This window comes from Lissotriton helveticus, chromosome 4_1 (assembly GCF_964261635.1).
Source record: "Lissotriton helveticus chromosome 4_1, aLisHel1.1, whole genome shotgun sequence".
NCBI lineage: Eukaryota > Metazoa > Chordata > Amphibia > Caudata > Salamandridae > Lissotriton > Lissotriton helveticus.
Genome location: NC_136063.1, coordinates 596511780 through 596583868, shown reverse-complemented (window position 1 = coordinate 596583868; position 72089 = coordinate 596511780).

The window sequence follows — 72089 nt, the reverse complement described above, 5'->3', positions numbered from 1 at the left end:
CAGATAAGGAAGGAAGCAGGTGCCAGCCAGACTGGAACTTTCAAAATTACTGACACATTAATGACCCACAAATTAATTGATGGCAGTTGAAGAAGGGCAGGTGTGCTTGCTTTTTTCAACCACCATAATCTACAGTGATAAATAAACCTAATGGGTGGCAGTGAGGATGTACCAGAGGGTGGCATGGGTGTCCCAGAGGGTGGCAGTGGTGAAACAGAGGGTGCTGTGAACCTGTGATGATAAACCAGACGTAGAAACAACATAGTCGCGGCCGTTGCGAGCCGAAAAGTAAGTTCGCAATTGCGAACTTGTCCCAAAATCGGCGCGAAACGCGCGCCAACACAAAAAACGGGAAAATCCGCAAATCCGCTAGAGTTCGCGTATCTTCGCGGATTGCGAATCCGTAAATCCGCAATTTCGCGTACGCGAGATCCGCTAGATCCGCCCATGCTTAGTAGAGAGTAAGGGCTTAAAGGAATCTCCCCATTGCCATCACTTGTTGCCTTTGGGAAAGAAAAGAATGTAAGAGAGCAAGCGTCAGGCCCCCTATCCCTAGACTTCATATATGTTCAACCAGCTATGCAGGTTGACAAAATCGAAGGTCATTGAGCGGCCTAATAGGACAAGGGAAGCATCCTACTCCTGTCCAAAGTTGCTCTAAATTCCTCTGTTGCCACAACCGGTGAGGATTGAGTACTATGAGTTTGCCTAAATCCAAACTGGGTGTCATCAAGAAGATGGTTGTTATCAATGAAGGATGATAACTGCTCGTTCATCACTTTGTCCACTACCTTAGGCTGAGTAGGAACGCCTAGAGATAGGTAGATAACTGTACATGTCCAACATATTAAGATTGGCTTTTTATTTTTTAAAGTGGAAGGCCTGAGTCTGATTTCCAGTGGAAGTAAAAGACCTCAGTTTAGAACATTACTTCAAAGATATCCATCAAGTGACGAGCCACTCGCTCAGTTGCCATGTTCACTATTTTTGGTGGGCACAGATCCTGAGGGGAGCCGGACTTGATTTTCAGGATAAGCTTTCAAAGTTGTTCCACTGTAGTGGCCTCAAAGATCTTGAATCCTATGCTCTCTAAGCCTGGATTTGGAGGCAGTGTTATCAGATGAATGATCATGTCACTGGCGCTGAACTTGCTGAAGATAGTTGACCCCTTCTCTTGAAAAAAAGTGACTAAAGAGTCACAGAACTTCTGGCTGTTAACTGCGGTGTTACTTGTTGTGGGTACTGTTAATTTTTTTTTACAGTTAGAAAGAGGATTTTATTAGAGTTACTAGCTATTTTAATTTTCTCTGAGCAATAAAGGGACTTGGCAGCTACAACAAGTTTTTTGTGTTTAACTAGACTTAGTTTGTATAGAAAGAGGATTTTATTAGAGTTACTAGCTATTTTAATTTTCTCTGAGCAATAAAGGGACTTGGCAGCTACAACAAGTTTTTTTGTGTTTAACTAGACTTAGTTTGTATCTTGCTTTCTCTAATGGGTCATAATTTTCGGGTGATTTGTATTCTTGCCTGTTATATTCTTGTGTAGATGCTCTAAGAGGCTCATCGTACCATGGTTGAGATGTCTTTTATTATTTTTAGACCTTTGCTTGACTGGAACAATTATATCCAAAGTAAAGTGAATCCAGTTGATAGAGTTCTCCACCATCTGTTCTACACTATCTGTTACTCTAGGAAGTGAGGACATGAGTAGTGAATTATATTTCATGGGTTGAATTTCATGCCAGGCTCTATTTAGAGAATTTTGATTTACAAGTGCCCAGAATGATTTGTCCTGGACTGTATCTGCCAGTTCACTGCATGATGTTCCCTCCAAATCGGAGGAAAAGATGTCAAATATAGCGATAGTTGGAAAATATACTGTCAAGCATATGTCCAGCACAGTGGTGGAACCACTGGTTCTTAAAGATAGCCCAAAACAGGTCAAGGTATCTTGAGGGCATATTATCAACATCATGTTCTGGTGTGAACATAGGCTTCTATGGGAATTCTCAAGGGAATATTATCAAGCCCATTATCGCCCGCTTTTCCTGCCGCTAAAGCGGCGATAATTTTAATGCGTTTCTTGATAATATGCCCCTATGATCCTTACTGAGTCAGAGTCTAATTTGTTTTCCAAATGGAAATTAAAATCTCACAATACTGGGAAGTTAGAATTTAGAAGAAGGGAAGATCAGGGGAGGAGGAGCAGAAATAGCCCCATTCACAGGAAGAGAAGTGCTAAGACAAGGATATCTCAACCCTTGAGCATTGACAGCGGTCACAGAATTGACACAAGACCTTTGTGAAAGGCAAATATTGCATGGGTACATTTATACTCACTTAGTGATGTCTTGAACAAGTTGTTAATTTACTAGATATATCATCAAATTGTACAATAGAACTCTTAGGAGTGAGTGAATGGTCTTTCACAGTGCTACTGTCAAAGATTGTCCCTTCTTCTTGGTAGGAACTGCCTACTTATCTTGTTGGATTACTTTTGGGCACATATGCTGGACCTGTATAAAAGCTCATAGTCCCCCCTTTTTGGTTACGCTGTAAAAGATTGTCATGTTAGAGAAGGAAGACATGCATAGCATTCACCCTCAGACAGTGGCAGAGGTGAGTTGGAAAAATGATATACTTGAGACACCCATGAAGAAGACATTGTACTGTATGGCAGCATTTATATAGTGCTTCATACACTGGTTGAGTCAATAAAATTAGGTTTGGTAACACTTCTTTCATAATGTAGATGGTTGGAAGCGTGTGGGTTGTAATTTGTCCTATGTGGAGGTAATAGGTAATGTGTATGAGGTTAAAACCAGTGCCTCGAACATGACATTGCAGACTGACAGCTGTGTCTAAGCATTGTATTCTGTAGAGCAGAGAGAATTTACTATCAGGTGTGTATGTGGTCTCCCCCAATAATCTTCTGTCTGCATCCCATATTTATGTTGATTGAAAGAGCCTAGAGATGCTCTCTGGAATTCCAGACATTTTTCAATTCTTCTTATTGTTTTGGGAATTGAGGTCCAGTGCTTACACATTGGAGAAGAGAAGGAAGTTCCGCAAGTCTGCAATTCTATGAAGGGAGTTGATCAAATGAGGTGCCTATCTAGAACACTGAGGTCTTGCATGATGAGATGTGTGAAAATGAATCTGAAGGAACATAGGTCCAAAAACCATGGATGTGCAAAACACATTACTTTGAAGGTAATACTTCTAGTACCTGCTAGCCAGTGTAAGGATTATAGGAGTGAGAAAATGTGAGTCCCAATGGGAAGAGTAAAATAGGAATAGAGCTGATCAGAGGCATAGACTCTTGGCGTAAAGGGCTGAATGGCAATTGTTCTTTTTCAGCAAACCTGGAACAATCAACTTCATTAGGAAATGTGATTTACATGTGAAATAAGGGAGAGCTTGGTGTCCATAACTAGCCTTAGCCTCACTTCGGTTGATTGGCTCTCGTGGTAGGCCTACTTGTTGTGGCCTATTGCTGAAGGATAATGTTAGAGCCATTTTGCTGCATTTGATTATTTTGGCTTTTTAAGTGTTTAGCTAGAATTGGTTCAATAGAATTGAGTGTTTGAACACAGTATATATATATATAAAAATACTCTTGTATGGGGGTTTGACCCCCCAAATGCCCCGGCACCACCACCTCCCCGGGGCACTAATATTCTAATTTGGGGGTCCGTTATGGACCCCCGAAACCTGGGCACACCACCCCCTGGGACTGTGTATTGGTTGTGCAACCCCCCTCATGGAGCCAGTGATGTCCCTGGGGACCACCACCCGTCAGGGCCAGCTCCTGCAGTGTCCCGGGGTGCCCACCCCCGGGACACTGCTGTTTGCAATGACAAACGCAGCTCCCTGGTGCATACTGGAGGTACCGGGTGGGCTAGTTGGGACCCTCAGGATTGAAGAGGAATTATTTCCCCAACTTAAAACGCACCACAGGGTGTGTTTGCACACATGTCACCTCAGGCCCTTCCCTTCCTTCACCACTGTGCTAATGTGCCCCCTGGTGAGTTGTAAGTTGGGGAATTAATTCCACTTGAATACTGAGGGTCCCTGGGGGCCAACTAGCCCACCAGGTACCTCCAGTATGCGCCAGGGAGCTGCGTTGCAGAGAGGTGTTCAGAGGCCATGTCCCTTTTTACACCTCTCTGCAACACAGCTCTGTGGCGCTTACTGGACATACCTGGTGGGCTAGTTGGACCCAAGGGACCCTCAGGTTTCAAGGGGACTTTATCCCCTAACTTAAAACGACCACAGGGCGTGTTTGCACACATGTCACTTCAGGCCCCCCCCCTTCCCGAGTGTGCAAAAGAGCCCTGTGGCACGTTTTAAGAGGTAGTTTTAATCCCCCTGCCCTAAAATGTACGATGGGTCTTACAGAGGAGGTCATGCTAATCACAGGGGTACCCCAACGCATAGTGTTCCCTAGTGTATGTAGGTGTTTTCACTGTATTCTAAGTGTCTTTTAGCATAGCACTGGCTCTAGGCCTGGTTAGTCAGATTCAGTTACCACCAGTACCCGTCTGAAATAGATGTGGGCACAGGAGGACTTTCTGCTCCTCTGTTGGGTCTTTCTGCACATCTCTTCTTCTTCCTGCACTTTTCTTCGTCTTTGTGGACTTCCGATGCTTCTTTCTGCAATTCTTATTTTTTCTTTCTGTGCGTTGTTTCTTCTTTCATCACATGTCCTACCTCTGTATGCATAGTTAGGAACTAGCATCTAAAAAACCTTTGAAATTCACTGAAAAACCCATAGGTTTCAGGCACGTTATAGTTTGAAATTAGCATTTAAAAAACCTTAGAAATTCACTGAAAAAACCATAGGTTTTAGGCACATTATAGTTAGAAATTAGCATTTAAGAAACCTAGCATTTCAAAAACCTTTGAAATTCCCCCGTTATAGTTAGTTCAGCTAACTATAACTTGCGCGCCCGCAATGCACTGCTGATGACGTCACACATTTCATCACTCATGATATGGTCAGTGACATCACTCATGACATCACTGATGACATCTCAAATTACATCACTGATTACATCACTGATGACATCATCCTTGTGATAGAGTGGCAGGCCTCCTGTCACCCTAACCTTTGATACACACACTCAAAAATACAAACTAACATTTTCAAAACAATGGACATACCAATACCAGTTACAACACATCTATTCAGTAATTCCAAGATTTACACACACGTGTTCAATAGTGAACAATATGAAAGATTATATGCTAATCCAACATCAGGTATGAAAATTGAACTGGATAAAAAATTGCAGAGATGGTTAAGCATGAATTTAATTGATACGGAGGAGTACAAATACTTAACAACACAATTTCCAATAACTGCGACCATGTATTGTTTGCCAAAGATTCAATAAAATCCTAACAACCCTCCGGGACTTCCCATCATTTCTGCAAAGGGATCACTATTTGAAACAGTGGCCAACTATTGAGATCATTTTCTAATGCCCTTTGCTTTAAACTTGAGTTCTTACATCAGAGATACTAGTGACCTATTGGGACATCTGAATGGAACACCGTGGCAGGAATCATGTAGAATAATCATCATGTACGTGACTCTATACAAATATTGAACACGAGATTGGCATCACTGCGTGTGAGTACTTTCTGAAGGACAGAAACATCCATTATGCACAACATAATGTGAAGTTGCTTGAAATAATCCAGTTGTGTCTGACTGAGAACGTGTTCCTCTTTCGTGAAGAAATCTCTAGGCAGGTAAAAGGCACGGCAATGGGCTCTTCCTTTAGTCCAATCTATGCCTGTTTAACAATGGGCTGGTGGGAGCAAAAATGGGCCTGGAGATTGGATAATGATCGATTTGTCAACAAAAGAATATTGTGGCTCTGATTCATTAATGATCTGATGATCATCTGGGCTGGATCCAATGAGGACTTCATTGAATATTTTAACATATTAAACTCCACACCAGCTAATTTCAAATGTACTTATGACGTCAGCCAAACTAGGGTAACGTTCCTAGACACAGAAATTTACATCCGGGAAAACCAAATACATACCACCTTACACAGAAAGGAAGCAGCAACAAATGTGACACTGCATGCGGAGAGCTTTCACCAGCAATCGTTAATCCAAAATATTCTGTATGGAGAATTTCTTCGCATACGAAGTATATGCTTGGAAAAATCAGAATGGGAAAAACACAGCAATTGTATGGCACAAAGATTCAGATGAAGGGGATACCCCCAAACCTAATCTCTAGAGGTTGGAGCAATAGTGATCAAAAAGAAAGGAATGAACTCCTAAAAATAAAAACAATAACACAGAAGGAAGAATCAGAAACCATCTGATTCATTACAACATACTCAAAAGAGTCGAAAACAATAAAAGAAATATTAAAGAAAAATTGGAAGATTCTCCAACTAGACCCCACTGTTGCTAAAATCATGGGAAAACATTCCAACATAACCTTCAGAAGATCAAACAATAAAAAGGATCTGTTGATTCATAGCTATTTTCTAAAGAAGAAGAATAAACCGATGCAATGGGTGAAACAAGAGAGTTTGTGAAATGCCAGCATTGCAAGGTATGCCAGATTGCTAAAAATGTTCAAGAAGTTTAACTAGCAAATGGTAGAATTTGGAAAATTGAACAACTGGTCACTTGTAAGAGCCAGTACATGATATATGTGATCAAGTGGCCGTGCCTGTTGAAATATGTCGGCAGAACAATCTGTGAATTAAAAAAATCTGGAACATGTTAGGGCTTCAATAAATAAAGACCGGGCGAATGCAGTAGCAAAACATATGGAAATCCACCAAGAAGGTGACTGAAAAAAATTGAAATTCTTTGCCTTAGAAACTGTGAATCGGCTAGAGAGAGGCAGGGATCGCGAAAGGCGACTTTGGCAGAAATTATCCAGATACATACTGGACTTCAGGTCCTTTACCCTACATGGATTGAACCATAGTGTAGAACTGTATGTTCACTTATGAGAAGACCTTAATTCGGGACTGCTCTGTTTCTCATAAATATTTGTAAATATTTTAACAGAAATTAATAACATGGTGCTGGCAGACAGGGAGAACCTGTAGTCCAACTTGATGAAACGTAGATTGTTGTGGTAGATCGACCCCATTCTATAGTCTCCGAGAAAGGCAGAAACAGATTTATTCACATGTTTCCTAGCTTTTTCAATCTGTGGACAATAATGGTTGGACCACTTCCATTTCTGCCTTTGGCATATATTAGAATATACAAAGGCAGTTTTGGGGAACAGTGTCATCAATTGTTGAAAGGTATCCTTCATAAGCATTTCCAGACCTACCTCTGTCAAAGTGCCTAGGTCATTGCCACCACAGTGTACAATTATGAGGTCAGGGTGTTGGAGATGTAAGAAGGATTTCACCAATGGCATCAATTGATGCCACTTTAATCCTCCCTGTTCAATCCATTTAATGTCTACATTTGTTAAACGTAGATCTTTGTGAATTATTTTCTGTTGTGCGTACCTGTGGCTCCAGAAAATAGAGCTGTGTCCCACAATCCACACCGTAAACATCTTGAAGACAGATCTGGATGCACTCTGAAGGTCTCTGTAAATGAAATGGCAGTTAGAAAAGTAAGATTTTTATAAATAGGTGGACAACGTGCAGTTTTGAAAAAAGAAATGAAATGATTGGTTGTTCGACAACATTCTACACTAAGCTAGGATGCATGTTTCCATTTTTAAAAGCCTGATTTTTATTGGTTAAGAAAAACTGATAGGAAAGAATGTTACATAAGATACGCTGGTATATTCTCAAGTCAAGCACACTTGTTGTTTTAATTTGCAACAATGTATGAAGGACTTTTTACCTGTGTGCTGAGTTAGATGTTCTCTGAAGTGTTTCTATGGTAACTGGCAGATTGTGGAATAGGGGAAGGGTTGAAAGCTGTGTCAGTTGGAAAGGGTGCAAAAGTTCTAGCAATATAAAAGTGTGTTTCGTTTTGATTTAATGTGGGAATAAATGTTTTTTTTTTATTTATTTGTATATGTGTGTAGATTGAGTGTGTAGATTGACAGGAAAAGTTTGCTATTTGCTATAGGACTACCTGTCCCCCTAGGACTGCTTAGGGGGGTTTACCATGATCCCTAAGGTCAAAATCTTTGATGGCCTTTGTTGAGCCTTTGATGGCCCTGGGGACCACCACCTCCAAGGGCCGGCTCCTGTAGTGTTACGGGGTGCCTATCCCTGAGACACTGCTGTTTGCTATGGTAGGGCGAGAGTTCTGTTTCAAGTAGGAAAGCAGATATTATTCGTCTACGAGAGCAGCATGTAAGCTCGTCTCTCTGACAACAAGCAATGCTGGCTCCCGAAGGACGCAGGGAGCCGGCTGGGACCGTGGGGGTTTTGGGGCTCTCCCCACAATGCTGAACGTTGTATTGGAGCACCGAGGGATGGGGTCCCCGGGGATTGAAAAAAATTAGTGATAGATGCTACTTTTTTTTTACGATATATTTAGTGTACGTGTACTGTGCGAATTCTGAAAGTCGTTTCACATAAGCGTACGTAAGCAAGAAAAAATCAATAAAAAATATATATTTTACAGATATCTATCAAGTTTATGTGTTTATATGTTGGTTGCTTGTAATGAGACCTTTTCTCTTTATTGGTACTTATAAGTAAGTGCTTATGCATAGTCTAAAATTGTTGAGGAGAAGTTTTATACAGTGCTGAATTTTTCACCTCTGTTGACAGTTGACTTTTGCATAATCTGTTGGGGGTAGGGTGGAAAGTTAAGTCAGTTGGAAAGGTTTAAAATGTTAAAGCAATAGAAATGTGTGTTTCGTTTTGAATGTTGAATATATGTATGTATGTGTAAAATGAGAGGGAAAATGTTCCATTTCGTGGTTTTGCTGCAAACACTGAACTAGAGAGATTCTGTATCAGAATATCTACTGTGTGAGTGGCATTCTTCTTAATCTACGAATTAATTTTGAAAGGTGAGTTGATAAATTGTATGGGAATGTATGTGGTGCATCTTTGTACATTAAGGAATTATGGGGCATATTATCAAAGCAGGAGATAAAATTATCGCCGCTTCATCGGCAGAAAACTGCCGATAAAGCGGCGATAATGGGCTTGATAATATGCTCTATAGAATTCCAATCGAAGCCCATGTTAGATGTGAAGGACATCTAACATGGGCTTCAATTGGAATTCTATAGAGCATATTATCAAGCTCATTATTGCCGCTTTATCGGCAGTTTTTTGCCGATAAAGCGGCGATAATTTTATCGTCTGTCTTGAGAATATGCCCCTATATTTATCCCTTGTTAAACGTTTTATAGTAGTAAATGTGTTTTGCTATAATGCATGCTGTTATGTTTTTTTATTTAATATCACATTGTGCGTCTGTGTACATTAAGGAATTATGAGCCATATTATCAAGAAAGGGCGATACATTATCGCCACTTTTATCGGCAGGAAACTGCCGCTAAAGCGGCGATAATAGGTTTGATGATATGCCCTTGTGAAATCCCATAAAAGCCCAGGTTATGGTGTTAACCTGGGCTTCTACGGGAATTCACAAGGCCATATTATCAAGCCCATTATCGCCGCTTTCGCTGCAGTTTCCTGCCGATAAAAGCGGCGATAATGTGTCGCCCTTTCTTCATAATATGGCCCTATATTTGTCCCTTTTTCCATAATTTCAAGCCTTTCTTTTTATACTTCCCTCTCTCTCCTCTTACTCCTTTCTCTCTCTCTGCACTACTGTGTTTTTCTTATATTGTCCTCTGTGGTCATATTGCCATTATTTGTCTTTATATTTTTCTGTTTCTTCTCTTATTCCTTCTGTCTCCTCATTTTCTTCCTTCTCTCTTCATATTTAATTTTTTTCTTGATACTCCCGGTTCTGTCCTCTTTCTTGTTTCTCTCCCTCTGTATATAGTCTGGGTCGATTTACAAGCCTCTTGTACGTCTTTGTTGTCTTATTGTTTTAGGGGCATATTATCAAGGACCGGTGTTAAAATTATCGTCGTTTTATCGGCAGGAAACTGCCGATAAAACGGCGATAATGGGCGTGATAATACGCTCTTGTTAATTCCCATAGAAGCCCATGTTCTGATGTTAACATGGGCTTCGTTGTGGATGACAGCTGAATCATTGTTTTTAAGCTTGGTCATGAGTTGGAAATATTCCTTGCTGTTTCCTTGAGATTTTGGGCCAGATGTAGGTAATTTGTATTTTCCGATTCTTAAATACCGACTCATACCGAATCGGTATTTCAGAATCGGAAAAGGGTATGTAGCTAAAAAATCAGTAACATTTTCCGAATCGGAATGACTCGGTATCAGAGTTCGGTATTTTCTGATTCGATAATTTCCGAATCGGTAACTTCAGAATCGGTAAAACCCATTCATTCCTATGGGCCTCCTGGCCCATAGGAATGAATGGGTGTTATCGATTCGGAATTTACCGATTCAGAAATTACCGAATCGGAAAATACCGATTCGGTAAATACGGAATCGGCAGTTTGAAAATTGACATGTGAGCCTTCCAACCAATCAGGGACACCCTACACACCCCACAACCAAGGCCCAGAGAATCCAACCAATCAGAATGAAGCACCCCTCCCCAGTAGCTGGGAGTGGCCACACCCATGCAGGTGCACAGCAACTGAACAAACAATTGAGCTGAGGTGAGAGGAGCTGAGCATCCAGAGCCAAGCAGTGCAACAGAATGGAGTCTCAGGAAGGGCAAAAGGATGGTGGGGAGCGCAAAAGAAAGATAAAGTTCAGCCCAGCAGAACTGCAGGTGGCTGTAGAAGAAATTGTAAATCACTACAATAAATATTTGGAAGACAGTCTCTGCATGTTGCAGAGTCTGTGAAGAGTAACATATGGCTTGGCATACAGGGCAAAGTCAATGCCATTGGTGTGACGCACCGGGAGATCGAGGACATCAAAAAGCAATGGTATGACCTGCGCATCATAACCAAAAAGAAGATTGCTGCACAAAAAAGGATGCTGGTGTGACAGGAGGTGGCAGGAGCAAAGCACAAAAACTGTCTGAGATGGAGGAGCTTGTTGAAACAACCCTGGAGCCAGAATGCATCCATGGTATTGGAAAACTGGACAGTACAGCAAGAGCATCAAAGAAACAAGGTAAGATGCATGTACCCTAATCCACAACCATTACCCTGAACCCGTACCCCACTGTGTAGAATCATCACACTGCAGAACAGCTCATACTTGGGGCCAGCAATGCATCATGGTAGACGTAGTCATGAGTACATACATGCAATGCATACACCACAAGACTCAGCAAGGCATGCCACACACATCTCTAAACACACAATGTACACTGGGCAAAGGTGTGTAAACTATTTATTTAGGAACTACACACAGGTTGAATTGAATTGAATTGAAGCAGCACTTGTATAGCGCTAACTACCCGGAGGCCTCGTAGCGCTTATGACAGAAACTTAATTAGCAAGGGCTCAGGGCAGGTCAACAGAATGTAGCATACAAGTGTGTTTTTAGAGTTTTCCTAAAAGAGAGATGGTTTAAAGTTTCCCGCAAAGGCAGAGGAAGAGTGTTCCAGAGTTTTGCCGCAGTGTGTGAGAAGGAGCGGCCACCCCATCGAGCCTTCTTGACTCTGATGGGAGTAGCCAGCTGGGAGGAGCTGGAACGAAGAGGACGAGATGGAGCATAGGGAGTGACCAGGGACTGAAGAATTGCAGGGCCAGTGCGATGGAAGGCCTTGTGTAAAATACACATGGCCTTAAATTGTATTCTTCCAGCTATAGGAAGCCAGTGAAGTTCCCTCAAAGCATTCCTCGCTGACTGCCATCGGGGAAGGTTGTAGAGTAGACGGGCTGCACTGTTTTGGGTGACTTGGAGCCTCTGGATGGTATAGGCAGGAGCTCCCATATAGAGGACATTCCCGTAGTCCAGGCGAGATAGTATAAGGGCCTGGACCAGGATCCTCCTTGCCTGAAATGGGAGCAGAGGGAGCACCCTCCGTAGCATCCTCATCAACCCAAAACAGGTAGCCGCAGTCTTCGTAGCTTGTGCCGAAAAGTTCAGGTCGGTATCAAGCCAAATCCCCAGGCTTTTTATTTGAGGTTTGGGCGTAGGGGGTGGGCCTAGACATGGAGGCCAGGAGGATGCAAAGCCCGAGAGGGAGGGATTGCCCAACAGAATGACGTCTGTCTTCTCCCCGTTGAGTTTTAAACATGAGGATTGCATCCATCTGGAGACCGCCTCCAGACAGGAGCCTAAGGTGCTAGACGATCCCTCCTGGTGGTCTAAGGAGACCACCAGTTGGGTGTCGTCTGCGTAGGTGACAATACGCACACCAAAGGGATGGACTATCCTGTCTAGGGGCTCCATGTAGACATTAAACAGAGTGGGGCTCAGGGAGGAGCCCTGAGGAACCCCACATCTGAGAGGGTGTTTAGGGGATGTCACCTCGCCCTCGAAGACCTGAAAGAAGCGGTCAGCCAGGAAGGATGTCAGCCATTCTAGGGCTGCGCCCGACACACCCATGTCCGCCAGGCGTTGTAAGAGCGTGACATGGTTAACTGTGTCGAACGCAGCGCTTAGATCTAATAAAATAATGGCGACCTTTCCACCCTGGTCCAACACAGTTCTAGCTTCCTCCGTTACCGCTAGGAGAGCGGTTTCAGTTCCATGTCGAGGGCGAAACCCTGTTTGGGAGGCACGCAGGAGGCCATTTGATTCCAAATGGCTCATCAGGATGTTGTTTACGTGCCTCTCCAATAGTTTACTCAGCCAAGGGAGCAAAGAGATAGGGCGATAGTTCGCCAGGTTGTCCTGGTCCAGGTTGGGCTTCTTCAACAGAGCCCTCACCATTGCGCACTTCCATGACGGGGGTACGGATTTTGTGGTGATGGAGGTGTTGAGGACGTCCAGTATGACCGGGCGAACTATGTCCACTACCTTAAGAAGGGTCTGGGGGGATGCTGAGTCACTAGGTGAGCCAGAGGTGATTTGAGGGATAAGTCTGTCCAGAGTAGGCATATCTAAGAGAGGAATGGTATTTAGCTGGCAAGGAGTAACAGTGGACAGGAAAGGAGGGGAAGAGGGGTCCGGGGTGCTGTCAGCTTCTCCAAAAGAACAGTATATAGTCTGAATCTTTTGGGAGAAAAAGTTCGCCAAGTTGTTGCAGCGATCCTGGGCACCCTCCACGGAGGGGCATTCCGTTGGGGGAGAGATAAGGGTTTTAACGATTTTAAAAATTTCCCTTGGGGCATTAGCGGCGGCCTCAATTTTGCTGCCGTAATAGGAGGCTTGTGCTGTTTTTTGCTCCTGTTTATAGAGCCTAATAGCCGCTCTATAACTAGCCTTCCTGTCTTGGGAGTAATCTTGTCTCCAGGCTCTTTCATATTTACGACAGAGTAGTTTCCTAGATTTGAGGTTAGGAGTGAACCAAGGAGCAGGTCTAAGTCTTTTTGTGGCATTGGTAGCTCGCACAGGGAGGACCATGTCCAGAGTGGAGGAGATCCAGCTATCAAAATTATTGGCTGCAATATTAGCGTTCGGTGCTTTCCTCGGGGGGTCTCTGGCCAGGGCCGTTTCCCATTCAGGGAGGGGGAGTGAGGACCACTTCCTACCTCGCTGTTTAGCAAGATGACAAGTGGGGATGGGAGAATATGTATGCCAGATAAAAGGAACCAGAAAGTGGTCGGTCCATGGTAACGGAATCGGAGTTAGCACTGTAAGATCTTCGCTGTTGCTATAAATGTGATCCAGGAGATGGCCTCTATTGTGGGTTATATGAAATCCTTTTTGATGAAGATCCAGTGCTGAAAGGTTAGAACGGAGCATATTGGCTGCTGCATTGTGAGGGTCATCAAGATGCAGATTAAGGTCCCCCAGTAAAGTGAAGTTGGGTGAGGACAACACAATGCTAGCAGCAAGATCCGTTATTTGAGCAATGGAGTTTTTTAAAGCACCAGGAGGGCGATAGGCTAATATTCCTGAAAAAGTGGTAGTAGGGGAGAATTCTAACGAAAAATGAACACTTTCGCAGGTAGGTGAGGTGGTAGGGGTAATACGGCATTTATAATTGTCTCGATAGACAATAGCCAGTCCCCCACCCCTCCCGGTCTGACGATCTAGCCTCTTGAGTGTAAAGCCCTGGGGAATGGCCCACCCAATCGCTGGATCGTTGTCTAAGTGAAGCCATGTTTCCGTTAGGAAAAGTGCGTGGGGGTTGAGCTCTTCAATCATTGTATGTAATTCCGTGTGGTGTTTACATACGGACCTGCAATTTAGGAGATACAATCTCCATTCCAGGGCTGGGGAAGGATGTGAAATACCTGTATTTGGAATAGAGGGATTCCAGTTACAGTTCCTACAAAGGTAATTGATATCGGACGGGTGAAACAGATGGGCACAATGAGAGCGTAAGGGAGGGCGTAGGGCGAGCAATGAGGAAACATCATAAGTGAGTGTGGGTAGAGCCATAGCAGACCAATCTACCTACCGGTCCGCCGGAGCGTCTGGACGCGGACTGGCGCAGACTGGCTTCTCTCTGGCGCCTCTCCGGCGCGTCTACGGCGCTACCGCTGCGCGTCACCGCTGCGCGAGTAATTGAGAGCTAAGTAGGTTAGGCGGAGTGGGAGACTAGCGCGTCAACCCACCAAATATGGCCGCCTCCGATGGAGCAACCAGGAAGTTGTGCCGCTTGCCTCCCTCCACAACAAACAGCACAGGTAGCTGCGGTGGACCGGGGAGTGAGCGAGCACAGCAGGTAAGTAAATTACACAAGTACAGTTTAAAATCAGTACACACTAAAAATCGCTTTTCAAATCAAGCTAAAATAATGGCTAGCAGGAATACAAGAAGAAAAACGCTTGTAGCAGTCCTGCTTGCTACCAAGCGCCAGCGCTACTAGATTCTCTGTCAATTCTCGAGCGCGCTTGTAGCCGGCCCTTTTGTGATCAGGGCGGAGTGGGAGACTAGCGCGTCAACCCACCAAATATGGCCGCCTCCGATGGAGCAACCAGGAAGTTGTGCCGCTTGCCTCCCTCCACAACAAACAGCACAGGTAGCTGCGGTGGACCGGGGAGTGAGCGAGCACAGCAGGTAAGTAAATTACACAAGTACAGTTTAAAATCAGTACACACTAAAAATCGCTTTTCAAATCAAGCTAAAATAATGGCTAGCAGGAATACAAGAAGAAAAACGCTTGTAGCAGTCCTGCTTGCTACCAAGCGCCAGCGCTACTAGATTCTCTGTCAAGGTGAACAACAACATTGACCCTATGTCAATTTGATTCCACAGGAGAGTCCTCACGCAGTACAGCACCAGCAAGGGAGGAGAGGGCACCAGCAACAAAGAGAAAAGAAAAAGAGAAACAAAGCACAGGTGATAGCGCTGTAGAAGGAGGCAACAACACAACCCAGGAAGCCTCAACACCAAAGCGAGCCTCAACACCTGTCCCGCTATCACCTCTATTGTTTGGGTCCCCTGAGTTAGTAAGCACACCACGTACACCCAATCCAATGTCCAGGTCGTCCATGCAGGGAAGGGCAAGTAGGCCTGATGTGCCCCCTCAGAGGATCCTGCAAACCTCTGATGAGGAGGATGAGAATGTTGTGAATCAAACAATTGCACCTGTGGCTGACAAGGCCAGACCACAGAGTTCAGCAGGCGCTGCGCGCACCAGTGTCCTTGGCAGGAGGGCACGTGAGGCTAGCGATGGACAGGAAGATGGGAGCGTATTCTGTGGCCTGGAGGTCACAATGGTCAAAGTTCAGCGCATGCAGGCCAAGGCACTGATGGCCGTGCATAGGCAGGTGAGCAGCATGAACAATAAAATGACAAACATGGACAAGGGAATAGGCCACATTGCATGTTGTTTGGAGGCAATTTCCAAGGGGATGTCAGACATCTCTACATACATGGGTGTACTGTCTGATAAGTTGGACAGGGATAAACTACAGCATCGCAGGGAGCGGCAGTATATGCGGCAGCAGTGGAAGGCCCTGAACAGATTTGCTACAGCTACATCACTGCTGTGCCGACGCTCAATATCCATGCAGGATGCAATTGTGCACTGCTGCACAGACCTGACACGGGGCATGGGAAGAGTGACCTCTGCGATGGAGCAGATGTTCACCACTCACACAGGCAATGCTGGTGACACGGGTGTGGAGGAGACAGAGGGGTCCACCAGCAGGAGTGGCTCCAGCACACCTGTACCAGAGGTGCGCAGGAGCATCAGGCGCAGCCATGCTGAGTCAGGCCCCAGCCGAGATATGGAAACCCAGGCACATCAATCCCGCAATGTGGTGCGTGGGCGTAAGCATTGAACATTGCCTAAAATCCACAGGACTGCACACAGTGACGGCAACTGAGCACAAGCAGTCATGGACATGGACATTGATGGACAATGGCTTTTCCTATGTAATGATGATGTAGTGAACATTAAACTACACTCGTCAAACACTATACCTGTCTGTGTGTCATAGATTACCTAGAAATATCGACGTGTAATCTCTGTCCGTCTCAATCTTCCATCTGTTGCTGCTGCTCCTGTTGCTTGGGGGTCTGCATGTTGTTGGTCATCATCAATGTCCTCGTGATGTGTCACCTCCACCTCTGTGCCTTCTTTGGTGGCAAGATTGTGCAACATGGCACAGGTCACTATTATCTTGCAACACAGGATGGGGGTGTACTGTTGTGCTCCTCCACTCTTGTGGAGGCAGCAGAACCTGCTCTTGAGGAGTCCAAATGTGCGCTCCACTACGTTGCGAGTTGACCTGTGTGCACATTATAACGCCTTTCGCCTATGTTAGTTGGGTTGAGGTACGGTGTGAGCACAATGGAACGCAGGGAATATGCACTATCGCATAGGAGGGAATGAGAGGTCCATGAGTTACATAAACATGACACATACATCTCCCATTCATATCAGGGTGTGTTATACTTATTTACCTAGCAGATATCCATCTCCAAAATCTCCAGCAACAAGCCGTGCGTATATTCCGCTTTTCTGGAAAATGTAGGAGTCGTGCGTGCTCCCAGGAAATTTGGCCACTATGTCTGTGATGATGTTGACAGCATTGCATATCACCTGCACATTGATGGAGTGCGTTGACTTACGATTTCTGTAGATGTGTTCAGTGGCTGCAGGTGGGCATAGTGGAATGTGGGTGCCATCTATGCAGCCTATCACATGCAGGAAGTGTGCCAGTTCATAGAAGTCAGTTTTTGTTTTAGCAAGTTACGCAGGTGTGTCAGGGAACCAAATGTAATGTTTCATTCTCTGCGTCTTGTCATCCAGGAACTTCCTGAAAAAACAGGACAGGCAGCTCTGGGACACACCACCTACTGCAGCAATCACACTCTGGTAGCTCCCAGAGGCAAGCAGGTGTAGGCTACACAGCACCTGCACATGGGGTGGGATAGCGTGGGCCCTGGGTGTTGGGTGATCCAGGTATGGGTGGAGGTCCCTAATTAAGTCCAGGATGGTTCTGGGGTATAGCCTGTACCTCTGCAGTATCTCAGGCTCAGTCAGTTGGAACAGGGTGATCCTCTGCCTGTACACCTGCTCCTCCCTTCTCCATACCCTCTCTCCTGCTGCCTGTAGCCTTTGTCGCCTCACAATCACATAGAATGCCACCATTCTTGCAACACTGTTGCATTTTGGGCCCTTTTTTATAGCCTGCACCTGGTTACCACCTGCTTTCAGTCTATGGTAAATACCGACTCTTAAATACCGAATTTCATGGAATTCGGTATTTTTGGCCTTTCCTACATCTCGATGGGCATTTTTTACAATTTCTTATTTACCGATTCGGAAAATAAGGATTCGGTAATTAAGGAATCGGTAAATACCGAATCGGGAAATAGGGGATCAGTAAATACCGATTCGGGAAATAAGGGATCGGTTAATACCGAATCGGTTTTTTACCGATTCATATTTGCCGAATCGGAACATGTGGAACACCTACATCTCATTTTCCAAATACCGGGCGGTAACGGCCGAATTTACCGATTTTCGTCCGTTACCGACCGGTATTTGCCTACCTACATCGGGCCCTTTGTATTTGATTTGCACGTATTTTTATACAAGGTTTTTAACTCATCGGTTATTCGTTCATGGAAAATATCCAACGCATCCCTAGGCATAATATGAACAAATGTAGAGGGGGCTTTGAAGGGACTGCAACCCGGTGATGAGATGTTGACATCTTCTTCCTGTGCTGTGACTTGAAAATAAATTTCATCAAGGTTTGAATCCTGCTTGTCTCCACGCAATGCATGTAGCATTGTTAATAATGGGATCTCCCCAGCAGTGAGATTTCCACTAGGTGTAAGTACTGGTGGCATTGTTTTGGCTTTACCATGATTTTTGATAGTGAAATACTTTTTTAATTTCAATTTCCGAATGAATTTGTACACGTCCACTCGAGTTTGCACGAAGTTAAAGTTGCTCTCGGGGCAAAAGCTCAAACCCAAAGCCAGCAGCTGTTTTTCAGCATCGTTAAGTTGGATGTTTGTTAAGTTGATGATGGTTTGTTTGGCCGATGTGATTATTGGTGCCAGTTCTTATTCTTTTGTTGTGCTCTGCCTAGCCCACTTGGAACATTTCCGCCTCTCCTGCCTTCGGTGGCTCCTTTCTTTGTTATTGGCGCCTCTGGATTTCTGGGTCATAATTACCACTTTCAAAGCTCCCAGATAAAATCCATTTCTTCTGCATAAGAAAGCGGACCCAGTGTCACACTTAGAGTGCCACCTGTGCAGCTACTGCAGTCAGAGTCAGTGTCACTGAGCATGGCGCTAGATTCAGAGCTAGAGGCTAAGGCAGTTGAGGCAGAGGCTTGATCATAGGCCTGCAACCTCCCTTGTTGTGTGACGGTTCTGTGGAGTACCTTTTGTTTCTTTACATAATCATATTTGCGAGAAAAGGTAAAAACCTGCCCTTGCTGGTAATCATTTTTGTCCCTGGCAAATTTCGATACTTTTCTCGTCTTAATAGTATCCTCTTGTTTAGTCAAACTTTCCTTCATTTCTTTCAAGCTTTTGTCAACAAAGTCTTTATTGTTGGGAGTGGTGGGCATTGCAATTTCACTTTCAATGCGCGGTATTTCTTTTATATCATGATCTCTGTCAATTCTGGCATATTTAATAAGCAGGCAAACAAGCCTCATGGATGCCTCCAAGTTACTTTCCGCCCACTCTTCATGAGCGGGTTGGGACTTTCAAAGCTGGGGGCCAACATAATTCTTAAGCCTCTGGGCACCCGACCAGCCTTGTGGTACTTTTCTAGAGATTTAACCTCCCACTATTTTGTGAGTTCACTTTTGTTATGTTTCTCCAACTGTTTCAATCAACTTCTAAGATCTGGATTTTGTTTCGTTTTGTCGGTAGTCTGATTGACCTTATCAGCGATGACCGGCAGATTAAGAAAAAGCTCTTCTACTACTTTCTCCCTGTTCCTAAGCGTTTCATCTGCCATTGCACTGCGCAATTCTTTCACTTGAATATATCCTTGTTCAAACAATGTAAATCTTGTTCACGAACACAACTCGCAACCTGTAGCACCTCCTGACCTGCTGTCAGTGTTTAATTAATAGTGTTCCCGACTTACTGCAAACAATGCCGATGTCCTTCCAGGTCCTCCGACCGGCCGAGACAACACAACGTTGTATGCGGGACTCTTAGGCGTGGTAATCGAGCAGCGGGCTGTCCCCAAGAAACCTCTACACGAGCTGTCAGTCCACTCCGGCTTGGTGAAAGCGTTCAGCCTCTAGAAAGGGAGGGGTCAGTTGGAGAGAAACCAAGCCGAGTTTTTCTGAATATCATCACGGTACACTCCAAAACTGCTTCACAGGCAACCACAGAGAAACGGACATTCGATGCGCTGAAGAGTTGCAGGTAATTATTTATTGAATTTTTTCAAGTGAATTGCATCGTGCAAGTAGAAAAGACGCGTTTCGGCGATCCCAGTCGCCTTGTTCACAAAAACGCTAGTGCATTGATACCAACAGTAATTTAAACACACCCAGACTATCATGTGATAGGCTGTCACCTAACTAGTGATGAACATAGTAAACATACTTTGGATGTCAAACAGGTTCACCACTGGGCACTGTCAATGTATAACACAACGAATTAACATGTTTCAAAAGGCTAATATATAGAAAGTTAAAACACATTTTGTATGTATATATATATATATATATATATATATACATATATATATATATATATATATATATATATATATATATATATATATATATATATATATATATATATATATATATATATATATATATATATATATACATACATATATATATCCATACATATATATTTGAATTAAAGAGGGTATTAAATTATGTTTTACGTTCTATATTTTAACTAAATATTTATTTTTAACATTAAATTAAATGGGTATATATTTTTAAAAGCTCAAATTGAATGAATTAATTCATGTAACATTGTTTCGTACATGTTTTATTTTAAGTTCCTACCTCCTTTATTTTCGATTCGATAACTTTATTTCGGTCATCACGGACCATGAAAGTGCATGATAAAATACATACATAACAGAGTTTAAAATAATAATTAACAGTTCCAGAATAGTTGGACTTCTTAAGAGAACTATACTCTAAAGCATCTGCAAGGGTGCGTTTTGGGGTGAAAGGTGAATTGTCGGCGTCGTTTGGGGTGGAGCGGGGGGTCCGGCAAGGTTGTGTCCTGGCCCCCTTTCTGTTTTCACTCTACACTAATGGCCTGCAGGCGGCCATGCTGAGGGGGGGCCAGGATCTTCCACAAGTAAATCACCGCTCGATTCCCGCTCTGCTCTACGCGGACAACGCCGTGATATTGGCCCGCACCCCGCGCGAACTCCAGAAGGCTTTGGACAGATACTCAGAGTTTATGGGGAGCCTAGAGTTACACAATAACATAAAAAAACGTAGGTAATGACAGCAGACCCAGGAAAAAAACTGGTAAAGGATATTGACCTTAACAAAGAGAAACTGGAAACTACTGGCCAATACCCATTTCTGGGCATTATCATTGACCAAAAACTAAATTGGAAGCCCGCGATTGAGGCAAGAAGACATCATCTCATGAGAGCAATTTCTGCACTCATAAACTTTTCTCAAACGCTGGGTAAGAGGCCTCCCGTAGAATTGTTAAGGATATACAGAGCTAAATGTCAGGCAGTTGAACTGTACGGGGCTGGCTTGTGGTGGTATTCGAATATTAGTATCTTGCAACTGGCAGAGAACACTTTTTAAAGTTTTTTGCTAGCGGTACCCAAAAGCGCGTCTACTCTTGGATGTCACATGGTATTGGGGCTTCCCCACCTAATAGATTTGGCCAAAATTGAACCAATTCTGCTCTGGCACCAAATCTGGAGCTCGGAAAAAAAATTTATTTTCCCAATAAACAATTGCAGATTGTATGCTACTGGATCATTCATACAAAATTAGATGGTTATTGTACGTAAAACGGTTTTTTTATGACCTAGGACTAGGGAGCTATTATTCCGCTCCAAGTACGGTCCGGGCAATATCAAGGAAGACCTTGAAAGTAATGGCCCTTAGTCACCTAGAAGAACTACGAATCGCGAAGGAAGTATCCAAAGTTTCGGTTCAACATGCAATGGCGGTTCAAACTACTCTCTTAATCCAGCCATATTTAGCCTTTAACCTCTCTATATTCGAGAGATTGCTTTTGACAAGGTTTAGGCTAAATATCTTTCACCGCTTGGTTACTTTCCCAGAGAGAAACAGCTGGGTTTCAACCATAACACCTTGCCCCTGCGATGAGATTTCTGTACAGTCAACCATCCATACTTTTTTGTTCTGTAAATTTTATGTTGGGCACCGAAAGATTTGGCTGCTACCTTTGTTAAAAGTGTTGGGTATTAGAAGATGTCGTCCAGCATTGCTACGCCTTCAGTTTCTAGAGACGGAATGGATCTCTAAATATATAGTTACATTTCTGAAATGTATTTATAGACACCGAATGAATTTGTGATAATCCCGTAATGAATTGTTTTAGATAGATTCAGTTTTACTATGTATTAGACACTAGGGTTAGGGTTCTCTGTTGTTCCCCTCGAACATTGATTGCGTTTTATACTGATCTGTAATAATTTTTAAAATTGAATTATCTGGTTTTTAACTTCTGATAATGCTTTTATGGTTTTTTCAAATTTAAAAAAACCGAATAAAGAAATATTCATTCATTCTGTTCCAGAATACAAATTCATGGTCATCATAAAATACGATAGTAAAATACACATAAATGGAGAATTGAAACTATAACTCCATCCAATTAGATAAAACTAGATTAAACATTTAAATCTTTATCGAAATATTTCATTACATTTTAGAACAGAAGTAGTTCCTACTGCTCAATCACTTCATTAATATATCTCTTACGTCTGTACCACATTCCATCCAGAAATCGCAAGACGGCAAAGATGATAGCAGGGTGTGTGTCATACTTTAGGACTCTAAATGCTTGGGCACACTGTCGAAAGCCTAGATTTCTGCGGATTGGTATCACCCAACGTTTACGTACAGCCTGGTACGCTGGGCAGAAAAAGAGGACATGGATTTCATTTTCCAAATAGTATTTACAAGCTGGGCAGTCCGAACGCCTATTAGTGTCCCATTTACAGGTGAACACCCTAAGTGGAAGAGTACCCAATCTAAGTTGCATGTATAGTTTTCTTGCTAGTGAAGGGTAAATCAGATCTAGAAATTCTTCCTTTTTGTAATCTACTTTGACTTGGAGAAACTCAGTGGTCAGTCTTCCCCCTTCAGAACTCACATGGAGGGATCCTAGATTGTGGTGCCAAAAAAGGCGGACCAGATCAGCCTGGATTAAAGCTGGACAGGCTACATCAGGTAATTCCCAGAGCTACGGTAGACCAATCATGGTAGTAGTTGCCTTTATATGAGTTAACCACAAAATTATCTTACTTTTCAATGGATCCCAAATTTCCCTGAATTCATTTTTGTAACAAACAAGTTCAGGCACGGACCATAATCTTTTCCAATACATTAAAGGGCGTAGTGCCATAACCTCCTCAATAGGGAGAAGCCTATGTCCATGCGAAGGGGCACAAGTGGAGTGCTCACTGGGAGACCCAATATATTCCTCATAAAAGCATGTTCTACCTTAGCTAGGTTAAAGGATTTTTGGTGACCCCAAAGTTCAGCCCCATACAAAGCGGCTGATCTGGCCTGTAGATTATACATTTCAATGACTGGAGCAGCAGGCTTGAACTCAGACTCTCTATGCAGTTTCTGGATCCCTCACTACTTTAGTTAACTTAAGTGCAGCCTTCGCTAGCTGAGTATCCCATTCCAGGTGTTCACCCAAAGTGATGCCCAAATACTCAAAGGTCTTGACACGCTCCAATGGGATTCCTCCCAGAAGGGGGTTCGGACGTGTTTGCCTCGGAGGGTTGAAGATCATAAACTTAGTTTTATCCAAGTTTATATCCAAACCCTTGGTTGCACAGAAGTCGGCAAAACCATCCAAGGTTAGTAGGATGCCCGTTGATGTCTTGGACAACAACAAAGTGTCGTCTGCGAACATCAGAGCGGGCACCCGACCTGTAACTAACCTCCGGGCATCTACGTCCTTGGCTCCAAGGAGATGATTAATGAGTCCATTGATATACAGGCAGAACAAGGTGTGGGCCAGGACACATCCCTGGTGCACCCCCTGGTTCACCGGGAAACGGACTGACAATTCGCCATGCTTCCCACACCTAATTTGCGCATAAGTACCAGTATGGAGCCTAATTAACACAGCCAGGAGGTAAGGTGGTAAACCAAGTTCAAGTAGTACACTCCACAGTTTATCCCTGGGGACCAGATCAAACACTGACCGCAGGTCAACAAAGATCAAGTAGAGGCTGCCACCCTCCACATTCACCGTTTTCCAGTATAAAACCTGGAGTCTAAATATCTGGTCCACAGTCGATGTATTCATCCTGAAACCAGCCTGGAAAGGAGTTAAAATCTCATTTTCCTCCATCCAGCTCTGAACTCTGTGTAAAATAATGTAGATTTTCCACAGCCTTGGTGGGCTGAAAATCTGGATTTTATTAGGGACACGGAGGCAAACATTATGCAATAAATCCTTTATTGCCACCACTCAGCAGCAAGAAAAAACACAACATGTTCTTAGAATACAGAATATAGAACTTCTGAGAACATTCCAAACTCAATAAAACTCCTCTCTTGTATGTACTCTTCCTTCTTATGTTGCCTGCGAAAAGAAAATATAGTAACAAACAAATCCAAAACCAAAAGTCTGATAAACTTGAAATAGAACAATAAGTCTTCATTCTTCTTTCCAACGACGATATGAAAACAACAAATCTCATAAAGTCCATTTAATACGTATTCTGACCTGCACAAAAAAATAATAACAGAAAATAATCAAAAGGGATCCGGGCTAAGGGTGGGATAATATTTGCCTCCGTGTCCCTAATAAAATCCAGATTTTCAGCCCACCAAGGCTGTGGAAAATCTACATTTTATGGCACGACACGGAGGCCAACATTATGCAAGTTCAAAGCATATCAACAATACATTGTGCAGCACTCTCAATCGGTTTAAAATAAAATTTCCTAAAAACAGAATCTGATGACCAATCTGCACTCCTCAGAATATCCTGTAAACTTCCACCTAAAATCCTTGCTTTAGAAGCAGCTGCACCTCTAACAGAATGTGCTTTAAACTTACCTGTATCAACACCTGCTTTTTCCATAAGTAATTTAACCCACCTTGCCAAAGTTGATGCCGAAACTGCCTTAAAGGGATACCTGAATGAAATCAGTAATTGTTCTACCCCAACAGGTCTAAGAGACCTAGTTCTGTTTTCATACTCTTTAACACAACGAACCACACAAAGCTTTTCTTTCTCTACCAGATAAGGATAAAAAACTGAATTAGAATTAGTCTTTGTTCTCTGCTTTATATAAAAACATATACCCTCAGGAGTATAACACCTGCTCGAAACCTCCAAAGCACGAACATCTGAAACCCTTCTAAAAGAAAGAAGACATAACAACATGGTAAGCTTAAGAGTCAAATCTCTCAGATTTAAAAACGTATTGTCCTCCCATGACTCGAATAAATGCAAAACAACAGATACATCCCATAAAGAGGAGTATCTAGGTCCAGGAGGAACTGCCAATCTAATACTTCTTAACAACCTTTTAACCATTACATCCTGACCAATAGAAATCCCATTAACCAATTCATGTCCAGCTGAAATAGCAGACCTATGTAAATTCACTGACCTATAAGCTAAACCACCTTGGAATAAACCTGTTAAATAATTCAAGATATTAACTACATCTGCTGAAACGGGATCCAAACTCCTTTCCACACACCAACCATTCCATCTATTCCATGCTGACCTATAAACCTTCCTTGTACCTGGAGCCCATGATTCCTCAATGAGTTTCTTAGCCTCTGATGAAAGTCCTGGCTTACTCCAAACTCTCCTGAAAGCCTCCAAGCCAGTAGAACCAGACGCCCTGACGTCACTAAATCGTGAAACTCCCCTAAAGGACCTCGTAAAATCCCTTTGAATACAGGGAGAAGAATTGGTAAATCCACACTCATCTCTAATAACATAGGGTACCACGCCTGAGAGGTCCAAAATGGGGTTATCAGAACCACTGTTTCCTTCCACTTCCTGACCATTCCTGTCACTCTGCTTATCATTGAAAAGGGGGGAAAAGCATATGGCTTTAGGCCTCTCCAATCCTGCAGAAAAGCATCCACACCCATCCGGATCTGGATGCCAACTGAAAAATCTGGTTACCTGTCTGTTTACCCTGTTCGCAAAGAGGTCCACTTGAAACGGTCCCCAAAACTGGTTCAACTTCATAAAAACCAGTCTGTCCAACATCCAATCGCTTGAATCGTAAAAGTTCCTGGAATACCAATCTGCCACAGAATTCGAGTTCCCTGGAATATGTTCTGCTTGAACAAAAATATTCCTTTCCAAACAATACTCCCAAAAGATCTTTGCTATGTCTGCTAAACCTTTTGAACGAGGACCTCCCATCCTGTTCACATATCGTACCGCAGAAACATTGTCCATTCTCAAGATCACTGAACAATTCGAAGTCTGATCTCCAAAGCATCTTAAAGCGAAAGATCCTGCCAACAATTCTAAACAATTTATATGTAAATCTCTTTCCTGATTCGTCCAACGTCCTCCAGTATTCTGCCAACTGCACCTTGCACCCCAACCTTCCATACTTGCATCCGATTCTATAACCAGATCTGCATTCTCCCCAAATATTGCACGCCCATTCCATGCATCCATATTCCTTAACCACCAAACCAACTCTTGTCTCGCTTCCTGCGAAAGACACACATTCTCTGAATATTTCAAACCACACCTTAAATGATAAGCTTTCAATCTCTGAAGAGCCCTGTAATGTAAAGGACCCGGAAAAATTGCCTGAATTGTTGAAGACAAAAGACCCACAACTCGAGCCAACATCCTTAAGGATATACTGTCCATTCTCAAAACATTCCTTAATTCTTTCCGAATCCTTTTCAACTTTTCCTTTGGTAGTTTCAACATGGCCTGTTCTGTATCTACTACAAAACCTAAAAACTGTGTCTGTTGACTTGGGGTACACTGAGATTTCTTTCTGTTGACTACAAAACCCAACGACTCTATTAACGTATGAGAAAGAAGAGATTCTCTGTCTTGATCCATCAATAAAATATCGTCTAGATAAATTATCAACCTAATCCCTCTCTCTCTCAAATAGGCTGCCACTGGACGCAGTACTTTCGTGAAGCACCACGGGGCTGAAGACAGACCGAACGGAAGACATACAAATTTCCAAAGTTGGTCTTTCCAAGCAAATCTCAAAAATCTCTGATGTTCCCTGCAAATCGGAATCGTTAAATAAGCATCTTTCAGATCCAATCTTGTTAACCAATCCTTCTTTATCAAAACATCTTTTAAAAGATAAATCCCTTCCATTTTGAAATGGTGATAAACCACCCAATCGTTCAGTTGCCGCAGATTTATTACAGGACGCATACCTCCTTTGTCCTTTTTCTCCACCAAGAAAATATTGCTCACAAAACCTTCCACATTTTCTCTTTCTTCCACAATCGCACCTTTCTGAATTAATTCTCTCACCTCTATGTCTATCAAATCTAACTGTTCTTTCCCAAACGTTATTGGATTTAGAATCCTTTCCTGAACTGGTATATCTATGAACTCTATCCTGAAACCCTGTACTGTTTCTAACACCCAAGGATCCTTTGTTATAGTCTTCCAAACACTTAGAAATTGGGCAAGTCTGCCGCCCAATCTTACATGGATAGCAGAAAGGTCTCGACTTACCAGCTGAACCTCTGCCACGTCTCTCTCCTCTGTTAAATCTTCCTCTTCCACGTTGTCTCTGAGGGAAAAATCCTCCTCTAGAATATTGCTGACCATAGTAGCCTCTTCCAAATCCTCTTGAAAATGAGCCTCTTGTAATACCTTGACCTCGGCCAGGGAACCGGCTCCTCGTTCTCCCGGCCATGCCAAAAACACGCTCATTGAATACTTTCTTGATCTCTCTCTGTGATTTTTGTAGACTGCTAAAAGCACCCACATATCTCGATAATTCTTTAATAAATTCATCACCAAAAAGAAGCCCTTTCGCCAATGGGCCTTCTTCCTTAATAGCAAGGTCTACTAATTTTGGGTCGATTTTAAGTAATAAACTTTTTCTCCTTTCAATCGAAAGGGCTGTATTCGCGTTGCCTAGCAAACAGACAACTCTTTGAATCCATTCCCTTAATTCTTGTACATCAATCTCACTTTTATTCATGTTGGCTTCTTCAGCCATATCAAAAATTTTGGCTACTGGTCCTACAACATCTAATAATCTATCTTGACAAGATTTCAATCCTCTGTCAATACCTTTTCTCGGATCACGACCTCCTTTAGCAATAAAAGCAATCATCTTTGAATCAAGTTCTGGTGTTACTAACACCTTATTATCTACTAAGGGTCGTGGACATTCCGATCTTAGGCTTACCCTAACCTCTTTAGGGATTTCTCTTTTCATCCAATATTCCAAATATTTTACAACATGTTCAGAAGGAGTCCACTCCGGAGAGAAAGGATGTTTAATCAAAAGTGGATCAAACATGTTATCGCCCATTGGATCTTTTATAGAATCACCTTCTGTTGACAAACTCTCTTTCCTACACCTTTTAGCTTGTAACTCTTCTTCCGAATCAAAATCAGAACTACAGCTGATTTCCACCTCTGCACTTTAAGAGGAATCCTCACACACAACATATTTGTGTTTACGACCTTTATCTTCTCTTGGGCCTCTTACATGCCCTTCCTTATTGCCTGTAGCAATCCGTCCCATCAGTTTTTGAGTGACGTCTATCAGGCTGATGGGCCTGTAGTTAGACAGTTTAAGAGGGCAGCCTTGTTTGTAAATAGGGACTATTTCCACACCACACCAGGTGTCCGGGGGATCCATGCCTTTTAATATGGCATTAAAGAGAACACGTAAGTATGGAACCCATATTTTCAGGTCAGACCGGAATAAGTCCCCCGGTAGCTTATCTAAACCGGGCGCCTTGTTAGGTACTAATTTAGAAATAGCAGCTTCCACCTCCTAGGAGGTGATCTCCCAGACCCCCCCCCCCCAGTCGATACTCATGGAGGAGGCCTGGGAGAGGAATTACAGGGCCATCAACGCTCCAAGGTGCATATAGGGCACCGAAGTGAGCTTCCCAGGCTGCGGAAGCTATATTTGGTTCAGTTGCCATTTTGTCCGCCCTGCTCCCGCAACTAACAAGTGTCCAAAAAGATTTTGAATCTTTGGACTTCAGTGCAATTCTAAGATCTTCCCAATTGTCAGCCTCCCACTCTTTCTTTTCCTTTTGTATGACCCTCTTATGCATAAGGCGACATTGCTTAATCCTTGTCCTGTCCTTTGTCTTAACCGCAAATATCAAATCCTTTTTTGCTTTCCTGCAGTTGGCATTGTACCATGGGTGTGCCGGGACTGGTTTTACCTTTGAACTTCCTTCTGGGTAGAACACATCGGAAAGTTTCAAGATAAGCTGTTTGTGTATTTTCAAAGGCTCATCCTCACGTCCTTGATACGGGGCAATTGCCCCCTCCTCGCCCATATATCTCAAGTGCGGCAAGGCCCTTAAGTATATGTCAGCAAGTTTTTTGGGGGATCCTAGTATGTATGGCCATTTGACTCTCCGCCTGTAGTTCGTTAGCGAGAGCGGAGGGTCTAGTAGATTGGGCACAGAATCTGGATTAGACAAACCCAGACTCCCTGGTTTGAGCGTCATAAGAAGAGGGTTGTGGTCACTATCTTTCCGAGAATAGATCTGGAAATCCAGGACCATGTCCCATGTTCTAGATTCCACCAGGATATAATCAAGGATGGAGTTTTGCCCTTCTCTATAAAAGGTCATTCGGCCAGGTCTATCCGATTTTGTCCTCCGTTACAGGCCCTGAGAGAGGACAAAAGCGTGAGAGAATTAATTTGAAGCACCAACGGTGACCAAGCTCTAACTACCGGAATCTGTGGTTCCGGGATATACCAATACTGGTCCTCATCTTCTGGGCCATTTTTACTTACATAGCAGAGGGGCTCAAACTGGCAGTTAAAGTCGCCTCCCACTATTATAGTAACTGCTGGGTAGAGAGTTGAAATAAACTGTCTAAGTTGGTCAATAACTCCAGACTCCTTCCCACTCTGGGTGGGCCGTGAATAAATGTTTACTAGTGCAGTTTGTCTATTTTCTGGAAGTGTTAAGAGGACACACTGCACATCGGGAGAACTAGTAGGAATCTGCGCTGCATTAGCACCCAGGTGAGTACCCACCCAGATGCTTAGTCCCCCCGAAGGTCTGTCCCTACCCTTCGTTATTGCCAGTGTGCTGAAGGTAGAAAACCCTCTCCTCTGTGTGTCTTCCAGCGCCCATGTGTCCTGGCCTAGCCAGACATCGCATTTCTCCACAAACTATCCCCAGTCTGGGCACGACAGTTCATTTTTAATCCCAGCCACATTCCAGGAGAGGATTTTGATAGTTTCGTTAGGCTCCCCCACCTCAATTCCTTTTTGTGCTATATTGAAGCTATCGTCCCATGCAAGTGGGGCTCAGTAGCCTTCCCATTCCCACTAAAATGTTGACCCATCTCCCGTACCACCCTATCGTGATTCCTTCCCACTTCCTACGGGGATGCAGCCCAGCTTTCATCCTCCTGTATTATTGTTTGTGAGGTTCCAGGCACTACACCAACCATATTATGCCCCCTACCCCCCTGCCCTTGCATCTTGCAGCCTCCCTGGCTAACCCACCCCCCTGTGGACTAAGTATATTAATGGAACAGACATTTGTCTCGAGGCCTTCTTGTTCAACGGATAGGCCCTGCGCATCAATATGGGGGGATTGGGGCAAGCAGCTCTTTAACCGTCAGTCTATTTGATCTAAAACACTGTATCTATTGCTCAGGGGAAACAAGTCTTCTCTAGGGGTATAAGTGTGTACTCCCTTCCGAGCAGCTTGTTCGGCCTGAACCCCAAAACCCCAGGTATCACGAATCCCCCAGGGCTGCCCTCCTCTATAATCAATAGGGGAGGCAGGGTAGAAGTACGTTAGGGGGAGAGATTGAATTTGTGTTCCTGAACGTACAATGACCCAGTTGCAAAAATAATCTACCACCCAACTGTTCCTAAAATTGATTACAACACAGTCTCCCATTATGTCTTTTACCCGTGGCCCCACCCAGTCCACGCGTCGAGAGAAAATAATTTAGCTGGATACGAATGAGGGAAGTGGCCTATTTGAATTTAGCCAGTGGGTGCATTTATTTTTGAGATCACCATAGTCCTCCCTTTTTCCCTGATTCAAGGCTGGAACCCCTGCAAGGACTATCACATACGGGACGGACTCAGGAGGGAGATCTAAACATTTTTGTTCTATTACTGGAACATAACTACCAGTGCTCCGGTTAGGTGGAACTTGTAGATTTACTGCCCCTTTGCCCCCGTCATTCACATTAGCTCTGCTCATTACTGGATTGTTATTTACAGAACTATCACTGAGTTGGACTATGTATTCACGGGGGGAGATAAATCAGCTAAATTTTCTGACAGGGCAGGAAGGTGACAGGCTACATTCTCTAGCCTTGATGGCCTCGCTATAATGACATTACCATCAGTTGATCGTGGACCATCCTCCTCCCCCTGAGCAGCTGAAAACAATTGTTCAAAGCGCGAAAGTCTGCTTTCAATAACATTAAGTCTGTCATGGAGAGGAAGACATGGCTTGGTAAAAATACTTTCCATTTTAACCCAAAAGTCTTCTCCAAACTCCATAGGGCACGCTAATTCAGGGGATAGTGGAGGCATGGGCACTTGTTCATTCAGCTAGTTAGGAACTGGGCTATCAGTGGTTGTTGTCAAAAGTTCTTCCCCCATAATATTGCAATTCTGGATTTTTGCTTTCCTCTTGTTTGTGGGGGCTCCTCCACGCTTCCTTTTGGAGACTATTGAAGGAACTTTGGCTCCTGTTTTGGAACTGCAAGCAGCTCGAGTTTGCAGTCTCATAGTAGGCAGACCCTGGGAGTCGTTTTTTGGGAAGAGGCATTAGGTGCAACATCCACGCTTTCTGAGAGATCAGCGGGAATATTTTCTATTCATACTTGATGGCGACCCTCGCCATCATCGCCCACAAAAACGGTGTTGGTGATTCCATGCCGGATTGGCGATAATGCCTGTGCCAAACAGCCCAAGGACGACAGTTTGTAGAGGGCAGGATCCAAGGATAACCTCCTTTCAGTTATTTCTATTTGGTGTTCCAGCATAGGAGATGCCCTAGTGAGAAATTGATCCAGGGTTCCCACAAACGACCCACCTGGGATCGGCTTTCTACCCTTCCCCCCCTTAGAGGAAGCCATTGCAAAGTTTAATTGGGACAGTTGCTCCTCTATTCAAATACAATAAATCTTGTGCTCCAAAATAAATCAGTCAGCAAGGGCAACCAAGGTACAAGGTACTGCCCTTATCTCGATCAACTGAATGTGGACCAAAGGGGGTGGCCCCGTCCCGTCCTCGTTCGTCCTCGAACGGGCTCAAATGGGCCCGCCCTTGGCCCAGGCACACCCGCACACATCCCGCAGAGTGGGGGCCCGCGAGGCGCTTTAACAGCGAGGCACAAGTAGGCGCAGGTCTGCAGGGTCCCGGGGCTTCTGGTATCGGTAGTACCCCACAGGCAGCAGTGAAGCAAAACAAAGTCCCTGGCTTCAAGCGGCACCCACGGATCGGGGGCCGCGAGTCACTTTAACTGCGAGGCACAAGTAGGTGCAGGTGTGAAGAGTCCCGGGGCTGCTGGTATCGGTAGTCCCCACAGGCAGCAGTGAAGCAAAACAAAGTCCCTGGCTTCAAGCGGCCCCCGCGGAGTGGGGGCCGCGAAGCGCCGTGAAGCGCTTTAACAGCGAGGCACAAGTAGGCGCAGGTGTGCAGGGTCCCGGGGATGCTGGTATCGGTAGTCCCCCACAGGCAGCAGTGAAGCAAAACAAAGTCCCTGGCTTCAAGGGTGGGTGTTACAGTACATGTGTGTGGCCATGTGTGATGCTGGACTTACTGCACATCTGAGCTGGAGTACATTTACAACTGTTTTGGGTCATTTTAGCTGCAGTAGCTTTTTAAATGCAGTTTGTGAATTCTAATGGACTTACTTTGATGTGAGTGCTGATTGTCTTGCTACAAACCCTTCCCTACCCTTCATCTGACCCTCTTATTTCTCCCTAATCTCCTCCCATTTAGTTGTAAGTATTTCCCTTTTTCAGCCACTCTCCCCTGTCCCTCCCACATATACTACCAAAACATAAGTGTATGAGTGTGGAGATCTCTGCAGTAGGGGCAGAGATTGTCACACAGAAAATGTAGAAGAGGCAGAGGCATAGACAGTCTTGTTAGTGAATAGCATTTTGTAGTACATGCATCTACTATTGTAGTACTACTAAACATACTCTGAAATGTGGTTTGTGAATAGATTCCTTAATGGTTTATTGCTTAGCCTTATTTTTCCTCCAGTCAAGATCATGACCTGAAAGTACATTGGAGGTGCTCTAACTGTTAATGTTGTTGTTGTCAAGCCTTTTGAACACCATTGTATAACTGAACTGGGTTGCTGCACACCACACCAGTACATGCCATTTAAAAAGGAAATCTCAAAGATAGCTGTGGAACATTGAGTTACTGGTTGATGGGGTGAAACCCTATCAAGCAGCAACAACAATTCTTGTCAGCGTGAAACATAAGCACACCCCAAATTAACCTGTGTGTAATGTCTGATAGCTTGGCACTTAGTCTGGCATAACTTAGGAGCAATGTGTAAGGTATTTATGCAGCACACAACAGAAATAAGGTGAAAACATAACACAAGACAAATCTAGCACTAAATCTGAAAACTAGAGTAAAATTTAATACATTATTTGAGAGCAAAATGACAAAAGTTCAAGCAGCAGAACCGGAGATATGCAGTTGTAAAGATGTACATGAAAACAGTGCTTAGAACCACAACTCGCCATCTATGGTTATTGGGTAGTTATGGACCAGTACAAATTCACATGTTTAGACAAACCACAATAGAGCACCGGCCTAGATACAGGGACCAATTTAGGTCTGCTGGACAATGGGGCACATGCATCAACGTTTTTTGCATTCGCAAACGGTGCGAATCGGAAAAATCGGCCGTTTGCGAATGCAAAAAACGTTATTGGGATGCATCAAACTTTTGTGCACAATTCGCATTTTTTAGAATTTCTAAAAAATGCGAATGCATTTAAGGGATCGCATTTGTGCGATTCCTTAAATGCTATGCATCAATTTTTTACAATTTGCGAATTCAAAAATTGGAAGTGCAAATTAACACGAGGTTGACCCTCGTGTTAATTTGCGAAAATTGTTAAAAATGAAAAAAAATGCATTTTTAAAACTTGCATGTTACAGACACACATGTCCATAGGACATGTGTGTGTGAAACATCCAATAAAAAATACATCTCAGGGGTGCAGGGGGGGTCCTTTGGACCCCCCCCCCTTCACCCATGGAATGCATCAAAAAATTGCGATTTCTTAAATGCCTTCCCATTGATACCTATGGGCCGAAAGGCCCATAGGAATCAATGGGAATTGCGAAAATGCACTTTGGATTTCGCTATTTATTTGAGATTCGGTAGAAATTGCGATTTTTACCGATTCTCAAATAAATAGAGAAAAAAATGATGCATACCATTTTGCAATTCTTAATTTGCGAATCGGTAATTTTCGCAAATTAAGAATTGCAAAATGGTACAATGATGCATGTGCCCCAATGTACTTTAAATCCTGGTTGTGGAGATTTGTGAGATCCCATGTCAACGATGCATTACTCAACTGTGGGCTGTGGTGCGAGATGCATTGCGCAGAGGCAGTTCTGTTTAAGCTGTTGACGGGGCTTGTGATGCAAAGTTTTGCGCCTGAGATGCTTCGCACATCCGCGGTTCCGAGGAGCTGCGATGTGAGTTGATGCTTCCGGCATGTATCGTGCAGCTGCGTTTCTAGTACGAAGCTGTAAGGAGATGCTTTGAGTGCACCTCTGCTGCCCAAGAGACCACAGCAAGGCTACCAGAGCACCTTCAGGCCCACTTCCAGGGGTCCACGAATGGACTGGCATCACTTGGGGGGCAAGAGTCTGTCCCTGAGGCTCTGATATGGAGGCAATCCAACCTGCACTTGGAGTCCTATGATGGTCCTGGATACAAAATGCAGGTCCAGTCTTCATCCAGGCAGCAGGGAAGCCGCATAGCAGTCCTCCATGCAGCAGAGTGGTACTGAAGTCCTTTTTCTGAGTCTTTCACTGATCCAGAGGTGTACTGAAGAGTTGGGACTGAGGGTCCAATATTTATACTTGATGCCAGCTTTGGAGAAGGTTCTAGAGGTTTCCACCCCCAAAGGTGTTTGGAATTTCCTGCTTCACTGCCATGGCCCCAGCTTGACTGAGAGCACATTAGAGTAGTGTGAAACATGTTGTGCTCAGTCTTTGTGTTGTGCAAGTATGTTAGGTGATAGCTACTACCCCTCATCAAGTTAGAGATGTCCCATACTGTCAACACCTATTTCCCCTTTGCCTCACTGTCTAGGAGTAGTACACATAGGCCAACTGTCAGCTACACCTAGTCATGTGACCCAGGATACAAGCTGCAGACACGAAATGGTTAGGACAAGAAAATTACATCTTTCTGAAATTGACATTTTTAAAATTGTGACTACAAATCTGGTTTTTACCATTAAACAGGATTTTAAATTACAACTTTTTAGACACAACCTCAGTATTCCTACTTGCTTCCAATTGAAAATGATCATGTATTAAATGGAATAAGGTAACCCAATGGTATCCTGTGGGAGAGGTAGGCCTTGCAGTAGTGAAAAACTAATTTAAAGAGTTGTTTACTATTAGGCAGTGCTTAAATTGTAAAAATAAAAAGTGGCAGGGCTCTCATCAGGAGGCCACTGCTGCTTCCACCACCCATTGCCTCTGCAAGCGCTGACAGTGACAGTATCAACACAACTACTAACGCTCTGCCTCCTACAAGTGGGACAATTCAGACTCTACCATGACCCCAAAGCTATAAGAATGGCATGGGTGGCAGGTATTAGACATATTAAATCTATATTGAATTAATAAACAACAGTTGTTGTGCTCATTTGAAAATTAAACAACCAGCGCCACAATGTGGCAAACTGTCATAAGTGCTGGCATTGAAAATGAAGTGCTCGTGCTGACCACTGGAAAAACCACAGGCTCAATTTAGGCACTGTTACCAGGGCATGTAAAACTTAAAGGTACATTTCCATCTTTTTTAATACACTGCCCCCTGTCTAAGGATGACTTATATGTCATAAAAAGGCAATGTTTGGACCTGGCAAAAGGTTTAACTTCCCAGATCGAAATGGCAGTTTAAAACTGCAGATACAGGATGCAATGGCAGGCCTGATACAAGTTTAAGGGGCTTCATAAGTGGGTGGCACACTAGGTGCTTCAGGTTCACCAGTAGCATTTCATTTACAGGCCCTGGGTACATATAGTACCACTCTACTAGGGACTTGCAGGTAAATTAATTGTACGATTTGGGTGTAATCCAATTTGATCATATTTAAAGAAGAGGGCACAAGCACTTTAGCACTGGTTAGCAGTGGTAAAGGGTGTTGAGTTCTATGGCCAACAAAACGAATTCAGCAAACACAGGAGTAAGGCAAATATTTGCGAAAGGCCACCCTAAGGCTGACTGGTCTAACAATAGGCATTATTTTTTTTCCTAATTTTGTCTCCCAACCCATTTATATTCCAGGAAACTACTGAGAGTTGAGGCGTCTGTCCTCGGGCGGTGTGAGCATGTGTACCTGCGTCCCTGTCACCCTGGCTCATGTCTGGCATTATGATTGAAAGTGGACCAACTTCACAGGACGCTTCGGTTGCAGCTTGTCATGTATCACTCTGCCGTCAACTGTACTATAACATCATAGGAGGGGGGTACTACCCCAATGAAAGTCCCCCCTACAAACTGATCCCATCCCTCCACCCCCCTCCCTGCTTCCCTGCCCAGCGGATTTAAAACTACCCGCTACCCCAACTTAGCAGAGTGCTTCGATCTCATAACTGTGTACTTGCGTGAAGGGGGGGGAGAGTCCATCCCGCCATACCACTGCCCCTGATAGCTGTCCTTTTGTTGTTGTAGTCTTTTAGAGGTGCTGTGCGCCTTTCAATGTGGACCCTTCTCTGGGGTTGTGTCCTTCCATCTTCGAATACGTCATCAGCCACCATTAAATCCGGGAATTTGGTTGCGTAGAACCCTGCCGACGTTTCTTCATGGTATCCGGGGGCCTCAGTCACTCCTTATAGTCCAGGATAGTTCTGTCCCCAAACTCACTCTATGTCGCTACCATTCCTCGATGCTTCATGTAGAGCCTGCGCTGTTTCCTCCGTTTCGACTGTGGCCTCCTGCGTGGAGCATCTCCGCCGCTGTGCGTTCTGTCTTTGGCTCCCCTTTGCCAGTCTCCAGCCTTCCAACCAGTCCTGCGCCTCTCCGGGTGTTGCAAAGAACCATGTCTTTCCCTCCGCTTCGACTCTGAGCTTGGCGGGATAGAGCATTACGTACTTGAGCTCTCTGTTGCGGAGCTCTCTCTTTACCTCCGTGAAGGGTACAGGGTCACCTCCTTATTATCCAGACGGAGAGGCGGGCCCATTCTGGACGCTTGTAGGATCGCATCCCTGTCTCTGAAGTTAAATATTCTTGCGAGGATTGGCCGCAGGGGGGCTCCTGGCTTGGGCCGCCCGCCCGGGACTCTATGTGCCCTTTCGACCGAGAAAAATTTAGAGAGTCCACAAGGGCAGAGCTGTGTCTGTACTAGATCTTCTACAAACAGATCTAATGCTGGACCCCTGACACTTTTCGGAACTCCAACTAGGCGCACGTTATTGCGCCGAGAGCGCCCTTCTTGATCATCGAGTTTCTCTGTGATCTGTTTGTTTGCGAGTTCCAGCTGGCGTACTTGTCTCTGCAGTGTTGCAGTGTCTGCCGAGAGGGCCTTCGTTGTGGTCTCGACTTCTGCCACTCTTGATCCCATCTTAGAAAAATCCGCCCTGAGTAGTGTTACTTCTGTGGAGATTGAGCCGATGGATGAATGCATTTGCAACAGGGTAGCCATTACATCCTTGAGGATAACCTCCTTCGGTGTGTCTTGCTTCTGGTGTTTCGCGGCTCCGTCCGCCATGGTGGGTCCCCCCTGCTGCTCCTTTGCGACAGTGTATTTTTCAATGCGGTGACTTGGACTGCCTTTGATCCTCTGGTACTCATGTCTCCATGGGTCGTTGTGTGCGTCTATCGTGGGCCAGGCGGCTGGGCCACAGTGTCCACATCAATCAATCCCTGGCAGTTCAGTAAGCAGGCATCCGAGCTGACCAGTGCGATTTTCGTTATTATTGTGTCCAGAGCTCAGTATGACCTGCCACTTATCGCGTCTCTCTTCTTTCATATAGGGCCTGGGCCCTCTTTTGTGCAACCACACCGTAACTCTGGGAGGCCGGCCCTGGTATGTTCACCATTCTGTGTGCCCCTATTTATTGTCTCTGCAGATCACCAGGGCCACACTCTATGGGGGCCTGCACCTTTCCTCACCGGCGCCCTTTATGTCTCCGCACTGCCTGTAGACTGCGTGGGACAACGGGGGCTCAGTCCGTCCCGCCTCACCCACCTCTTTTTATAGCAGGCGATCGCGCTGTTCTGGCATCAAAAGGGCCCGGAGCGTCTCTCGACCTGCCTCTGTTGTTCCTGCCGTTTATCTTTGAGGTTTCGCCCCGTATCCGCGTCTCTTTGCCAGCCGAGTCGGGCCAATTCTACGACTCAGGCGGGCTCACTCAGCGTGCCGCCTGCGTCACTCTGCGTGCGGCCGCGGCGTCTACTGTGGCTCCTGGTTGCCGCCACTGGGTTAGGCCTGATCCTCGTCTTGCAGTATTAATCAATTTTGTCAGGGCGTCTGATTGCAGCGGTTCTTGTAACGGGTGCCGGAGGTGATGCGGTGATCGTTGCACTGCACCTCAACGCTTCGACTTCAGGATTTGTGCCATGATTACCGGGACTACGCTGGTGGGCTCCGGAGCTCCCCTAAGCTGCGGCCATTTCCTACGGTCGCAAGCCACGCCCCCCCAACATTAGCCCTTATTGATTAAGGCAACATTGCTCATGTGGCAAATTGAAACGCATGTCAGTGACTGCTGTGTCTTGTGCAGACATGGGAGTGAGGATTTCTAGAAGCTTAAAATCTGTCTGCTAGAAGAACTCATCTGGGCATTTACTGTGCCACCTCTTGAGCTCACTGTAGTGTTGTGCATGCAACAGCACACGTCACAGCACATGCCCCCAGCCAGACCTTACTGATACCACCACTTGAAACTGAGATAAGAAACCACTCCTCGCTGTTTCTGAATCGGTGCTGTCTATATCTCATTCACAAACTCAGAGAGATTCAGAAGTAAATGGATGTGGTGTAGGCAGTGCCCTACCATGCAAAAAGATGCACTGCTGAATTCCGAATTAGATTGCACATTCATGATTTAGCCGATGATTGGGAATGAAACACCCACAGGTTGGTAAACAGTACCTAAAAGTAAACTGGGGATCAATATTAACAAGCATTTACAATGCAATGGTTTTGCCTTTGTTAAGGTTCCACCAGGTCCACCATGGTGCGGCTCTGAGCCCCAAGCAGAGCAGCAGCAGGGCCCAGCAGAGCAGGGCGGGGGGCAGCAGGGGCTCGCAGAGGTGTTTCCTGGGGCAGCCGCCCAGGTCCACCATGGTGTGGCTCCGAGCCCCAAGCCTCTGGTGGTGGTGCTGCTGCGCTCGGTAGCCCATGTAACTTACCGGGCACTCTGGCGGGGGCTCCTTGCGACGGCGGCAATCTCCTGGGTACTTCTCCGGTCTCCCTCTTCGGCATGGGAGACCGGCAACGTCCTCCGCTTCTCCCGGGGCTCCCTCCAGGCCACTGGAGCCCCGCGTGGACCGCCATACTTCTTCTCCTGGGCCGCCGTCCTGGCGGGGGCTCCTTGCGACAGCGGCAATCTCCTGGGCACTTCTCCGGTCTCCCTCCTCAGCATGGGAGACCGGCAACGTCCTCCGCTTCTCCCGGGGCTCCCTCCAGGCCACGGGAGCCCCGCGTGGGCCGCCATACTTCTTCTCCTGGGCTGCCGTCTTCCTTCTTCCCCCGGGCGGGGGCGGGCACTTCCGGCCGGCCGCGCTAGGATTGGCCGGCCGGCTAGTCACTTCCGGGTCGCCGCGGGCAGCGCGGCGGCCCGTCTCTAGCTCAGGCAGGCGGGCGGCGAAGTTTCCCGATGGATGCGCCGCTCTCAGGGCGAGCCTCCGATGGTGGCGAAGCTGCGGCCAATCGCAGCACGGCTCCAGCGATGACGCGGCGGCTCGAGAACCACTCCTAGCGCGGCGGCACTGAGGGGGCTCGACCGCCTCAGCCAATGGGAGGGCAGCTCCTTCGTTCTTGCTCTCCGCGGCCCCGGCGAGGTCCTCATGTTATTCTCGGCCCCAGGCAGCGGCGGCAATCAGGGAGGCAGCGTTTGAACCGTAGTAGGAGGCGGCAGAGCGCTCGGGGTGCCACTAGTGCCTTACCAGATTCGGGGGCGTTCCCGGCTTTCGGCTGACGTCACGTGACGTCGGCAAAAGCCAAAGAAACGCGGGAACGCCCCCGAATCTGGTCCGGCATTGACGGACAGGCCCCTCGTCCAATGGCTAGGCTCCATTTATGGAGCCAGCCAATAAATGACGAGGGCCGACCCAAACCCCACTACAGTTCTCATCAGGTTTTCGCCTGCGCGAAAAAGATGCGCAGAGCGCATCTTTTCGCCAGGCAAAACCTAAAAAGGTAGAAGTCAGGGGGAGAAAGACATTAGGTTGAAATGAATACCTCAAGATGAAGATATTTTGAGGATGGAGTTATAAGGGAATCAAAATCAATTGTGGTGCGATGGCACTGTGAAAAGTACAATGTGTGAATACACGAGAGAAGGCCTTGCCAGTTACGCAAGTTTGGAAATGATTATGACAATATGAAAGGGAAAAAAGTAGACAGTGTTATTAATTATATCAGGCATATGTGAAAACCAAAATAGGACAGAAGTATTTGAGTAAACGATGTACGTAGACGACAGTGTTTATGAATGATGACCATGTGAACAGTTTGCAGAGTTTTTCACACTCTGCGCTCCGCGGGGCTTGTGGAGTTCCGAAAAACTCAGTGTAGCTGGATTTTTCCTCGTTCGCATTCGTCAATGGTAAGTTGGCAAGTGTGAGCTAGGAAAATCGAATGCTAGACCACATTCCAGTGAGATTTCTCAACGTGGGCGGTCGTGGATGGTTGCTGCTGCTCGTGTTGAGAAACCTTCCGTTCCCTTTGAAGAAGCTGCTGATCGGGTAGAACTTCTACCCAAGGGGCAGAAAGAAGCAGTGACCTCTTGTACTGTGCAAGATGCCGTTCATACTGAGTTTACAGTGTGGGGCAACACCTGGCACTAAAAATCAGTGTGAACGGCAAGAGCTAACCCACTCTGCTGCTTGTGGAGCTCCGAGTGGCTTGGTGGAGTTTTTTTGTCACTTTGCAGAGTTCCGCATGGCGAACCCTGCGGACTCCATCCAGGCTTAATATTATTTTTACGGCTACCAAAGCTAACACGTGAAAAGTTGGAAATATAATCCCCTTATTTTCACTCAAGCTATTGCCATAGTTTTCTAAAGTTTAAGGGGGCAGATTTATGAGGCCCTTGCGCCACGTTTACGCCGCTGTTGCGTCACGCAAGGCGGCGTAAACGTGGCGCATCCCTACGAACGATTTACAACGTGACGCATCTAGGCAGATGCGTCACGTTGTAAAGCCCTGCGCCGCTTGTGGGCGTTCCGGTGCAGGGGGGGCGTTCCGGGGCAGGTGCGCCTCGCAAAAGTGGCTGAGTGAAATCTATGAGATTTCACTCAGTCACTTTCAGGCCAATGCTGCGTCAAAAGCCTGCGCTTGCTTGAAGCAGGCGTAGGTCTTGACGCAGCATTGTGAAGATGGGCACCCCCGAGCCATGCTGGAGCTGCGTCGCGCTTGCGACGCAACTCCAGCAATGCGCCACCTTTACAGCACAGATGCGTCACGCATCTGTGCCGTTTTTGCCCCATGCTGCGCCGCATCATAAATGCGGCGCACCATGGGTGGCGGAGCAGTGGCGCACTGTGGCGCATGTTAACTGGCGCATCCCTGGGGATGCGCCAGTTAACATAAATCTGCCCCACTGTGTTTACAAAGAATCTAAGGAGTACTTCTTAAAATCTATGACAGTTTTCGGGAAATACTCGAGTTTAACATTTTGTACTTGGGGTGAATTTACACATAAGTGAATCATATAGAATTGTGCGTTTGTACATACTTACTGACAACTTAGATGCTCACGTACACCCTGAGGCACCCCTTTCACGCCCCTAGCAATAACATTGAAGAGGTAGAAAAATCTGTCACACTGGAGCATTTTACGCCAACGTGGGTGCTTTTTAAAATCATAAAATTCACAAAGTCCGAAATCCGTGAATCAAGATTTGGAATGTACAATTGCGCATTGTTATTTTGTGCACAGCAGTATTTATGAGGTACGCAAAATGGTTCGTCAAACCCACGGGGTAAAGGTGGATGGGATTTACAAGAGTAGTGATTGAAATGACATTGGATCCAGTTAGGCATGCACAATTGGTGGCATGGGACTGCCAGCTAAAAATAAAAAAAGCTTTAACACAGCGTATGGATTTGTGGAAGTGCAATCATGAGAGGAGATTGATGGGCTCACGGGTCGCTCATGGTGCAGGTAAACTTTTTCTTGATTTGACCGAAAACAGTTGCTGTCTACACAAGCATCCACATCACAAGACTTGTTTTTACATATTTATGCTCCTCACATATCCTATGTTTAGAATAATAAAAGTGTGATGTTTACACTTGAGATGCAAAACAGCTTTCCCCATCTGGAAAAATGTTTTTGTTTCCAGCTGCACAGTCCACAATCACACAGTGGTAAAACTGTTTTACTGGAGCAGCACTTGTCTCTGCAAGCTGACATTTTATCGAGTTAAGCTATTCAGCGATCCAAAAGTGTGTAGCATCACAGTCGGCACAGCAGGGGCCTTCCATGATTTCACAGGACTATTTTTTTGTGTTTGAGCTTGATGCCAGTCCCCAGAGACAAACAGCAGTTGTCAGGGGACTTGTTGGAAGTTATGGTCATTGGTGTTTCATAATTATCATGAATAAACACAATTAGTTCCGCATTCTGCTGTTTTCTTCCTAAGGCATCTGTAAACATTCTGCGCATTTCGAGCAAATAGCTTTTGGCAATCATTAAACTTGCCCCCAGAGCAGGCTGACTCTCTGAAGATCGTTCACACACTCTCTGTAAAAGGAACCCGCAGGAGGAGGGAGGCCCTCCTGACAGAGGCAGATGCCTCTGTGGAGATAAATAAGGACTGGAGATCTGATAACCCCATCTCTTTCAAGGTCATATGTATAACACAGTGTATATCTAAAGGATAACGATGGGAAGCTGTGGCAATGCCTTTTCCTGCTTTGATTTAATGAATGGCATTTACTAAAGTGTTAAGCACACTCCAGGAAAGACATACATATAGATAAACTGTACTTTTTTGTTATTTAGTTCAGATGATTTTTAATGATTCTTCTCTTGTTTCTTCTCAATGGTCTCCTTGTGGTCTTTGCTTTCCTTCTTGCCGACATGAAGATAGTAGACGTTATTATTGGATGCCAAGGGACAATTAATTAATTGATATTTTCAAGTTGTGAATGTTTAATGGAGGGGAAAAGTCTTTTTAACTGTTATACTAAAGCACTGAACATATCTGCCGTTCTCTGCATTGCCCTTTCGCGACGTGAACCTCATCTACTTTTCATAATAGAGCATGAGCAGACTATTAAAGTAACTGTGAACAGGGCTGGCATGACTTGGCAGTCCGGGCTGGACTGTTCTCATAAGGAGGAGGGAGAAGGCTGCTTCGCATATGGCTATGTCCAAACCAAGGTGGGCTAAAAATGATGGATTGGGATGCAGCCTGAAGTGATCACCAGGGGCCGAGTTTATTCAAGCATTTAGTGCATCACCTTGTTGTTACAGTTGATGCCCTAAGTGTGATGGGTTCTGTGCTCACTATACCACCGGAATCAAGCTATACCTGGCTGATGAGATCATATCAGGGCAAAATAGGCACTAAGTTGCTTTATTCTGGCTCAGGGAGGACCTGGCTTGGCAGTTTGGACCGGAGTGTTGCCACGAGGAGCAGGGTGAAGACTGATTTCCATATGGCTGCGTCCAAACTGGAGTTGCACGGTGGGTTAAAACAATGCATTGGGATACGACCCGAGTAATTGCCAGTGGCTGAATTTTATTTAAGCAATTCATCCATCACCTTAATGTTGTTATAGTTTTGCCCATGTCCAGCTCCCTTTCATCCCATCAAAACAGGCATGAAACTTATGGAGAACGTTGGCAAAATAGCTCAAGCTGCTTGAGCTGTGAGCCAGTATGGCTATCTGGCTTGTGATAAGGGAGTTCTCACACTGTTTTGTTCTACCTCTTGAAAGGAGGCACATATCCAGTTTTATGTAGTGCCTCTTGATGCCAATTGAGTCTACCTTTAATCCCTTGTAGCTTGTGCAGGAATAGCAATTTAAGCAAATACTGAGTCTCTATTCAACAGGACTTTGATCCACCTCTCTCTATTTTAGAGAGTGATCCTACCTATTTATCATTCACCTAGGACTAGCATTCTGAAGTGGCAACAAGGCAACCTTACAGAACTTTAGGAACTCCGATTTAAATAAATGGAGAAACATTTTCACAAAAGTAAATGTCTAGGACGAGATAGTTTTTGCATTCATATATACTATGATATGCAAAATCATTGGGTATGCAACCGCAAAATTCCTTTTTTAATGTACGAAACTCATTTAAGAGTTGAAAGTGTTTTGGTAGGGGAAGCTCATATGCCGACTGTTCCCTTGTCTGAGAGAGTATCAAAAATACTTTGCACCTTATCCTTGAAAAACTCTGCAAGAACGTTACAGAATTCAACACTACTGTCTGTTTTTATTGGTTCTGGTAATGTGACTAGCTTTTTGAGGGTTGACTAAAGTATTTTACTGGAATTACCTGCCTGGCGAATTTTGTCTGAAAAATAGCTACCTTTTCTGTCCAGGATGAGACAGTTAGTGACTTTGAGATGTCATCAGTGATGTCACTGACCATGTCATGAATGATCTAATATGTGACATCATCAGCAGTGGATTGCGGGTGCGCGAAATATAGTTAGTACAACTAACTATATAGGAGCAATTTCAATGGTTTTGTATGAGTGAAATGTCCAGCTAACTATAACACCCCTAAAACTTATAGTTTTTTGAGTGAATTTCAAAGGTTTTTTAAATGCTAATTCCTAACAATATAAGGCCTGAAACCTATGTTTTTTTCAGTGAATTTCAAAGGTTTTTTAAATGCTAATTCCTAACTATATAAGGCCTGAAAACTATGTTTTTTTCAGTAAATTTGCAAGGTTTTTCAAATGCTAATTCCTAACTATATAAGGCCTGAAACCTATGTTTTTTTCAGTCAATTTGCAAGGTTTTTTAAATGCTAATTCCTAACTATATAAGGCCTGAAACCTATGGTTTTTTCAGTCAATTTGCAAGGTTTTTTAAATGCTAATTCCTAACTATATACGGCCTGAAACCTATGGTTTTTTCATTTAATTTCGAAGGTTTTTTAAATGACAATTTTTAAATGTATTAATTGTTATTTTGTTTATACTGATTTACTACATTTTTGCAGGCAGGTGTTCTTTCTGAAGCACTAATCATACTTTCTATGGCAAAATGAACCCCCTCATTGTGTTCCTTTTTAAATTAAATGTTTTCAGACTTACCACTTCATTCCAATCAAGATGGCTTCTGGTGTGCCATACGTTTGTCATAAGTAAGACTGTTAGTGCTCTAGTTGTTCTTTAGAACACTCTGGGAAGCTGCAGTAGAACACAAAGGAATCAACTGACAGTCTCTGTTCTTGTTGGATGTACATGTTTTACTGAGAATGTCAGACTTCATTCTCACATGACTGAGAAATATAATGTGAATTTACAGAAAATATGCTTTCAGTTTAGCTTATAGATCCCCTTCCAAACCACTGTGGGAAAAGCATGAGATAATAGTTTTCCTTCAAACATAATTCATGATATCCCAGCAGACAGAAGGCTGTTTCACATGGTAAAATCACCTAAGAACACACCACAATTCCTAAAATGAGTATGGTACCAGCAACAAATGATTTATAATGTAACTAAAGTCCTAAAACCTTCTATTAACTGCACTGCTTTTTAATGAGGTGCTATCATGTATATTGGTCCCAAGATGGCTGCCAACACTTCTTGGATGAAGTGCTGACAGCCAATCAGATCTCACAATGATATGTATGGTTAGGCTCCACCCAGATATATACATATTTTTTCTTTTGATTCTCTCAGGAACTACTGGAGGGATTAACACCATTTAATCAAAAGGCACTTCTGCGTACCAGTCCCTACAATTTGGCAAAGTTTGGTGTAATTCCATTCAGCCGTCGGGCTGTAGCCTTGTCTATTCGTCCTATGGAAATTAACATGGGGAAAACATGTTTTGGGACCCCCCTTTTTTCTTGGCCCCCGCATGATGAATCCCCCTGAAACTTCCATAGGAGAAGCGGGGCGGAGCTGGCCTGAATTTTGGAAAATTACACGCAAATTCCTCAACCGGCGCCAAAGTTATTCCCAATAGAATGTTGCGGATTTCCTACGGTAGCTAGGTCCTAACTATATATACCTAATGGCTATCGCCAGTAGGTAATATATAGAAAAGCGGCAATAAATGAAATATATTTTTCACCACATTGGCGTCGTCTCCTCTGCATATCCTGTGTCGAGGTTGAGTTTTGAATATATATATATATATATATATATATATATATATATATATATATATATTCACTGAAAAAACCATAGTTATAGACCATATATAGTTAGGAATTAGCATTTAAAAAAACTTATTTTACTCACACAAAACCATTGAAATTCCATATATAGTTAGTTGTACTAACTATATATCGCGCACCCGCAATCCACTGCTGATCATGTCACATATTACATCATTCATGACATGGTCAGTGACATCACTGATGACATCTCAAATGACATCACTGATGACATCACTGATGACATCTCAAATGACATCACTGATGACATCACATCACAACTGAATGAGTGGATGTATAAGTGTCTGAATGAAGGTTTTAGTAGGTGCGTGACTGACTGTATGAGTGAGTGATTAAATGTGTCTCACTGAATGCATAGGTTAGTGACTAAACTGTCTTAATTTGTGCATCATTATGTCTGGTATTCTGTAAACTGCTGCATGTGTTGATCAGTAGCTATATGAGTAACTATATGGGTTATTGATTGATTGTCCAAGTATTTGTATGGGAGACTGAGTGTGTGTGTGGCTGGCTGGGAGATGTGTGACTCTGTGCAGATCAATGTGTTCTTGTATCAATGATTTATAAGAGAGTAAGTATGTGTTAGAATATGTTTGAAAATGTAAGGTACTCTATGTTTAACTGTATAGATTAGAAAATGGAAGTGTGATTGATTCTTTACAGGACTGACTAGGTGTGTGAGTAACTCCAAGGATGAGTGGCAGAGTGTGAGTGTCTGTATAGGGTGTATGAGTGCATATGATAGTGTTGTAAAGATGAGTGATTGTATGTATGAATGATTGTATGGGTGAATGAGTGAATGTGTGTGTAGACGTAGGAATCAGTGAGTGCGTATGTAGTAACTAGTATTGGTGTGTCAATTGTTTAAAAAAATATATTCTGTATTTAACACTGGGTGTAACAGAGGTTATATTAAAGTGTGAGGAGATGCATTGTATTGTCACATGAATGATATCATCAGTGATGTGACCATTGATGTCAAATGAGATGTCATCAGTGATTTCATTTGAGATGTTATCAGTGATGTCATTTGAGATGTTATCAGTGATGTCATCAGTGATGTCATTTGAGATGTCATCAGTGATGTCATCAGTGATGTCATTTGAGATGTCATCAGTGATGTCATCAGTGATGTCATTTGAGATGTCATCAGTGATGTCATCAGTGATGTCACTGACCATGTCATGAATGATGTAATATGTGACATGATCAGCAGTGGATTGCGGGTGCGCTATATATAGTTAGTACAACTAACTATATATGGAATTTCAATGGTTTTGTGTGAGTAAAATAAGGTTTTTTAAATGCTAATTCCTAACTATATATGGTCTATAACCTATGGTTTTTTCAGTGAATTTTCAAGGTTTTGTAAATGCTAATTCCTAACTATATATGGTCTATAACCTATGGTTTTTTCAGTGAATTTCATTGGTTTTTTAAAAGCTAATATCTATAGCTGTAAAATGTATTCTTCTTTAAATCCAAAAATATATTTTATATGTTTATTAATAATTTTTTTAAAATATTTTTTTTGTTTCGCTCCCGGTCCGCGAACCGGGAAGCTTCCCGTTAGCTCAATTTGATTCCGCGACCCGGTCCGCGAACCGGTAAGAAATCAACATAGTGACGGTATCGCGTTGCCGCGTAATGCGTCTTATGACGTACTGCGTTAGCGCACCCGGAAGTGTCCCGGGGCGCGGACCGGGGCGCGAATCTTAGCGACCCAGAAGCTAACCGGGGCGCGTTCCGCAGCGCGTAACATGAGCGTGAGAGGTCATGTGACTTGTTAATAAAACTTTTCATTGGTTCATTTCACTTTTGGTTTCATAATGATGGAAGGCTAGGTCAGGTGACTTAAAAATAACACTTTTCATTGGTTGAGAAGTATTGTTTTTTCCCAAATGATGAAAACCCCTCCTTCTTTCCTCACTCTGACTTTCATCATTGTGAGAGGAAGACCTATTTTGCTTGTTGGAAAATGGCTTCATTGGTAGCTTCAGCTGGTGGACCCCCACCACCACCACCACCTCCTCATGGGAAGAGAGGACCACCTCCCCAGGTCCTGACCAACACTGAGGAGGAAGAGGAAGAAATGGATGAGGAGGGAGAAGAACCACAATTTTTAGAAGAGTTGCCCCGGGTTTCCAGAAAGAAAGCCAGTTTCATCTGGCAGTTTTTTTCAATACCTCGTGGCCAAAAAAAAGTCAACGCGAGGTATGTCACCTGCCTGATATGCAAGGAACAATTGTCCAGAGGGACGGACAAAAAATATAGCTTTGGAAATCACACAATGCACAGGCACATGACGAGGAAACATCCCCTAAATTACAGCCGGGCGGAATTAAGGGATATGCACGACAATCCAAGACCAACTCCTGTGGCCAGACCAACAATACCGGTTTCTCTAACAGCAGAAGAGGCACGGGAAACTGTGCCAAATATTCAAGAAAATTTTGGGCACATGATTCACTTATGTATGCACTGTTGTGCATTATTAGCTTGTGGCAACATGAGCATCAATGCACTCAACCTGGCGTATGAACACCATGATTGCCCTAACCGCCCCCAGTAATTTTTTTTTGCTCCTGTTGAGCCCTTTTCAACGCCTGTTTTTTGTTGTTTCCCCCCCCAAAAAAAACCAAAAAAAATATAAAATCGTTCAAAAAATACAAAAAAAACAAAAAATGTTCAAAAAAAAAAAAAATATATAAAACAACAAAAATATTAAAAAAAAGTTCTTTTCAGAACTACCTTCCCTTTCCAAAAAAATTGCTAGAATGTTTAGCACTCTGGCAAGCACTATTTCTTTTGGTTCGCTTCCGGGTTAGCTTCCCGGTACGCGGACCGGGAGCTAACCAAAAATAAAAAAAAATAAAAAAAAGTGTAAGTATAAGGAAAGGAAACAGAGAGTGATGTTAAAAGAAAGACAGCTATAGGGAGTAAAGAAGAGATACTGTTTAATAGATCTATTTACCGAAGAAAAGACAGAAGAGGGTATAATTGTGAAAAACAAAATAGATAACGAAGTGAAAGAAAAAAAAAGAGAGTATAACATTAACAAAGAAGAGTTTCTTGGAGAATGTGAGTGAATGTTCAAAATAAGATTAAAACATGAGGAATAACAGAGAGAAAAAATAGAAAACAGAAAACAAAAAATAACAGAAAAAGATTAATTGAAACAGCAAAGAAATGTAATTAACATAGAGCCATATCATCAACATAGGCAATAAAAGTTTTGCAGCTTTTATTGGCAGAAATGTGTCGCTAAAGCTGCTTTTGTGGCAGAAAACTGCCACTAAAACCACTTTTGCACCAGTTTTCTGCCAATAAAAAGAGCAATAATTTTATTGGCTGTGTTCATAATATTCCCCTTAGTGTGCTTCAACTACACAGAGAAAGCATTATGAACAAGTAGTGATAGAGTGATCAGTCAAAGACACTAAGAGTAATAGAGACGCAGTGAGTGAACAAGAGTGAGGAACTATGAGAAGAGAGGGACTGAGAAAAAGAGTGGAAGGAGTTGAGTAAGTAGGTAATAGAGAAAGGAATGAGGGAGGTAGCAAAGGCAGGAAACTGAGGGTTAAAGAAATGAAGCAGTGGAACTAATAGTAGTTAAATGTGATAGAAATGTAACGAAAACAGTACAAAATATTTACCTTATAATTGTCGTTAAATTACTCACTTTTTGTTTTTATACTTTCAATCTGTGAAAGAGAGAACAAACATTTGAAAAATATTAAAAAATGTATTTAAAAATTAGAAAAGACAAGGGAAAAGATTGAAGGACAAACAGTTTTTCAACAACTTTGACACTTACAGAAGCTTCTGCTTCTCCAGGCCCCCTACACAGTCCTAAAGATATACATTTTAAACTAACAGTATCTTGATGCAGATGAAGTGAGGCCTATCTTAAAACATGGTGCATCTTTTGCATTGCTGTTGTTTCAGAAAAGTGTTGCAAGACACTAAAATTTTAAATAATTGCTTCAGGATGCCAATAAGATGTCTACTATCCAGAGGTTTGTTTCAGGTGAGGCCTACTCAGGGTTGCAGATGACATTTACACTTGTTGAAGAGTACAGAGGAGATAATACATGTGAAGGTCTACCAATGAAGTGAGTCATGTCCACTGCACTCTTCAACAAAGTCCAAACCTCCTATGTTTCCCTGGACAGACCTAAACTTGATCTGCACAATGTGATTCGTAATGATAGGAAACACAGGTGATGTAATTGAAATACGTGCAATTTATTTTGCTCATTTCACAATCACATCACTTGTGTTTCCTTTGCTTAGGTATCTCATTGTGCAGATGTAGTCTAGCATATGAAAGAATACGCAGAAGTGCAGAACTGCATGCAACAACTTTGACACTTACAGAAGCCTCACCTTCTCCATGCCTCCTACACAGTTCTACATATACATCATAAATGCAAACAGTACAGAATTAATTATACATGTTAAATGGTTTATTTTTGCTGTTCTCAGAATGTATCAAAATTCACTAAAAACAGTGACTTGAAGGTATTCATCATATAACAGCGGGGAAAAAAAAACACAATCAAAATGATTGTGTTTAAAAAACCCATACAACATCAGAAATGAAAATTCAGAACTCCTTAAAGTTAACTTACTTTCCATGATGACGTCCAAGGATGTCCTATGAACAGCTTACACTCTTTTGTGCTGTTATTACTTTCAGCCCGCCACTTTCTGAAAGAAAATCTCCATCGTTTTTAAAAACACGTTACATGCAATAAATGACTTCTTGCTCTCTACCACAAGTTTCCACAAGGCCAAATCTGGTCAGAGCCATTTATAACTCTTGGATTTCTTGTAAGCCAATCCCGTCATTTGGCATTTCCGCAACTTTCAGAATTAAAATGTTGAAGATCATTTTCACAATCCTGGAATAGTAATATCTTCCCCTTCTTGCTCAGTCATGTTCTACATTTCCTATGACACTGATACTGCTTACTATGAAGCAGACTTACACTACCTCTATGACTACTACAATTATTTAATTCTCTACATCACTTTTAATCACAAAGCAATGTAAAACAGTAGACAGCATTGCAGACTTACATTCCCTCTACTCCATGTTTTGATTGGCTGCTTCAATTAGCTTATAAAAAGAAACAGTTTTTCTGAACTCATTCAAAGTGCACGTATTTCTCCATGATGTCCAGTCCTATGGTTAGAAGTTATGTCTCTGAACTACACTTATCCTCAAGGCCAAATTGTGTAGGAGCCATTAGAACTTCTTGAAATTCCACAGAGCACATCCCGAGATTATTTCCCTAAAATTTTGGTTTTAAAAACACCAGGTAAGAGTTTTTAAGGTCATCCGGCAATTTTTTTTTGAAAATTAAAACAGAATCATTGCAGAATGACCAGCCATTTCTAGACTTTAAATAAGCTGTGTAATGTCCTGATGTTATTGAAGGGCCGTCATGATATATAATTGCTGCAGTTACAAAAGTCCTTCCTGATATTGACAACTGCGAAGCTACAAAATTTTTAATTAAAGTTGTCAATTTTGTTCCATCAGGCCTACATCGTTGGAACATTAAAATGACATACTGGCCATATGTTCGTATAAATAATGTGGACATCATTTCAGATTTACATTGGCTACACTCCATGTTGTGATCAGCTGCTTTTACTAGCTTATTAAAGGAGACTGATTTACTGTCTGGCAAAGTTAAATATATAAATCTTTCTGAGTCTACACTAGTAGTACTTGATACCATACAGTTCTCGCAGTCATGCTGCCATTGATAAGAAAGCCCAAACAGCTGATCTACATCTACACCTTCAGCATGTAATACATCAAGCATATACATTAAAAACTCCTGACAATCTTGCTGAATATTTTGAGAGAATTGTGTTTGGCCTGAACATCTGTCTAGCAGATTTCGAATTTCAGACACACTTTCTATGTTTCTTCTATCAGTGCTACATTTCTCTAACACAGAATTTAACAAACTGCAAAATCTTTGATCAGAATTGACCACAATCTCTTCTTTTACATTTTCTAGAGAAAACAAAACATTAACCACTACATTAGCATAGCAGTTGACACCAGAACTGTTTTCAAATTGAAAACCAACAACATCTTCAACAGAATCCTTTTTGTTTCTGCTTGTAATTTTAGGTTCATCGACTTTTCGTCTTTTTGCTACAACCTCCCCAGTATTGGTCACATTTCTTCGTTTCCGGCCTACCACACGTTTCTCAAACAAAGGATACTGAGGCAAATGTGGCGCATACTCTCTTCTTAACCTATTGTATTCCTTAACACAATCTAGATCAGCACAAATGTTTGTGACATCACACTCAATCAAGTACAATCCCAATAAAGTTCTAACTCGTGACAATGCCACATATGCCATACCCTCCTTGAACACAGAACTGCCAATATTCACCAATGCACTGTCTACACTTAAACCTTACGATTTATGGATTGTCACCGCATATGCCAAGCAAACAGGAAACTGCTTACGGCGAACATATAAGTCTTTTACAAGCAAAAATCTAGCAGAGCAACGACCAATTAGCTGTACTTCCTCAATGCCATCAAATTTAATTTTTAAAAATTCAATTCCATCTCTATTTCTGTATTTTACAAAATCAACAACATTACCCATTGATCCATTTACTAGACCTCTTTCAACATGTAAATTCCTTCTTAAAATTATACGGCAGTTCAAGCACACATTCAGAGTCTTTTCAAAACCTGCAGTTTTAGATATACTCTTCTCTAATGAATCCAATTTTGTTTTCAGATTCTCAGACAAAATAATTGTTGATCCCATATGCTCTACTCTGTCAATAGCTTCCAGTTTCACAATCTCTTGCTTTTCTAAATGCAACATTTTGTTGTTGAATTTGGCACATTCTGCAAGAGTTGGCATCAAACATATTCCAGATTTCTTATCAGTAATTTTCTGAAAAATATTCTCAGGCACAACATCTTGTTGTGGATATAAATTTGACAGTAATCGTGCATGTAAAGCTTCTTTCCCATGCTCGGTCACTTTTCCAATTCTAACATCTTGTAGAATAGTCTTGTAAACTTCATCCTTCGCCTGACGCATATTTTCATGCAGTTCAGCATAATTGAAGTTTAACCATATATTGACGTTGCCAATGCTGCCTAGGCACTTCCTGGTATCTTCATGCGTGAGCATTTTGAACACAGGTTGCCCTTTCACTGGTGTCAGCTGCAGAAGATCTCCGAAAACAATGATGTGTTTGCCACCAAATAACACATCATACTCTGTTTTGAGAACTTCTTGCATCCTCAAATGCACAAAGGCAAGCATGACATTGGAAACCATGCTTACTTCGTCAATGATAAGAAGTTTCATTTTCCTCAAGATTCTTGAAACTTCAAAACAAGCATCTCCAGATAGCTTGTGATATTGTAATTTGTTGTCATGCTCCACTGGCAGCATCAGTAAACGATGTAAAGTAATCCCTTTAATGTTATGTGCTGCCAGTCCAGTTGGAGCGGTGACAACACAAGACAGCGATGACTCTGTCCTTTCCTGCAAATAGCATGAAATTGCTTTAATGAGGAAACTTTTTCCAGTTCCCGCTTCTCCACTCACGTACAGTCGGACAGGCTTCAACGACGTACATGAGCACTCTTTCTTGTCATGACTTAATCCATGATCAATTTGCATGGTAACTTCGTCATATATTTTCCTCTGCTCAACGTTGAGTTGTCTTTCCAACTCTTCTAAGTTAACCGCATCCTCCTGAGCATGTGCCATGGCTCTTTCCACTTCATTCATGGCAGTGGCAGCTTCATTTTCGATAACAGGTCCTCCTAGTGGATCCTGACTCAATGAAGCAGAACTCTGACTGTCCTGAGAACTGTCTCTGGCAATCTCGGCTGCAATCGTTGCTTCCTGCTCAATTTCCGCATTCAACATTTCTACATATTTGGGAAAAGCAGGACATTCTGTGGTCTCCTTGGCGGCATTGAAAGAGTCTTCGTAACAGAGGAAATCTCCAAGCAGTTCCTCTTCTGCACGCCAAGGCTTGAAAAGTTGCAAAAGTGCTAAATAGAAAAACTCCTTTTTTTCAGGAGATTCGCCACTCAATTTTCGATGGTTTACCAAGTGGCATTTTCTTTGCTTGACCAGACATCCCTCACTTCCTATTACAGCATACACTCCTTTCTCAGTATCTTCTTTGATGTTCCTCTTGAATATGTAATTTTGAAGAACCTCATACAGACAAACATTGTCGAGGTGACTGCTTCTATTTGGATAATATGTATCCAACATGTTGGTCTTCAAAATGTCGGTACTGTTTGGCTCCTTTTCCGCCAAATACTCAATTTCCCGCACAGGTTTCAGAACTCGATTACGCGTTGCAGCAAGACCAAGACTCGCCCAAACGATACTCCTGGACTTGGCATAGAGACTTGCTGAAGACAACCGGTCAGAGCATTCGTAAGCTCTGATTTCTCGATGCGACAACATCTTCAGACTGAAACTGTACAACTTCTTGCTGAGGCTCTTTTCATGGGAAATGTCCTCCCACATATCCTTCAATTCTGTCTTCTCTTTTTTGGTGATGTAAGACGTCACATACCGAGCCACAGCCATACAGTTATCAGCCACAAACTGTATATCCATGTTAGCATTCCACATGGACAAAATCACCGGGTTGTAGTCGTTGATGTACTTGGACTCTTCGTTCCTCTTCAAATTGTATGTGTTTTTAGGTGATTTCTTCATGACATTATGTCGCAGCGAAGACATCAAACTGTTTACTCTTCCTTTAGAAATCACCGGTCGTGGAAAACCGAAACGACATTTGGTGTAGAACTTGTCCTTGTTTCGGAATTTACGACGGCAGTACTTTCCACATCGATGGCTTTGGAAACGCAGAACTTTTTCTCTTAGGCTTTTCTTCTCCTTTGCGTTTGGAACAGCACACGTAGAATACTGTTGGATGAAACTCATCACTGAGTCTTCTGGATCCGTTCCAAATTTAGGTGCATCCTTGATCCACAGCAACATATGTATATGAGGAGCACCTCTTGCTTGGTACTCCTTTCTCCAGAAGAAATCCAACACCTCTCCAAGAGGTGGATTCTTCTTATTCATGATGAAAGACATCATAGCTTCAAATCTATGATTGAAGTACCTACATACATTGACTGGATCCAAAGAGCACAGTTCTCCGGGTGTCTTGAATTCGATGTTATCTACGTTAGCATTTGCCTCTCGTAGAAATTCAAGTAAGTCTTCCCAGCCATACTCGGCACAGCTCAGAGTGAGGAACCATGTGGGAGTACCTAAGTTCCTCAGCATACATTTTAAATCACCATGACGACGGTACCAGTACTCATTAGTACCACGCTGACACGCCATGAGATTAATCAGGTGAGAATCCAAAATACTGTCTTGGACATTGACTTTATCCATAAAGTCACTTGCCGAGATGTTTTGCATGTGTATACCACTTTTCAAGATGTGGTTCACTGCATATGACAGTCCAGACAGATCGCTTTCAAACAGGAGATGAAACAAATAGGGAATGCATTGTCGAAACCTAGCATCTCCTGCATACAATCGCAAAGTCCGGTATTCAGAAGCAGGAATTTGATGAGGTCGCTCATCATATCTTCCTCCCTGACCTGTTGGAAAAAGCTGTGGGAAACACCGAGCTTCCAAACTTTCCTCCCAAACACTAATGAGACTCCCTTTGGCTTGTTTCATTTGAAACAACTCAATAGCATTCCCCATGACTTCCTTGGAATGCAAAGGATGAACACTATAATGTTCATATATTTCTTCACTAGTAGAGGGTTCTACTTTCTCAATTTGACCAGCACACAAATCGCTATCCTCTTCCTCACTTACTTCCTCTTCTGCAACATATACATTCTTATAGTATTTATTATTTTTTTTCAAATACAATGTTGCCTTTTTAACTTTCCTAACATCTACTAAATCTTGCCATATTTTCTTATTCTTTGTCGGAACCCCATTAACTAAGATAACCAGAGGTTCCTCTTCCACTTTTTCTACTCCAATTGTGTTAATGTTTTTCTTCAAATCTAGAGGCAAATAAACAACTCTTCCCTTTAATCCTCTCTGTAAATCTGATGGAGGCAATTTCCCTGTCTTTGGCTCCATTCTTACAATAGCCTGAAAGGGATGGATACTTTGAATCAAAATAGATTCATAAGTATTTAAATCCTTCAATTCAGAAGGAATCTCAACCAATTCCAGATTATTATGAACTGCTCTAGCAGGCATCTGGTTTTGATTTAATTTGCAACAACAATAAGTACACACACGTTGATCCAATCCCAAATCAAAACAATTTTCTACCATCAAGTATGTTGCGAAATCCTTCCATTCACTATTATCTTCCCTTTCACTTTTTGCATATAAATCCACTAACTTAGTCTGATTCTTATAATAAGTGCGTCGACAACACACACAAGTGAAATTAGGCCTCTCACTTGATTTCACCTCAAACGTCGCAATTTCCCTCTGGAAATTATCTGTACTGGAAACCTGTACACTATCTTCCACATGACCCTCTTCTTCTTTCTCAATTTCAACATTCTCCTCTTTACTTCCAAAGTAACAAAACTCAATTTCTTCACATATATTCTTCACATCTATTTCAGAACCATGCAAAAGAGCAGCGCATAATTGTTTAAGCATTATTGCTGGACTCTTAGCATAATACAACATTCTAACTAATTTCCTCACTTTATTATGATGCACTGCTAGCATCCTGAAATGATGAAAAACACTCTGGCATACTCTCCTGGAAAGACAAGCCAGTGAATGACCATGCAAACCTGTCACTTCTCTTACTCTGCAAGGATCTAATTCTTGCAACAACCTTATTTTCTGCTTCAAACTTTTCTTATTAAATGACCGTACAAAATCACAAAGCAAATTGATGGAATCCTGTCGCACACTGCAAATACTACTGCACTTCCAGGTGTACACAGGACCCTTAGCACGTCTTCCTAAAACCTCATTACCTAACACCTCTTCTGCCTCTGTTGTCACAAGTTTTTCTTTTTCAACTGGACAACCATCTTTCACCTCATAAGCACGACCACTGGTGTCAACTGCATGCACCAAATCATTATCCTGGAAATAACTCTCCTCATTAAAAAATGCCTCACAGCTTGAACTATGCATCCATTCTCCAGAAAAAACTTCACAAAAATTACTACGATTAACTATTCTCTTCCATCTACTATTTCTTTTGAAATCATAAATTGCCTTGTTTAGCTTCCTAATTCTATTGATTATCAAAATAAATAACTTACGTTTAATTTCAAATGCCTGATCAATAACTTTCTCAACTTTTTTTTTTCTCTTATAAAAAACCAGTTTCTGTTGACCTTTCTTAATATTTTTTAACAAATTGCCAATTATCCTGTTGCGGAACATTCGTTTACGAATCTCCCTAAACTGTTGTTTCCTTCTACTATCATGCACAGAGTTATCTCTTGCTCTAGCAGTAACATTTTTGATTGGCCTTTCCTTTCCATTTGAATTCCTTCTCGTTTTATGGACTGAAACATTTTCTGTAGTAATATTTTTTTTACTACACATATTTCTTATGAAATATTTTGTGCTCTTACCCGGTGCTTTCTTCGTGACTTGACAAATCTTTTTGTTAGAGGACTGCTGCTTATTTTCTTTCACCTGCTGTCTTTGACGTTTTGCAGCCTTTCTCTGTCTTTCTATTGTTGGCATGGTGAAATCTTGAAATGATCTGCAGTTGAATCTGTGGTAAAATATAATAAAAAATGTTATTAACCATTATTACCAAACAGTAAAACAATAACAGTGATCAAAAACTTAACACACTACTTGACATTTTAAATAGAAGATTTTTTAGTCCTTGCAAATTTACAATACAGAAATAGCAGAAAAGAAATGACATTTATATTTATGTTACCTGTGCTATTTTATATGTGAATCTGATCTAATTTTATGAGCATATTTTAATATTTTATTGAAGACACTACACATAACCTGCTTTTGAAGGTGTCTTTATTTTTAAATTAAACGGTTTACCTTTTTACTTTTTATTAATTATAAATTTTAAAAATAAATGTTTATATTTCCATAGGCTCAAGCAGGTCAGCTTCCCATCCTATGTCATATAATTCGGACAAATCTGCATCCTCATCACGCTCTTCTTCATCCTCAGGATTTAAATCATCCAAGGGATCAACATCCACTGATGTTTCAATTACAAGTTCAATGATGAGGTCAAAATCAACTGATTGCAGATTGTCGCTCATGTTGAGGTTGTCTTTATCTTTAAAGAAAGATAACAACAATGAGATGTTGCAGAGTAAGAGACAAATCTCAGAGATTATAATAGTAAAATTGTTTAACAAGAGTAATATTTTGCAGCTATTATTTAGCCATGTCCAGCAATGCTGAGCAGGTGAAGACTATGTCTAAATTTTCAGTGAACAGGACTCATCTCTTCTTCACCTTGGATAAGCCTCACCGACTCTGTGTGTCCTGCACATACTTAAATGTAAAGGGGCAGATTTATGTTAAATGGCACATCCCCAGGCATGCACCAGTTAACGTGCACCACTACTCTGCCACCCATGGTGTGCCGTATTTACAATCAGATAGGAGAAAGCTTCGTCAAAACCCTGCGCCTGCTTTAAGCAGGCATAGGTCTTGACACAACATTGTGGAGATGGGGCACCCCTGAGCCTTGCTTGAGCTGCATCGCACTTGCGATACAACTCCAGCAATCACTACCTTTACAGCACAGATACGTCACGCATCTGTGCCATTTTTGCCCCATGATGCCCCGTATTCTAAATGCAGCACACCATGGGTGGCGGAACAGCGGCGCAGGATGACTGACACATCCCTGGTGATGCACCAGTCATCATAAATCTATCCCTAAGCTTCTTATCTTGTTACAGATGAACCGCCATATGTAGCATGAAACTATTTTGCATTTCCTAAATAGCGAATTTTAAGGAATAAATAGCAATTCTTTACCATTCCTAATTTGCAATGAGCAAATTGCTAATTGCAAGTTACCCATTCATTTCCATGGGCTAGGAGGCTCATAGGAATGAAGGTTTAATTTGCGATTAGCAATTTGCTCATCACAAATTAGGAATTTTTCCAAGGGTGCAGGGGTGTCTCAAGAACACCCTGCTGCACCCCTGAAAAAGAAATTTGGGGGCATATGGCACACATACATGCCCTAAGGGCATGTGTTGGCGTCATATGGCACCTTTTGTTTTTTTGAAAAAAAGCTTTTTGAAAAGAATTCACAAATTACCACCAATTTACCACAATAGTTTCCAAATCCTTAATGTCATTTTTTACATATTTTTTGTTTGATACATTTCATTTAAGTAGTCACAAAATTTGCAAATCCTTCAGTGCAATTGCAAAATAAGGAATAGCAAATTTTGCTACTCCTTATTTTGCATCAAACTTGTTTGATACATACCATTTGTCTAATTAACATTCGCAAAGGCCGAAATTCGTAGAATTTTGATCTTTGCGAATGCTAATTAGCTTGATACATATGGACCCAAGTGAGGCCTGTCTTGCGACATGGTGCATCTTTTGCATCACTGCTGCATCGGTTTCATGTGGTACGTTTTTTTTTACACCATGACATATCTGCCTAAATGCATCAATTTGTAATGTTGTCGCCTCATAGCAAATCTTTTGCACCGCCGCTGCATCATAAAAGTGACGCACAGTGGCACAAAAGAGGCATACACCTATCATAAATCTGTCCCTAGCATTTTAAATGATTAATCCAGGATGACGATAAAGTGTGGCCTATCCAGAGGTTTGTTTAAGGTGAGGCCTACTCAGGATTGCAGATTAAAGTTACGCTTGATGAAGAATACAGAGGAGATAATACATGTAAAGGCCTACCAATGAAGTAAGTAATGTCCACTTTATTGCGCCAGTCATCATAAATGTATCCCTAAGCTTCTTATCTTGTTACAGATGAACCACCATATGTACCATCAAACTATTTTGCATTTCCTAAATAGCAAATTTTAAGGAATGAATAGCAATTCTTTACCATTCCTAATTTGCAATGAGCAAATTGCTAATTGCAAATTAGCACCGCCGCTGCATCATAAAAGTGACGCACAGTGGCACAAAAGAGGCATACACCTATCATAAATCTGTCCCTAGCATTTTAAATGATTAATCCAGGATGACAATAAGGTGTGGCCTATCCAAAGGTTTGTTTAAGGTGAGGCCTACTCAGGATTGCAGATTAAAGTTACGCTTGATGAAGAATACAGAGGAGATAATACATGTAAAGGCCTACCAATGAAGTAAGTAATGTCCACTTTATTGCGCCAGTCATCATAAATGTATCCCTAAGCTTCTTATCTTGTTACAGATGAACCACCATATGTACCATCAAACTATTTTGCATTTCCTAAATAGCAAATTTTAAGGAATAAATAGCAATTCTTTACCATTCCTAATTTGCAATGAGCAAATTGCTAATTGCAAATTACCCATTCACTTCCATGTGCTAGGAGGCTCATAGGAATGAAGGTTGCAATTTGCGATTAGCAATTAGCTCATCACAAAATAGGAATTTTTTCAAGCGTGCAGGGGTATCTCAAGAACACCCTGCTACACCCCTGAAAAAGAAATTTGGGGGCATATGGCAAACATACATGTCCTAAGGACATGTATAGGCGTCATATGGCACCTTTTGTTTTTTGGAAAAAAATGCTTTTTGAAAAGAATTCGCAAATTACCACAAACTAGAAGTTGGTGGTAGTTTCCAAATCCTTAATATCATTTTTTACATATTTTTTGTTTGATACATTGCATTTAAGGAATCGCAAAATTTGCAAATCCTTCAGTGCAATCGCAAAATAAGGAATAGCAAATTTTGAATTAAGGACATTTTAAGTAATTTCCACATGTGCAGTGTTTTCAAATTATGATTTGAAAATCGTTTTTGGGGAAAAGTAATGGTTTGCAAATTTATGACAAGGACATAATGGTGTATGCTTCTCTATAAGGCATTTCAGTGTCTCTGATGTCATTTTTCCCATATTACATTATAAGACCTTTCCCCATGGAGCACATTCCTTGTAAATATGCTCCCACCTGTGCATGGTGAATTTAGATTTTGACTGTTTGAGTCACATAGCCATGTTAAAAGTCACCCCAAAAAATTGCAAACGCTTTAAAAAAACACATTCATGTGTCTTAAGGACATTTTAAGTCATTTCCCCGTGGACAGTGTTTTGTAAGTGGCGCAAAAGAGGCATACACCTATCATAAATCTGTCCCTAGCATTTTAAATGATTAATTCAGGATGACGATAAGGTGTGGCCTATCCAGAGGTTTGTTTAAGGTGAGGCCTACTCAGGGTTGCAGATTAAAGTTACGCTTGATGAAGAATACAGAGGAGATAATACATGTAAAGCTCTACCAATGAAGTAAGTGATGTCCACTTCATTGCGCCAGTCATCATAAATGTATCCCTAAGCTTCTTATCTTGTTACAGATGAACCGCCATATGTATCATCAAACTATTTTGCATTTCCTAAATAGCGAATTTTAAGGAATAAATAGCGATTCTTTACCATTCCTAATTTGCGATGAGCAAATTGCTAATTGCAAATTACCCATTCATTTCCATGGAGCAGGAGGCTCATAAGAATGAAGGTGCAATTTGCGATTAGCAATTAGCTCATCGCAAATTAGGAATTTTTCCAAAGGTGCAGGGGTGTCTCAAGAACACCCTGCTGCACCCCTGAAAACGAAATTTGTGGACATATGGCGCACATAAATTTTAACAACATTCCTTTACCTCAAAAACGATTTTCAATTCATAATTTGAAAACACTACCCCCAGGGAAATTACTTAAAATGTCCTTAAGACACATGAAAGTGTTTTTTTATTGCCTTTCCAGCATGGTTGGGTCACTTTTAACATGGCTATGTAACACAAACATTTAAAATCTAAATTTCCCATGCACAGGTCGGAGCATATTTACAAGCAACTTGCGCCACAGAGAAAGGTCTTACATTAAAATGGGAAAAATAACATCAGGGACAGTCAATTGCCGTATAAAGAAGCATACACCATTATGTCCTTGTCATAAATTTAAAAACAATTCCTTTTCCCCAAAAACGATTTTCAAATCATAATTTCAAAACACTGCACATGGGAAAATTACTTAAAATGTCCTTAAAACACATAAAAGCGTTTTTTGATTGCCTTTGCAGCATGTTTGTATCACTTTTAACATGGCTATGTAACACAAACATTCAAAATCTAAATTTTCCATGCACATGTGGGAGCATATTTACAAGCAATTTGCGCCACATAATTCATAATTTTCTCCTAAAAGCACACTATTCTCTATCTAAATTAAAGAAATATTTTCTCACCTTAGCAAATACTTTGAGTTTGAAAACAGTCTCAGAAACACACCAATTTGTCTTCAGCAGAGCAAAAGGTATGCACTCCAGAGTCTGCAGCTATCAAAAGCACAGAAATGCTGTAATTATTCACACATATCTCTCATGTCACCCAATCAAAACTCTTCCCTCACTTTTTTTCAAATGAAAACCCTTCCCCCCTCTGCCATTTCATGCCTTTTCTGCATGGCAACCACCTCTTGGAAGACTTCTGGTGTTTGCAAGTTCACACAACTTTGTTGCAATTGAACTCTGAACTCTCAGTGCACCTGCATATCCAGTACATTCTTTCATTTAATGATTTTTTATTGACCATTCAAAATACATCTTTCAAAGAACACATCCGTGCACCCTAACTTTCTGTTTTCAGCAATCAAAATCCACCAATCACTGTTACTGCTTCATGAACACAGAAACTCCACAGTTTTTTTCATTTTAAACTCTCATTTTTTCAACTGCCATTTCATTGCCACACTTCATCTGACTGCAGGAGAACCTTCTCTCACCATGTTTTCTGTCTGGATTGTTGGACATAGTTATATTCACTGGGCTCAAAGGTACGTTGAAAACAGGAAATTACCTAACCTCAATTTACAAGATGTGGAAATTAAGTGGTTTGGCCACAGAGGATTAAAATGTCACCAATTGATACCATTGGTGAAAACCTTTATGCATTTGCCCAAACCTGACCTGTTAATTGTGCACTGTGGAGGTAATGACTTGGGCACTTTGACTGGTGTAGGTCTGGAAATGCTTTTAAAGGACACCTTTGAGCAATTAATGGCACTTTTTCCTCAGACTGCCTTGGTATATTCAAATATATGCCAAAGACAGAAATGGAGGTGGTCAAACCAATTTTGTCCACAAATTGAGAAGTCGAGGAAGCATGTAAACAAATCTGTTTCAGCTTACATGAGAGACCATGGATTGGGCTCCCTGTACAACAATAACTTGCGTTACTACATGCAAGATATCTACAGAGGAGATGGAGTTCACTTCTCAGATGAGGGCAACAGAGTTTTCACTCTGAATTTAAGAATGTGCATTGGTACCTACTTATAAGTACCTAAATGTACCATAAACCCAAAAGCTCTTCTCAGAGCTACCCTACATCTGATCACTCACAATTATTATTTTACTCTAACATTTTTCACTAATTTCCAACAAAGTACGCTCCCTGGGGCGCTACCCGGTACGCGAACCGGGAGCTAACCTCGCGAAATTTTTTTAAAAATGTTTTTTTTTTCCCACATATAAGCCTCCTCAGCCACCCTCAGAAAACCTAGGGGGTCAAGATAACTCTACCGTGCCCCCTTCTACCCATTCTGAACATTATTTGCCCTCCATCTTGTATCTTAATTCGACCGAAACACAAAATGGTGGACTCCCGGAACGCTTAAGGTTCGCGAACCGGGGCGCTCAACGGTACGCGTACCGGGTCGCTCCCTGGGAAGCGCACCATCAAAAAAGGTGGGAAAGTAGTTCACAGAAAAGCCACTGGAGACAATTTCACCAAATATAGATTAGCTCATACTACATACCAATCCCTACCATTTTCACAAATTTGATTGGAATTCCATTTAGTCATTTAGCCTGTAGACCTCTCTAAATACCCTGAGGTAAATTACTTCACAAAACACATCTGAAGTGTTGGAATTGACAACCAATGAAAATGTTACTTTCATTTTCTACTTTTTTTACCTGACATTTCATTGGTTATATACCTGAATATATATAAAGGAAGAGAAGAAAACACAGCCATTTTGACTACTACTTCTTGCTGTACATTTCAATAGTATTTTCACTAATTCCTTCAACTTCTTTCTAAAGGTAAGTTTTTATTTTTAAAACTGAAGTATATTGTGCACTATAAGTTAATATGGTAAACTTTTTCTGATAGATATATACTATCCCTCTGTAGTAGTTATAGATTTAGAGAGACTTCTCTGTTATAGTTATGGATGGAGTTAGGCTTCTCTTGTATAATTATGAATTTACTTACGTTAAATCACATACACTTTTTTATATTCCTACTTCCACTCTGATACTATACACTGCCCAAAGATAAATTCACTGATAAAAAATGCCTATCTAAAAATATTCCCAACATTGCCCTATCTCTACTAATATATATTTTTTTAATCCAAATTTCAGGCAAAATGGAAGGCGAAAACCAAGTTTCTTTTGAAATGGACCTGCAAGAGAGCAGCCAAGAATTGATTGATACAATTGATCAAATTGACATTGAATTTTTCGATGAAACTTGGGACAATGAACTACTGCAATGTGTACAAGCAGTAGATAACCTCCTTGCAAATGAGGACATTTTACACCCTCAGAGACTACAATGTATATTCCATGATAATTATGAAATTTCTGACAATTAAATGTTAGAAAGTTTAATAAATTATGAAACACAATCACAATAAAAAAAATGCTTAAAAAATAAAAAAAATAAAAAATAATCAACAAAAACAACAATCAATTAACATACAGCATTTGAAAAGTCTATCATTCATTTTTCATTGCAGTACGCTGCCCAGAACGCTTCCCGGTTCGCGGACCGGGCGCTCCCCACGAAAAAAAAAAAATAATGTTTTTGTTTTTTTTGCCCCGCGGGGCCCTTTTAAAACCTCCACATTAAACCTAGGGGGTCAGGGAGGATCTAGTATGCCCACTTATGGTCATTTTCGCCTTTGTTTTGGCCTCCTCTTGTCTCTCAATCCTACCGAGAGACAAGATGGCGGCCGCTCCGGACTGTTTAGAATGTTGACAGACACCGGAGAGCCAATCAGCTTAGCTACGCGAAGTTCCGGTACGCTTAAGGTCCGCGGACCGGAGCGCTGCCCGGAGCGCGCTTACAGATATATATCTTTTTTTAAACGTTAATTTCTCAAAATCCACTGGAGCACATATATTGAGACCTAGAAAAGGCACATCGGGCTACCAGTCCCTACAATTTTGCCAAGTTTCATGCAAATCCATTCAGCCGTTCGGGCTAAAATTAGGCCAACCGCCCTATGGAAAACTCAATGTTAAAAACACGTTTAGGGACCCCCCTTTTTTCTCGGCCCCCCCTGGACGAACCCCCCCCCAAATTTTCAGGGGCTGCTCAGAAACAAAATGTTCCATTTTCCAGAAAATTTCAGCCAATTCCGTCCACAAACGCCAAAGTTATTAGACATAGAATTGTCAAAAATCCCATAGGGAAAAAATCCTAACTATATATACCTACTGGCGACCGCCAGTAGGTAATATATATATATATATATATATCCAAAAAGCATTCCTCCAACTGACGGGAGCCACCATCTCTACGGGGCGGCTTCGCAAAGCGGGCATGGAGCAACCCGCATTTTGGCACGCCAAAGCACAAACACAAGAACGGCGAAGCCCAACTGCGTGTCTGACTGGCTTTATTTGCTTCTCAGAAGTGGCAGGACATCAAAACCTTACGCGTTTCAGCCGATATTTGTGGCCTTGTTCACAGGTGAGGTGCATCACATTCAATTAGCTCACATATTTGAACACCCTCATCACGTGGCCAGGTAAAAATACTACCAGTCCCATAGTGCACCTTGATCATTACTCCACACTGCGGTATTTCTAAACTGTAAAGTAGCGTCTTAATCTCACAGTGATGTGATGGTGTTATGCTGCATAGCATCCTTAATCACAGTACAGCTTTACAAGTGCACTCGATAATACCAGGAAAAGTCTCGTCATGAAAGTGCCTCAGTTACCTTCAATAATGAAGTTCACATGATATGTATATATATGTTCCTTTTACACACATTTACACACTTTTAAAATGGGGTTTTAAATTGGGAACACAATCACTAGAAGTTTTTTTACAGTGTTTATTTGCACAAAACAGATGTCTGAGCAGTTGAAAAACTAAAAGTATATTGTTTACATCGGACCCACCATTAACTATGCATTTGCACTTTATATGGCCAGCCACAATATTACCTTCTAGCATATGAAAACATATCTCACAAAGTTTGCTAGTACTGTATTATGCATCAGAACTTTGGTTACAACCGGTTTGTAAAGTGTGTATACATTATTAGTATTGTTGTCATGTGTTACCACTTTTAGAAAAGCATTTGAGGATGAATGTATTTATTGGTTTTAGTAATGCTTTTAGTGATGTTATATTTATATCTATGTATTTATATATCAGTTTATATATTTATCAACAATATAGAACACTGTGGTTATCAATGGCATGGCTGGATCATCATAGGTGTTAATTTGCTAGTAGTTCATAGATGAGGTATTTAAAACTGAACTTCAAATAATCTGTCAATGTTAATGGTCAAAATTCTATCAGGACACTTTACAAAGTTAATTTGTCTTTCCATATTTATGCGGTACTTTGAACAACTTTTTCTCAGGCACTTGTCACTTTAAAAGATAGAAAATGTTACTATGAGAAAAAAAACACCCTCAGCGTAGTTTGCCTAGTAGCGCTACGCGTAGCTGCGCGAAGTGCACTTCACACTACGTGAGCTACGCATAGCTATGCGAATTGCGTAGTGCATTGTGCAAAATGCTGTTCACACTGATTGCACAGTGCCAGATGCTTGTCCGCACTGTGCAATCAGTGCAAACCGCATCTTGCACAGTGCAAGTGGTCGTTTTCTGCCGCTCGAGTAGATTTCTACTCGAGCTGTAGCTTTCTCAACCCGAACTGGTAGTTTCTCATCGTGAGCGGTCGCGAGCATACGCGACCACTCGCAATGAGAAACCTGACCTCCCACATTGAGAATCTCGCCAGTAGGTTTATTTTCCACGCTCGCGATCGGCAACTTGATGTTGCCGATCACGAACGAGGAAAAAGTCTTGCTGGGATTTCATTTTGCTCGCTATCGGTCACCAACTTGACGTTGAGGACTGCGAGAAAGCAAAAAATGACCGCTACGCTACGCGTGTTTGCACTGTGCTACGTGCAATTCATGTAGTGCGGAGTAACGCAAACTTCGCAAACTACGCAAGCGTAGCATAGAACTTCGCCCAGGGTTAGAAAAAAACAGGAAATGTTGCACTGGGCTATTTAAACCAACCATGTACTGTGTTTGGTGTCATGTGATCAAGGCCCTCTGGGGTATAAACGCGTCATGCTGATGGTGATTTTGGTGATGAAATAAACTGAAAATCTGCACTTACTCTGTGGTCCATGCTCCTTTTTCTGTTCCTGTGAGTTCAGGGAAAGGTTGGAGTTCCAAGGATATATATATATATAAAGAGGTAGTTGTAATCCCCTTGCCCTATTATGTACTAGGGTCTAACAGAGGAGGCCATGGGAATCACAGGGGTACCCCAAGGCATAGTGTTCATTACTATATGTAGGTGTTTTAACTGTATTCTTAGTGTCTTTTAGCATAGCATTGGCTCTAGGACTGGTTAGTCAGAGTCAATTACCACCAGTGCCCATCTGAAAAAGTTGAGGGTATAGGATGATTTTGCAACAAGGCCTCTTTCTGCTCCTCTGTTTTTTTCTTTCTGCACGTCTTTCTTCTTCCTGCACTTTTGTGCGTCTTTGAGGACTTCTGTTGCTTCTTTCTGCATTTCTTTTTCTTCTTTCTGTGTGTTGTTTCTTCTTTCTTCACATGTCCTACCTCTGTAGGCATATTTAGAAACTAGCATTTAAAAAACCTTTGAAAATAATTGAAAAATCCATAGGTTTCAGGCACGTTATAGTTACAAATTAGCATTTAAAAAACCTTTGAAATTCACTGAAAAAACCATAGGTTTCAGACACGTTATAGTTAGAAGTTAGCATTTGAAAAAAAACATAGGTTTCAGGGGTGTTTTTAATGCATGAAAAATCTCCCGTAGCAAAGTACGTGATGGTTTACTCACTCAACCATGCATCCCCTCACATATGTACTCACTAACACATACAGCCACTGACTCACCAACTCACTCATCCATACAGGTGGTCACACACACCCACTACCCACACGGACACTCATACACCCGCAAAGGTACTCGGACAACCAACCAATCACTCACTCATACAGAAATCCATATACCCACTCACACACCCATACAGCCACTTAGACACCAACTGACAGACTGATACAGACATTCACACAATCAGTTACTCACCCATACATTCACTGAGATACCTAATCACTCACTTTTACAGTCAGTCATGCACCCACTGAATCATCCATACAGAATTTCACTGGTTTTGTACGTGTGAAACCTGAGCTCAACTATATTCTCCCTGTAACCTTTGTTTTTTTTCAGTGTAGATATATATATATATTCACTGAAAAAAAAACATAGGTTTCAGGGGCATTATATTTAGCTGGACATTTCACTCGTACAAAACCATTGAAATTCCCCCGTTATAGTTAGTTCAGCTAACTATAACTCGTGCGCCCGCAATGCTCTGCTGATGATATCACATATTACATCACTCATGACATGGTCAGTGACATCACTCATGACATCACTGATGACATCTCAAATGACATCGCTGATGACATCACTGATCACATCATCCAGTGAATGTGTGTTTTTCTGAAAATCAAATATGTTTTATATATGTATATCTCAAGGTCGATGGAAGAATAAATGGGTATATAAGTGTCTAAATGGATGATTTGTTTGTTGAAAAAATGTATTGTATAACTGACTGATTAAATGTATCTTAGTGAATACATGGGTTGGTGAGTAGTATTTAAATATATAAATATCTGTATCAGTCTCTCACTTTGTGTATAAGCGGCTGCATGGGTTGGTGAGTAGCTACATGAGTCTCTATATAGGTTATTTGTTTTTTTGGAGTATCAGTATGAGTGTCTGGGTGTCTGTATGGTTCGGTGGGGGTATTACTTTGTGCATAGATGCATGAATGAGTGTGTCACTGTTTGTATGTGTTGAAGACAGTATGTGTGCAGGACTGCACGGGTGGATGAGTGTGTGTATGGGTGTGTTAGTGAGTGAATGAGTCAATAGCGTCTTTCTAAGTAACTACATATATTTTAAACTAGTATATGTGAGTATTGGTGTATATAAGTGAGTATATGTGAGAGTGAGAGATTGGAAGAGTTCCTGTATGATTAAGTATGTGTTTCTATAAGTGAGTGTTTAAAAGAGTAAGTATGTGTAAGTTTCTGTAGAAGTAAGTGTGGTGGTGTGTGTATAACTGTATATGCAAGTAAATGGTTGTTTGATTCTTTATTAGCATGAGTGACTATGTGTGTGAGTAAGTCAATGGATGAGTGGTGGTGTGTAACAGGATGTATAGGTGTATGAGTACATATGATGAGTAAGTATATGTATGAGTGACTGTATAGTACTGTTGGTGAATGAGTGGATGTGTATGTAGATCTTTGAATTACTGAATAGGTTGTTGTAACTGATATTCGTATGTCCATTGTTTAGAAAATTTTAGTTTCTATTTTTGAATGTGTGTATCAAATGTTATATTAGGTTGAGAGGAGGTCTGCCACTCTATCACAAGGATGATGTCATCAGTGATGTCATTTGAGATGTCATGAGTGATGTCATGAGTGATGTCACTGACCATTTCATGAGTGATGTAATATGTGACATCATCTGAAGTGCATTTCGGGGAATTTCAATGGGTTTGTATGAGTGAAATGTCCAGCTAACTATAACGCCCCTGAAACCTATGGTTTTTTCAGTGAATTTCAAAGGTTTTTCAAATGCTAATTCCTAACTATAACATGCCTGAAACGTATGCTTTTTCAGTGAATTTCAAAGGTTTTTTAAATGCTAATTTCTAACTGTAACGTATCTGAAACCTATGGTTTTTTAAGTGAATTCTAAAGGTTTTTTAAATGCTAGTTTCTAACTATGCCTACAAAGGTAGGACATGTGAAGAAAGAAGAAAAAACACACAGAAAGAAAAAAACGAAATGCAGAAAGAATCAATGGAAGTCCTCAAAGACGAAGATAAGTACAGAAAGAATCAAGACTTGTGCAGAAAGAAGCAACAGAGGAGCAGAAAGAGGCCTTGTTACAAAATCATCCTGTGCCCACAACTTTTTCAGACGGGTACTGGTGTTAACTGACTCTGACTATCCAGTCCTAGAGCCAGTGGTTTGATAGAACACTATGCGTTGGGGTACCCCTAGGTTTAACCTGACTCCGTCTGTAAGCCCCTAGTACATAATAGGGCAGGGGGATTAAAACTACCTCTTAAAACGCACCACGGGGTGCGTTTGCTCACTGGTGAAGGGAGGGGGAGCCTCAGTTGACATGTGTGCAAACACGCCCTGTGGGCGTTTTAAGATGGGGATAAAGTCCCCTTGAATCATGAGGGTCCCTGGGGTCCAACTAGCCCACTAGGTACCTCCAGTAAGCATCATAAAGCTGCATTGCAGAGAGGTGTAAAAAGCAGCAGGGCCTAGACCACCTCAATGCAACACAGTGGCGCTTACTTGAAGCACCTGGTGGGCTAGTTGGCCCCCAGGGTCCCTCAGCATTGAAGGGGAATTATATCCCCAACTTAAAACACTCCACAGGGCATGTTTGCACACGTCTCCTCAGGTCCCGTCCCCTCCCTTCATCACTGTGTAAATGCGCCCTGTGGCTGCTTTAAGTGGGCTAGTTGGCCCCCAGGAGCCCTCAGGATTGAAGGGGAATTATTTCCCAGACTTAAAAAGTGCCACAGTGCGTGTTAGCACACTTCACCTCAGGCCTGTCCCCTCCCTTCACCACTGTGTAAACACGCCCTGTGGCCGTTTCAATTTGGGAGATTAAGTCCATTTGAATCCTGAGGGTCCCTAGACTCCAACTAGCCCACTAGGTACCTTCAGTAAGTGCCACAGAGCTGCGTTGCAGAGAGGTGTAAAAAGTGGCACGGCCTGGACCACCTCTGCAACGCAGCACAGTGGCACTTACTGGAAGCACCTAGTGGGCTA